The sequence below is a fragment of the Salminus brasiliensis genome, chromosome 3 (assembly GCF_030463535.1).
Source record: "Salminus brasiliensis chromosome 3, fSalBra1.hap2, whole genome shotgun sequence".
NCBI classification, from domain to species: domain Eukaryota; kingdom Metazoa; phylum Chordata; class Actinopteri; order Characiformes; family Bryconidae; genus Salminus; species Salminus brasiliensis.
The window spans coordinates 44,029,303-44,101,391 of record NC_132880.1 but is presented as its reverse complement, the minus strand read 5'-3'; the positions used below and the strand labels follow the sequence as shown (position 1 = coordinate 44,101,391).

Here is a 72,089-nt window from a genome sequence, read left to right as displayed (position 1 = left end):
TTCACAAGTTCATGTGTTCTAATGTGTGAAAACACTAAGTAGTGGTTTGACATGGCTTAGCAGAAGTGGTTTACCATTTTAAAGGGTAAAGCATAGTTAGTGCTGTTTCTTAAAAACACTGGAAGGTAGAAATTCGGAAAGGGTAAACAGAATTAAGTCATGTGAAAAATTTAGAAAACCCTATTAATGGCAATAGTATGTAGAATTTTTACCCTAAAATAACAGCTTAAAAATTATAATGCTCCACTGACTGGAATAGGGAGAATGGCGTCACTATCATAACCACTCCCGGTTCGGCATGCTGCTAACTGTACTATGTAACTCTGTACAAGTGGGCAGGTAAACGCCTTAAAAGAACTGCGTACCCTGTGGTGGTAATATTACTCTACCACCTTTCCCAACTCACACCTTTTCATATTTCTGAAATGTCCAGTGTGATATGTGTAAAGCATGCCCTTAAGGGGTGGCTCAAAGCGTGAATTACACTTCCCTTTACACATACAAGAAATATAGTAGCATACTACTCCTTTAATGAACTTTTATTTAATTCTTGTTTAAATATTAAATAAATAAAATGTGCCAATTTCTGCTGTGGCAAAAGTTAGGATAACCTCTTTCCCTAATATCTTGTATTTCCCTCTTTTGGCTGATATAACCTCCATTAGATTTTCTTTTACAATCTACCAGTCTCTGACATGGACTAGGAGAATGTTTTTCCCACTCCTCCAGGCAGAATTCTTTCAGCTGTATGATGTTAAGGGGATTCTTGCATGCACAGTCAATTTCACCAATCACATCCATTGTGTCTTAACAGGATTAAGATCCAGGCTTTGACTTGGCTATTCCAGTCCAGTTCCAGTTGGCTATAAAAAATTTACTCTTAATTTTATATGTTTTGTGCTCTAAAGAAAGAGAGAGAAAAGAAAGAAGAAGAAAAATGTTGGTACTCTCAATTCGAGGCCTACTCTCTGAGGGAGCTGTCCTCAGTGTTTTTAGCTGTTAGCTACCTCTTCCTACACACCTCTGTTGCATAATCCTGCCTTACAGAGGCACAGCCTAAGTCTCAATAACTTTACAACCTTTACAAACTTTGCTTGTAGTGCTTCAATCTGGATTCATTATTAGCTGTAATCTGACCCTGCTTCACAGACTGGGCCTAAACTCCACTGCCACTTCTATGTCGCTCTTGTTTCTCCAGTATGCTGTGAAGTTCTATTCACACATCAGCAGAAACAAGGCTCTCACTTTCCGAACTGAAAACATTGAGCCGTCATCAGAAAGGCCACAACATGCAACAACCCAGAAAACCTTTTTCTCATGTTCTAATGTGTGAAAGTAGGGCATGGTGTGCTGACTAGAAGCAGACTAGAGGTAGTAAAAAAATTTTAAGTTGTTGTTTCTGAATGTGAATGATTTAGCCTGAAAGCAGTAACTGTACTCAGGTATTAAAGCAACATTATGTAAACATTATGCAAAAATGGCAATTCTCACATAATGCTTTAAGTGTTTTTTATGTTTTAATACAACTCTAACGGGTGTTTAGAGATCCATTTGAAAGGTCTATCACTGAGATCTATCATTTAAAGGTTCTAAAACCTTTAAAAAAAAATTGAAAAACGCCCTGAAGACTGGTAAACAATGTAGAGCTCTAGCTACTGCCAGGGCTGTTTCCAGCCACACAAAAGGGTCACATCATGTGACAACCGAGAAAACTGACCACTGGCAGGCCACTCTTCCAGACTCTAAAGTGTGAAAGTAGGGGGTGGTGAAGTGACATGGCTAAGCATGGTGGAAGTGTTAAAAGAGCAAGCTCTAATTTTACAGCTCTCACAGCTGCTATATCAGCACTCCTTTGCACTGTGAAAAGTGTCAATTTGATGAACTCAATAGAAATGATGGAAAGGGCTTGTGTAAAAAGTGCTCCTGTGCTGTCTTTCTCTGTAGCAACACCAACCTGAAGCTTGGCAAATGCACCTATACTATATAAGCATTGGAGCGACTGTCTCTACCGTCCAGCGAAAGCTTTCTACTAGATTTTGGAGAATTGCTACGAGGATTTAATGCTGCCACCATCATGCTTAACAGTTGGTACAGTGCTCTTTGGGTTGAATGCCTCATCTTTTCTCCTCCAAACATACCTCTCGTCACTGTGGCCAACCAACTGAACTCGTTATTTCATCTGAGCATAAATTTGGGTCTCTCTTGGATTGCAGCCTATAGTCAGTCTATAATGATATATATATAGACCTCAGTCTGTAATGATAATGATAACTCAACTGACAGAAGACAGTGACACCGGTGTTCCAGCAGCTTCCAGTTCATGCTATTCTTGCTTATTTTCTATTAAAGATGCATGGTGTACAATCATTCAACCCCAGAAAAGGAAATGATAGAAACCCCAATATTGCCATCATATTCCTGTCCTGTAGAAATGGGTGACAAAACACAATCTAAAAACTGTGCAATCACCTGGTGCGTCTTCTTCACTTTCAGCCATTTGATCTCAGAACAATATTCTCCATATTCTTCATACTCTCCCTGCTGCCACTGGCTTAATCTATTATTCTTTTGATAATGTGATTTTGCTACAAAGGAGATGCAAGAGACAGAGACAGACATGGATACAGATAGAGAGAAAGAGAGAGAGAGAGAGAGAGAGAGAGAGAGAAATAATCAAACTGCATACCACTTTGGTTGTCTCCATAGGAACACTGTCTCTCTGACAGTCTCTCTGAGGGAAGCATGCCTAACGGTTAGCCCTCTACACACACCTTTGCGGCGTAAATGTGGCTTACTGAGACAAAGCCCAGGATAAAAAAAAAAGAAAAGTACCTGCATTAATTACCTGCATTAATTACCTACATTAATGTACACAGTGAGCATCCAGGTAATGTGTAAAAAATTCCGGTAACTAAAGGTGACACAGAACACCTGTGCAAACAAACTAATAAATGTAAATATGAAAAAATACAAGCGCCTAATTTCCAATGGGCATCGCATCATAAAACATGCTTTAACCAATAATAGCAGGTTCCACTTCTCTTCCCAACACTCTCACTTACATGATATGTGCAAATATTTATGGACACCCCTTTTAATTAATGCATTCAGCTACTTTCATGCTGACACAGGTGTGCACACACAGCTTGTTCAGTCGCTGTAGAAACATGAAGCTATTGGCACCATGCTGCCTAATGCCAGACGTGGGCTAGAGGAGTATAAAGCCCCCCAGCATTGAGGTGTGGAGCAGTGGAAGAACTGTGTTCTCTGGAATGATAGATGATGCTCCATCCAATACTTTTGGGACGAGTCAAAGAGTTGGGGCTAAACGAGGCAGGTTGGAGATCATCAGCCAACATCCTGACCTCACTAATGCTCTTGCTACTGAATGCAATCAAATCCTCACAGCAATGCTCCTCCAAAATCTAATTCTTCCATGGACGGTAGAGACAGTTGCTCCAACCAAAACAGGATTAACTCTTTTTTTAATACCTTTAATAACAATATGAACAGGTGTCCCAATACTTTTGTCCACACAGTGTATCACTGAGATAAAACCGAGCTCCTCCCTGATGCTGTGTGTGACTCAGAAGTACATCAGGCAGGAAAAGGAGTTTGTGATTCCTGCTGAATTCATACCGTAGCAGAAGATAAGGGTAAGCGAGTAAACAGCGAAGGGGAAGCAAGGCTGGCCTCTCTGTGATTATTTGCACGGATCTGGGAGAAAGAAAATGGCACTGCTGTTTGCCTAATGCAGGACTAAATGTCCGTGATCAGCAATGGCTGACACGCACCGGCCCTGCTGGCAGAGCTGCACGCGCTAACTGTGGCTTTATTGTCCTTCCCGAGCCAAGCAGCAGGCCGCACATTGATAATTAAATCAGCCAATTACATCGATACAATTTGTAAACAATAGCGCTTGATATCTCCACAAGCTATAATTTCCAGTAACTAGTCTGTAATCTTGCGCACTTGAGTTTGGTGGGAAAAATGTCCGTCACGACATTCATCCACCGGCATTCTTCACAGACGTTGTTTATAATGTGTACAGAGCACGGCAGCTGATTAGAAAGCGCACAAAATGGAGCAGAAACTGCACTGGGCGGCTCCGCCAGCGCTAATGACGGAGAGGGCCTGTCTCCTCTCTATTGTTTTCTTTTGTCTTTCAAGTTCCAAACAATCCCACTTAGGGGGAAACAAATGTACATGCCCCTTGAAATAGCTAGAGTGAGCTATTTTGTACATGAAATTGAATTTTGGGCAGACAATAGATTCATCACTTACCATATGCCCCCTGCTTAGCAACTAGGGCATACTGAGAGGGAGAGCGAGATAGCGACAGATACAGAATGAAAGAGAGAGAGGCCGAGAGAGAGAAACACAGTGCCATAAAATGCAATAGTAGTAAAGAGAGTTTCTCTATGGGAGAGGAATATAAACTACATGGCTGTTCCTCCCTGCCGACAATAAACAGTATTTTAACACTGGCTGCGTGATTAGTGCATGGAAATGAGCAGCTTGTGTAACACAATTATAAATGATTGGGGCTGAAAAAAGTGGAAACTCTGCAAACGAATGTGCAATGCTAATGCATTCAAGCTCTTCAAACTCAACGCAGATACTCTGTAGACTAGTTAGCGAGACGTGCTATAGCATATTTAATGACTGAGAAAGTGACTATCAAAGAAGCCGGCGCAGATATAACTACATGTGAGTTATGAATTTTTTATTTGACTTTTGAACACATCTACAGCACAAACCCTACACTCAGGCAGGCTGTCAGGCTCAGAAAGCCCTCAGGCCACTGCGGTGCAAGCACCAGGCAGCCTCAGCTAAGGACAAGGTTAGAAACAAGGATGGTTCTGGGGGGAGGAACCATTCACTGCTTAAGCTTGCAGCCACATGAGATCCCATAGAAGAGAAAAGCCAACAGATGATTGCCAAGTCTGCATAAAAAATGTATATCTCATCTCAAGATATGAGCCAAGGCTCCTTGAGGATTCTTTGTAAAGACTGGTGTCTCACTGATTCTACACAATGTTGATGCGCACCTGCCTGGAAGAAGAGCTGCTGCCAAGGCTTCTTGAGAGCTTTTCGTCCAGTTGATGTCTCACTGATGTCAAGGCACACCTCCCTAGGAGAAGAGCAGTCTAGGCTCCTGAAGAGTTTTTCTTAAAGACAGGTGCCTCAACGATTGTACATTGTTGATGCACACCTACCTGGAAGCTCCTTAAGAGCTCTTCTTCCAGGTAGGTGTCTCAATGATTCTATATAATGTTGAAGAATACTTCCCTGGAAGAAGAGCTCTTAAGGAGCCTTGGCAGCTCTTCTTCCAGGCAGGTGCCTCTCTGATTCTCTATGTAATGTTGAGGCACACCTACCTAGAAGAAGAGATGCCAAGGCTCCTTAAGAGCTCTTCTTCCAGGCAGGTGTCTCACCAATTCTGCACCATGTTGATGCACATCAGTAAGACTTGCAAACACAGCTAACTCTCCACCTGTAGAAAAAGTAACTATACAGTAGATATAATATATTTGTAAACAGCAGCTGGTTCGTGAGGACGAGAGCAGACTCACAAATGGCTTTTCTCCTGTAAACATTTTCCCCCAGCGCTTCCAACAAGTACCTCCCTCAGCCTGCTGCATTCTCACTGCTGGATCTGATTGGTGGAGAGCCGCTCTCCCACTATCACTAGCACAGTGGATGGGAATCACATAGAGACGCAATTAGTGCGGGCCCAGGTTGCCATGACGATTTGTGACTGTGCATCTGCTTGAATGAGAAGCGGCGCTTTCCGCAAGGCCCAGAGACGCCCACGGATCCGCCGAGCTGCTCTGCAGGTTCCACGCGTGGTTTTCTGGCGCCAAGGCCGTGTTACTCACAAACGGGAAAAGTTTTTTTTTCTCAGGCGTTAACTCACGCATACCTCGGCGGTCCCACCCCAGGGAGGCTTCATGCTTGCAGCGGCTTGGGGTGTATTAATCATTAGTGTAGCACGGAATTCCTCTTCCGTTGGATGCACACATCCCCTGCCAACTCAGGAGGGGCGTTTGACAGGTGCTGTCAAAACCACAGCCTTCCATAGTCTCCGAATGCTGTCGCCTCCGAACAGAGGCCCGATCTATTGCTGTGCCTCTTAAAGACAATGAGAGATTGCTCTTCAGGCCTGCCAGGAACGTCCCCTTCATCCCCTCTCTGCTGTAAATCTTAGGGAATGTGATTTGTGATGATTCGCTTTCCCTAATGCGCTGAATGTCTGAATCACTGACTTAGCAGTGAAGCACCTCAGGCTGCGGAGTCATTTACCTTGTTTAAAGACAACAAACCTGTTCACCCCCAGAGGTATGACGTGCATACAGGCGCATGCAGACACGCACACACACATGCTTGGGGTGGGTGGTATGCTGATATGAGGTAAGTCAGATGTTCCGCTCACTGTTCCTCACTCGGTGGACAACACATGTTCACTATATTGAAGCTTATGTATCTCCATTTCAGCAACTGTTTAAATAAAAAATGTGAATTAATGGGAATTAAATTAATGTTCTTATTCTATAATTATTTTTATTATTGCTATTATTAGTACTACAGGATGTTACAGATAACACTGTAATTATCATTAATATTATTTTTAGTTTAGGATATTGCTGTCAATAGTATTATTATGAATATGACTATGTACATTGTAATTATTGTTATTAATACATATATATGTGTTATTATATCATATTACTGTTATTGATGTAATGTTTTATTAATACAGGATCCTACTGTTCATATTACAGGATTTACAGGATATTACTGTTAATACTGTCATTATCATTATTCTAGTAGCCTATTATTATTATTATTATTATTACTTCTACTACAGGTTATTACTGTTAATACTGTCATTGCCATTATTCTAGTAGCCTATTATCATTATTATTATTATTATTATTATTATTATTATTATTATTATTACTTCTACTACAGGTTATTACTGTTAATACTGTCATTGCCATTATTCTAGTAGCCTATTATCATTATTATTATTATTATTATTATTATTATTACTTCTACTACAGTCTATTACTGTTAATACTGTCATTGTCATTATTCTAGTAGCCTATTATTATTATTACTATTATTATTATTAGCAATACTACAGGATATCATGGTTAATACACTCATTATAAAGGGTGGGCCGGAAGAGTTCTCTCAGGTCTCCCAGAGAAACTCCGTTAACACGGCTGACATTCTCCACTGAGCCCTGCCTTGATGTCCCAAGGAGGGTCTCACTGTCACCCTTTCATGCCTGTCAGGATGAATGGCTTTCCACACTCCTCCCCAGCTGCCAGCCGCACAGGAGGCAGAGAGAAAGAGACAGACAGACAGATAGAGATACAGAACAAGAGAGAGAGAGAGAGAAAGCACGGGAGCCTGCGTGGGCTTTCAAACGGCTACCTTCACCCACCTGCATTACCCTTTCAGGCTCAGGGGACTAAGCGAGTGAGACAGGTACCTGCTGTGAGTTTGGGTTTCAAGCAGTGTTGATAAAAAGCAGATTCCCGACCCCTCCTGTCTCCTGCACAGGTTCTTAATAAAAAAAGACCTCCTTTAAACCCATCTTCAAGGAAGGGTATGTAGAGTGCTTTTGTCAGAAGATGCACCTCGGCACACTGTGGCTGGAGGGGGGGTGTAATCTGAGCAGGACTGTTAGGGGTGTAGGAAAATTGTGATGTATTGTAATATTGTGTTTTTCAAAGCTGTATCGATTTTCTAAAGCATGTTATGGATTATTTAATTAATAGTTTACATGTACAGATGTGTTAAATCAACCATTGTTAAATCAACATTGCTAGTGATAAATAAACACTGTAAGTGTAAACCTACAAACACTAACAATGTTGATTTAACGTTGACAAGTTTGCTGTGCAGTGGTTCATTTTGTGTCGTGTTCAAACTCCGAACACTAGATGGCAGTGTTGTCTTCAGATCCCACTGTTCTGATCGCATTCAAAAGGAACCTTTTCTTTTAGTTTTATTAATTGATGTTTTTTTTTTGCATCCAAGATTTTTACATACATTTATATATATATATATATATATATATATATATATATATATATATAGTGAAAACTTTAAAAAACAAAAATCAATATATCATCTTGCTTTCTGTGTCACAATATATGGCAATGTATTGAATTATAACCCCTGGATTGTGGTACAGGTTCTCGGTAGCAGCAGCTCTGTACAGCACAATCCTAGGGAAGAGCACAGCGCTGGATCAGCCCGGGAAACAAGGTTAATAAATAACTTATGGCCCTTATCAAATATTTGCACTCCAGCGGCCTTGCATGCATCAAGGAGGGATGTTTTATCCCTGTGTCTCTTTGCTTAACGGCTTCTTAACGCCGCTTATTGCCTGATTCTACCCACATTAACAGCTAGATGAGACGCAGCTGGGGAAAACAGGCCACATGGACTCGAAACGCGAGGGGACATTTTGTGAATTCAGTGATAAACACAAATAAGCTCATATCCATATTTCATCCAATCTGTCTCAGTCTATACTTACATGTATGATACAAATCTGTCTCTGACAGCAGATATTCACAGCGGTGTGTATTCCTGTTTATACGTGTGTGTGAGTACATCAACACTATACCCCGTCTGTATAGAGTCCTATGTCACATGCTGGGGATGATGATGGAGGCGACAGCTCTCTGCAGCTCAAGGCAAAGACAGACATTGTTCTGCATTCAAATGGACAGGACTTCCTCTGGCTCTTTTCCTGATGTTGTTATTGACAGCACAGCAAGTCAAATGCACGTCACGGCTGCTTTCCCGGACTGTCTCGATGACCAGGGCCTTTCAGACACACACACAATCTCCACGTCTTTCCTGGTATGACATCTCACCCTTTATGACATCTACCACCAACCCCATTATATCTGTCACACAACTTACAGAGAGACACCGACCGAGAGAGAGAGGAAAAGAGAGAGAGACGGAGAGCGCGCGCGCGCGAGAGAGAGAGAGAGAGAGAGAGAGAGAGAGAAAGAGAGAGAGAGAAAGAGAGAGAGAGAGAGAGCACAAGGCACAAGGATGGCAATAAATATTTTCTTGTGATCTGTTTCACGTTGCAGATCTGATTAATATTCTAGGGGCTGCTGCCTCCTGCAATATCTTCTCTTTCAGGTACAGAGACGCTCTGATCATTAGGAGAGATTACACATCATCCTTTCTCAACACCAACACCAAACCAAATCCAGCATCCAGCATTCCTGTGAGGCTCATCTCATTATAAGCATACATTCATTTGACAGCTGGATTATAAGTCTTTAACCTCTTAAACAGCTTATGCACCTCAGCTTATGCACACTTTCAGCCCACCGGTGGGACATAGGCCTTTTTTAAGGGGTAAATTCCCTGCACTGTGAAACTTGTAAAATGGAAAAGTAAAGCTAAACATACATACACTTGTACAGACTGAATTCGCAAAGACTAATAATCTTGCAGGGCCACTATTTGTAAGAATGCATCTAGATTCCTTTTGAGACTATTTCCCATCATACAATCCTGGTGGAAATTCACAAGAAGGTAAAATAGAAGAGAAACAGTAGCAGCTTTTGGAAATATATATATATATATATATATATATATATAGTGAAAACTTGATTTAAAAAAAATGATTTTAAGATGAATAAAAACAAAAATCAATATATCATCTTGCTTTCTGTGTCACAATATATGGCAATGTATTGAATTATAACCCCTGGATTGGTTCTCGGTAGCAGCAGCTCTGTACAGCACAATTCTAGGGAAGAGCACGGCGCTAGACCCCCCCCCCCCCCCCCCCCCCTCTGAGAATACGTCTTTCTATTCTCAGAATCCTGACCATGGAGTGCTGAGGTGTTGATGGGATTCTAACTTATGATTACCTGTTTGTTGACAAGCAGGCAGTTTTGACAGTTGCTCCACTCTAGAGCTGTGAAGTCATGTACATTTCTGAGTCCAAGAAAGAACAGAAAGGGTAAATTTACTCAGAACTGTGTTTTTATGTAGTGTAATTTCACAGCTCTGGACCGGTCCTACGGTCTAACTGCAGCCCATCAAGTGTGAGGAGATCATAAGCTCAAATCCTAGCAAGAGCTCAGTGCTCCAGTGTTAAAAGCCTCCCAGTCTGGGGATGTCATATGATAGGAGGAGATGGGAATGAACATTAAACAGATTGAGGGGGAGGAGCCACAGATTGAACATCTTACACAGCATTAATCAGATCAGTTTTAGCTGAAGCTCATTTACTGATGTGTTTGAGGCTCGACTCAATATGTATTGACTCAACTAAGACGCAGAAGCAAAAAATTTAAAAATGTCTATAAATAATGTTCTATATCTCTGCAATGGTAATCCTGCTGGATTTTAGCCCCAGTTTATTCCCCATTTCAACATTTCATAAAATTGTATGCAGCAGTATTGGCAGACACGCACAGGAAAAATACTGGATGTCAGCATCTGCCTACATATCCCAGACTGGTGCATCCCTAATGGCCAAACTCAATTCTAGGGCTATCAAATAACAGGAATTCTGCCCGTCTCCACTAAAACCAGTGCTGACAAACAACTAGACTAGATTAGACTGGGAATCGTCATCATTTTGCAGTTGTGGCGGCTTCCAAAAAATCCCCACACGTAATAGTAAGCTGGGTCATGTGCTTTTCAGAGCTAATTATGGGTGTGTGGTCGGGCTGCAGTGCCAGAGCCTCCTCCACACTCTGCAGCACCTTGGACAGCGTCGGTGACTCAGAGGAGCTCACCTGTGGAGAACTGGCCCACGTCTCCATCCTGCTGCTCCAACACGGAGAGCCACAGACTGGGCCTGCAGCTTTTGCATGACGTGTGTGTGCGTGCCTTAAGCTGTCTCTGCACCAACTGGACGCAGGGGAAAAAGCATGGTACTATCCGCTGTTTTTTTCACCGGAGTCAAGCCGTGGTCAGACTGAACGCAGACAAAATCTTAAAACTCCAAAAGATAAAATCTGTTTGTGGTTCGTCCAGGTGAATTTTAACTCCAAAAAGTCACGAGCACTTGAAACATGACCCAATAGAGAGCAAGAAGGCAGCCTGTAGCCGTTTCTTTTTAGCAGGAAAAAAAGAAAACAGACAACATAGACAGGTACTGAAGCTAAAGTTACCTGTTCACTGATTCACTATGATTTGTAACTGATGCAAAGCCTCCATCATACCTTCCCTAGATTCAGACGGTCTAGAACCGACATCATTTAGATGAGCCACTACTCACCCAACCCCCCTTTCCATCCCCCAAAGGTACACGGCCTCAGCGTAACACAAAAGCATCAGAGTAGTACGCCAAAAGGTCATTCCTGCTGAATGACTCCCAAACAGCCTGTGATTAATTTAATCAGTTATTTCTATTTGGATCCCTCACACAAACCACCTGCGCTACAAATTCTCTATTCCAAAACCTGCCCTGTCGCTTCCCTGCAGATCACAGGGCTTCTTATGACATAACTACATTAGCAACATTCACTCACACCTAGCACAACCAATACACCTACCATGTGTATTTTTCAGGGTCACTGGAATCATTAGGCGCAACACAGGAATCGCTCTTGGAGAGGCCGCAAGTCCATCGCACGGTAACACATACCCATGCACCCATGCACCCATTCACTCACACCCAGCATGGCCAATTCATCTGCCATGTGCTTCTTCCAGGGTCACGGTGGGTCCTGAGCCGACCCAGAATCATTGTGCTTTTCGAATGGGGTGCAAGTCCACTGCATTGTACCATGGCCAATTCACCAAACGTGTGTATTTTCCAGTGTCACGGTGAGTTCCGAGACACCCGGAATCTTCAGATCTTCATACTTCTGATTTTCTCCTTTTGTTTTATATTTTATTTTATAGAGTGTTTATTTTTTACGGTAGCAACTGTGACAACTGCAATTTGCCTCCTGGGATCAATAATGTATTTCTGATTCTGATTCTGATCATTGGATTAAACGCAGGATTCACCCTTTGAGAGGATGCAAGTCCTTCGTAAGGTACAACACACCCATTCACCCACACACTCACACCTAGCCGGCAATGTTCCGTGGTTAATTCACCTTCAGGGTCATGATAGCTTCTGAGTCACCCAGAATCTTTGGGTGCAAAGCAGGAATTGCTCTTGGAGAGGGTGCAAGTCCATCGCAGGTTACCACACACAGCCATTCACACCTAGAGTGCAATGTAGCATGGCCAACTCACCTACCATGAGTGTTTTTGGGAGGTGGGAGGAAGCCGGAGTATCGGGAGAAAGCCCACACGAACACAGGGAGAACACACCAAACTTCCCTGGAGCTGTATGACACACACTGTATGACCTGAGAAGCTGAGGAGCCACCGCGCTGCCACTAATTACATCTCTAAGTCTATTTTTACTGCTTATACCTCTCTCAAGGCACTCTCAGACATTTGTTTCACAGCACATTGGTTTACAGTCAAATCCATTACTTAACAACATCCAGCAGGTCTGGTTGTTCTCGCGGTTGACTGGGGCCCTCTCTTTGCCCATTAGAATAGGCCAATACAGAATGCACCTATAAAGACGCAAAGCAGACAAAAGCAAAGGGGCTCAGACTTGAGCAGAGAGCTCCACACTAAATTCAGTAGCGTTTTTATTGAATGATGTAGAGGTCTGTGGCCAGACCGCTGTTAAAATGATGTGTTACTCTTAGGCTGTTGAAAGCAGCTAAACATGCTCCTCTCCGAGACATGGAACATAAAGAAACCTGATGTCGTGCTGGAGTGCACAATGGTGGAGCTGCAGACTGAGCTTTTCTCATGAGGCTTCCATCTCTCCCTCCATCATGAGGTCTATTACACCATATATAACTCATCTTGATGGGTGACAGCAGACTTCCTGAAAGCCCTACTCACAAATTCATTACTGGCATTACAGGCTTGAGAGGAACACCAGCAGAAGCTTGGGGAGCTTTTCAAATGCACAGCCCCACAAGTGTAGTAAATTTCTGTCCAGGCTGGAATTACCCTCCAGAAGGTCCTTTATGGAAAACAACATCCCATATCGCACACAAACGTGCTGCTCTTTGAGTTCCTGATTCAATTTATTCCTGAGTCACTTTGTTCACACTGTCCTCTACAAAGACAGCAAGGGCACAGTGGGTGAGAGGATGATGCAGTGGAAAAGCCTTTGAGGCGTTCTCCAAGAGCCCCTTCGGAGGCAGACGAGAAACACAAAACACTTAAGCACTAGTGTATACATATTTCATCCGACTGCAAGAGCTTCCAAAGCAAACACACCCTAGCAGTGCAGCGGGGATCAGGCCCCAAGTCAGCATGGAACGCTGTGTTAAAACGAGAACAGAGATGATCCAGGTTCAACACTTGCTCATCCACAGGCTGCGTAACGATCCAGGCTTTTCTGGCAATGTTCCCTCAGCCAGCGAGCTTACACTTCCAGGTGGGCTGCTCTCAGTTTACAAGCTGGTCTGCACTGTGACTAATGCTCCATGAGCTTGAGCGAGCCTCTCTCGCGCCCTTCGGCTCCAACACAAACACAGACATGGCCCTCCCGGCTACAGTGGCCAAAGTTGAGCTTCTCTGACTGCTTGTGTGAGTTGGGGCGTACGCTGTAGCACTGGTTTTATCTGTTTTTATTTTTTTAGAAACCGGATGAACGTTGCCGTGGTTACAAGCTCCACGGACTGCGGCAGAGGGGCCAGCCTGAAGCCGTTTGAATGGAATCTGTTTGGCCTGCGCTCACCAGGGGTCCAATTAAAGCAGATCCTGTTTGAGGTAGCAGAGCAACGGAGAACCCTCTCGTCACTGTTGGAGCCACCTGCGTCCGCTGCCTGACAAGCTTGTCGAAGAGCAGTGGGGCATGGAGGAAGTCACGAGAAACAATCCCACTCAGAATCCAGAGCTAAAGACCCCAGCGACAAACCAATAAAGCCTCATTTAGAGCCTTAGGATGGTACTTAGGGTATGACATCAGTAGTAGCTCACTACATCTAAATATTTACATATTAAATAATAAATATTTAAGTCCTTTTTTCCCAATAGGAATGAATGAAACACCCAACCAACCTCAAGTGGTGAGCAATGATATAGCACCCATCTAGCAACCACTCAGCTACGCCATAGAAACCATCTAGGATACCATTGCAACCATTCACCACCATTGCAACATCATTAAACTACCTAGCAACTACCTGGCATATCACAACAATCACCTGGCAAAACCAGTTTCTCCCTAGCAACAGCCTAGCAACTGCGCTGATGTGGTTGGTTAAGCTGCACAATCCTTCTGTATTTTTGTTATATATTTTTGTTTTATATTTTATAAAAATATAAAAAATGTGAATTCCTCAAGAAATTAAAAATAAGAAAATCATAACACCTTAATCATCCAAAGTCCATTACAAATACATACTGCACCTAATGCACCTAACTGCACTTTGTACAATGAAAAGGCCATCTCTTTCATTTCATTATCATTTAATTGAATTTCATTTCATTAATGAACAATTCAAAGAAAAAAAATTTGCATGCGTTATTCAGAGACGTATTGATCGTTTTTTATTTAACCTTTTCTTGCGCATGCGCACATGCTAGCCACTTAATATTAATCCCCACTAATGTCCCATCTGGGACTAAGAGGATTAGGTAAGTAAGTACACAGAGGTCTTATTAATAGATAATGACGGTTCATACATCATAAGGGGTCTTTTGCTACCAGTTTAAGCTCATTTGAAATTGGTACAGCTCTTTCTATTTGATAAAAAAGTAAGACATTCAAGTATCATTTATTATGATCAGTATAACTATTATTAAAAAAGCATTCTAAAATGTCAAATATTACATATATATTGTTCCTGTCATTTCCAGTTTTCACGGTTTGACATAGAATGAATTTAGCAGATTTATATTGTGGCCAAACTACATTTATACATACGGGTAAACATAAATCCAGTAAAAAGAAAAAGAGCTTCTCATTCTGAAGAAAGTAGGTGAGATCTTGTGAACTTGGTTCCTAAAGGTTTCTATCTGGACGCCCCCAGTCAAGCCAGCACAGCGTATTCAATACCATCAGCAGCAGCAGCTCACCTGATTTAAAATAAAAATGTAAATGTGCACGTATTTGTCACTGTACAGCAAAATGTGTCCTCTGCATTTAACCCATCTGTGGTAGTGAACACACACACACACACCCCAGTGAGTACACACACACCCAGAGCAGTGGGCAGCCAACTCCAGCGCCCGGGGAGCAGAGAGGGTAAAGGGTCTTGCTCAAGGGCCCAACAGTGGCAGCTTGCCAAGCCCAGGAATCAAACCCACAACCCTGTTATCGATATCCCGGTACTCTAACCGCTGAGCCACCACTGCCCCTCATCATTAAGCACTGATTTACCAAACCAGGTGTTGAAGGAGAACCTACTGAGGTCATATCACCCATCATTATGTTATATATATTTGCCTTCTCCTATAGGGTTACCATTTTGGAGATACATGTTTTTATTGGACAGTAAGTATATACAGTATATATATATATATATATATATATATATATATATATATATATATATATATAACCATTCAGCAATATCACAGAAACCACCTAGCACATTGCAACTACCTGGCAACCACCTGGTATACCACAACACTCCAGTGACTAGCAACTGCCTTTAAGTGGACCCTTTTTTCTCTGTCTATTCTGTAAACTGTGCAGATTTTGGATGAATTACTAAATTACTTTATTTATATATTTTTTTTGTTGTATACAAAATCCCAGTATACTGGAATACGTATAATGTAAATACAAACAATTGGAAAACCACTTATTTACATAAAATTCTGATATAAGGTTACCATTTTGGAGATACATGTTTTTCATTTGACAGCGACTACGTTTATAAATAACAACCACCTACCAACTACTACTATATATATATATATATATATATGCAACTGTCAGATGAGAAGAGCATTGATTGAAAGTAAGTAGACACATACACATACCAACAACAACATGTCAGAATCTGCACGTGCGAAATGATAGAGGGGAAAGAAAGCAGTCGATCCTTTAAGTGTAACAGCACATTTAAACAAACACTCTTAAAGGCAGCAGTACACAAAGCACCACGTTAGAGGAAAGGTCTCCAGTTAGCTAGTGGATCTGATTTGTACCTGATTTGTAAATGTGCGTGTGTCAGCAGCCTCGCAGCATAAAACCCAAACAGTTTTAGAAGAGCTGTATAAATGGAGTAAAATGATGTGTTCATTACGCTCCGCACTGCAAATAATCAGAGGAGTAAATGTTTTTGGCTACCTGAGCATGAAATAGAGCTGTGAGAGCACAACCGATGGCAGCATTGTCTGGCCTCTTAATTACTTTTGCACTGCAGGAGAGACGAGTGTGCCCAGACGTTCCAGCGCTCCGCACATGATTGTATTAAACGAAGAGCATCTGGGGGTTTTCCTGTAGCGTCTTTGCTCGTTTCACTGCTCTGCGAATGCACCGTTTTTTTACTGGGTAATAATGCGTTCGAGTCATTACTTTGCTGTGGGAAGTACATAAACAGTATAACCAGGACTGAGCAAATGCTTAGCAGAGTCGAAGCACATAAAGCAAGTGGTGAATATAATGATTACTTTGGTAATTGGTTCACCTATTGTTTATTTTTGTTGATTAATCCACTAGTCCAGCAATGATGTCCATGTTTATGTTAAAAAATACATTTAAATAATGGTAATTGCAAATTGCTTTTGTTTGTGTGAAATCTATTTCTCAATTTGAACCCGTTGCTGATCCCATTTTAGTTTATGGCTGTTAGTGAGTGTGTCTGCTTGGGCCACAGCTGATGCATTACTGTCTGAAGGTTCTGCATTAAACACTAATGTTTATGACTGGCCTGACATAGATTTTAAGTGTTAACTGTCTCAAAAGCAGCTGCTAAACAGATCTGAAATCCTTCCGTACTCCCCAGGGCAGTTAGTCAGTGTCCTCACCATTTTCTTTATAACTTATTTCTAATTGTACCCCATTTTCTACCCAATTTGGAAGGCCAATTACCTAATCCCAATGTGAATTCCCCTGTCACAAGCAATGCCCACCGACAAATGTGAATCCAGCATCACTAGGTAGTCAGTGTGCTCAGAGAAAGGCTTGCAGTGCGGCTCCCCAGCTCTGATACAGCAGCTAACACCTGTGCTGACCAACATCATGCTAAGAGTGACATGGGGAGGAAGTGCCTCAACCCATCTCTGACATAACAAGGCCAGTTGTGCTCTCGCTGGCTCTGGCTAATGATGGCAAGCAGCATGACCTGGGTTTCGAACCAGCGTTTCTAGGATCATAGTGGCAGCGCTTTGATCCCCGGGACCATTTAAACCTTTACAAATTCTCCGTATTTTCTCACTATTTCATTAAAACACTAAGAAAGACAGAGCAAAACACATACTGGACCTCAGGAGCTTCAGCTTGGTTTCATGTTGTTTGTGCATGTCTTGCTGCTGGAAGACAGCTATTAGCATATGTTAAACACACTGGGAAACCTTCATGATCCTGGGAATCTTTTTATTTCTTTTATTTCATTTGTATCATTATACTTTTTTTTGTTTTTTTAACTCCTGCAGAAATAAAAAGCTCAATTTTTTGTTGGGTAAATAGAATCTTCCAATCAAGATGTATTATTATTCCCATGGTATCTAGGTAGACATAGCAAGGCAAGCTCTCTCACTGGTTAGGCCTTCATGAAAAGGGCTGAACGCCTTACATGTCAGATTAACCACCAACATTTTTAGGAACTGGCAAAGAAAATCAACCAAAAGTTTTTATTCTAAGGTTTGATATCCATAGAAAGAAAAATTAATGCACGTCAAAGTTAGCTTAGCGCTAACACACTATCAGAAACCCCATATGGGGTCTAGCAGAAATCAAAATGATCATAAAGTTTTTTCTTTTTTCACTGAAGTTTGACATATAAAGCTAAAAACGAAGTGCCGTTTTCTTTTACATCACTTGGACGGCCTGGTACATGTGCCCTGTTCATCTGAGGAATGTTCTGGATCAGCATGAGATCCATCTCCCAACTGACAGAATGTAAAGAATCTGTACCACAGGGTGCCTTCATAGATCTTGCAGAATGAGCTGATTTGACGGTACACAGATGACCACCAGCATATAGATGACCATCAGCAGGGTCCTAATGTTTTGGCTGATCTGTGTTTATGAGAAGATACAGCATCTGGAGGATGTGAAATCTTTACATTTGAAATGCTCCCACTTTCATAACACTGACATAAAAAAAATTAATAGCAGAGCACCCTGCCTTCTCTGAGTGGGCACTGGTCTTCTATTTCTGTTGGCAAGAGGTAAGGCAACACAAAGCTCTGGCCTGTTCCACAAAGAAACCTCACCAGACTTTCTGAGACGCTCTACCATGGCTCAATTGCAAGAGTTCTCAACGTCCAGCAGGCAGTGCGCTTTAGCATGTGTGGGGAAGGTGCACGCAGTCCACCGCTATCTTAGAAATACAGATCTTCACATCTTTTCAAACTGCTGCAGCATCACCAGGTAGCCAGTGTGCTCAGTGAAAAGCGCTGCTCAACCGCAAACAGACGCCTGAGCCTACCAACATCAAGCTAGGAATGATGTGAGGAGGAAGTGCAGCAACCCATCTCTGAGAGAGCAAGGTCAATTGTGCTCTCTCTGGCTCTGGCTGCCGATGGCAAGCAGCATAACCCGGGATTCGAACCAGAGATCCTCAGATTAAAGTGGGGGCCCTATCATTTACATTTATGGCATTTAGCTGATGCTCTTATCCAGAGCGACTTACAAGGTTACTCATATTACAGATGTGGGCCAATGTAGTGTTAGTGCTTGCCCAAGGACTCTTATTGGTGTAGTGCAGCACCCAGACCGGGAATCAAACCCCAGTCTCCCATGTGGTGTGGTAGCTCACTGGCAGGTAGTGGTGTTATCTGTTGCACCACACCAACCACATCCTCACTATTTTATTACTAACTACTATTAAATCATGTATCCACTAACAGAGCAGAACACATACTCTGTTGCAAGAGTTCCCGACAAGTTCTTTAGCATGTGTAGGGAAGGTGCACGCAGTCCACCGCTATCTCAGAAATACAGATCTTCCCAGAAAAAGGCATCTTCTCCTCAGCGCTGAAACAGGCCCCTATTTGCGTATCTTGGAACTAAACTGTCTTTGAAGTCTCGGCTCCCGGTTCCTGACTATTTTTAAAATTGCAGGAGTTGTGATGTATTTCCCTGTACGCTGTAAGCTTTGATCTGGCTCCTCAGAACTCGCCTTAGCCACACCAGTGACCCAGAGACACTCCAGCTGCAGACACACACACACACACACACACACACACACACAGCAAACAGGATCCACACAGTCGGCCTTGTGAACCTGGCGCCGTTTTCCACCTTCTCCTCTCCCCGAGAGCCCAGATTCCTTTCATGACTCCGATCTATAAAAGCTTGTTCAGAGCAGGGGAGCAGCTCTGTTCTGGGCTAAGATCCAGGTGTCGTTACAAGTATGAACAATCATTTGAGCTTCTCATTATTTTTAAAAGATTCAATTACAAGCTAATCAAACTGCAGGGAACGGCATCGGAAAGCAGCTTAAAGATAAATTACTGCAATATTCACTTCAGTCTGACTCTGGCCGCGGTCGTAATGCCGCGGCGTCTTTCTTTAAGTCAGGTCGGTGAGAGAGAGACAAAGCAAATCTAGGAGACGGTCCGGCCCTGACAGAGAGGCTGTTAGCCGCGGAGATTAACAGCGTGTAATTCACAGGACATAAACACAGTAGGAATGTTTCTCTGTCTTCTTTCATACACTTTCACAAGTTTCAAGTGTTGGCCCTGATTTGACTCCTCTCCATTATGTGAGCCCAAACCGAGCATGACATGCTCTCTAAGCCGGAGAGTGCACTTCAGAGAGCATCTATAAGGTGGGCTTACACTGAAAGGCCACCTGCACTACATACTGTCAGTACCACATCATATATCATGGCCAGTGTGCTTGTCGCGTGCCTGCTGGCGATGAACAGTAGTTTGAACTGCTGGTGTTGAAATGTGGAGTATGCTGTCAGTTTGTTTGCCATTAGGTCATCAACTTTAGCCAGCTAGTTAGCACTTAGCTTGCTAGCTTGCTATGCTGTCAAAATCAAGCTTGCGGATGTTGTTGTTTTAGAGTCCCAAAATTCCTGTAAATATACAGAATGTCATCAAGGCATGTTCCCAATATCCTGTGTAAAATGCTGCCTGTTGGGACACTTTCATCTGAATCCTTACACTATATGGACAAAAGTATTGGGACACCTGCTCATTCGTTGTTACTTCCGAAATCAAGGGTTTTCCAAAAATAAATAGATTATTCTGCTTTTGTTGGAGTAACTGTCTCGTTTTTGTTGCTGTTCCAAAATCCTCAACTTTCCAACTCATCCCAAAAGTACTGGATGGAGCACCATCCATCATTCTAGAGAACACAGTTCTTTCACTGCTGGCAGGCTTAATGCCTCTCTAGCCCATATCTGGCATTAGACATGGTGCCAATAGGTTCATGACTATCTAGTCCTATTCTATTGGCAATACTTCTCCACAGGGACTAGACAAGCTATGTGTATGTGCATGCATTTTCACATCTGTGTCAGCAATTGGTGAACCTTAAAGTAGCTGAATGCGTTTATTAGAAAATAACAAAAGCAAAAGTTTGGGCACCGTGCGTGGTCAGTGTTGCCTCCTTTGGCAAGTATCACAGCTTGTGTAGTCTGCTAAGAAGCCTATCAGTGATTGTTTGGAAGTCTTTAAATTCTTACTTGAGTTGTCTTGCACACACTGTTTTTATGAGGCCTATACACAGATTTTCACTGATGTTTAGATTAAACATATGAAACATAGTTTTGTCTACTGCAGCCAAACCAGTCCACTCTAACTTCATCAGTCCACAGGACTCCTTTCCAACATGGATCAGGCTTGTTTAGACGTTCTTTGGAAAACCTCTGATGCTGAATTTTGTGTTGAAGAACCAGAAAAGAGTTCTTCTAATGAAGAACTCATGAAGGTCATTTTTGTGCAGGTGTTGCTGCAAAGTAGAATAGTTTCCCACTCGAGGAAATTAAGATTTGAGATCTTGGTAAAAGGTTTCTGAGATCTCTTAGGATGCCCAAACTTTTGCATGGTGTTTTTTCACAAAATTGTTCAAAATAAAAATAAAACACAGATCTTAATGAAAATGTTAAAGAAAGGATATTTCAGCTTTGATTTGATGTCTTTTGGAGATCACTTCATCTTCATCTTCAACTTCATCACTTCATCTTCTACTAACCAAACGATTAACCATTTCTAGTTCAGGCTACTTGTAATAGTCTGCCCAGAGTGAGGTAATTTTCTGTAACTTCTACACTATTTTAGGGATGCGCTGTATGTTGTGGGAAGACTTATTAGTAGACAGATTTGATGAATCAGTAGAATTAAAGCTGATTGTTGTGTCACTTTCAAAGCTGAACATTCAGATCCCACTTGTGATACTGTACTTGTGAAGTCCACCTAGCTTGACTTGACTTGAAAAAAAGTGACTTGAAAGGTCGACTTTGCATGACATCTTAAAAACGTTGATATTTGGTTGACAAGTTGGGGTGAAAAGCTGACTTTTTTAGGTCGTTGAAAAACTGTCTAGAAAAAGACAATAAAGAAAGAAAAAGAAAGTAACTGCATTGGCAGTTGTCAAAAGCGACCGTTTTACGAGTCTCTTATTTTAATGGCTGTATTAGGGCTATATGTGGTCCAAAAAAGACACCCACTTTGTGCTAAATTTGGGCCGAATCAGACAGACCAAACTCAGGCCAATATTCAACGTCTCTTTTTGGACTAAATAAAGTCAGATTTAACCCAAAAAACAATGTCCATATCACATGTGGTGCAGGGTTAACAGTAGGACTGGGCAATTAATATAAAATGAAACCAACATTTACATTAACATCTAGTCTTGCCTGTATCAATTATTTCGATAAAAAATTCATACATTTAAAATATTTTTTAAATTGATGCTGCTAGTACTTTTTCCACTGTGTGTGTTATTGTCACCTTAAAAACCAACACACCATAGTCATGTGACTCTAAACCATCCAGTCTGCGACATGGAAGCAACATGGAGGAGAACTAAGCAACTTATATAATCAATTATTAATCATAATCAAGGCAGAATGGTTGATTAATTGTGATACTGATTTGAGGTCATATCCACCAGCACGAGTGAACAAAAAAAGTAGACCAGGGGTGCCCAAACATTTGCATGCTCCTGTATTCTACACCCCTGAGCAAATGTCCCATTGCAGTTACATAAAAACAGAGTTGAGGGAAGTCAGAGGCATCAACACTGCGCAGAGACAGAGAGCAGGCTGTGTTCACAAGCAAGTTATTTTTAATTGCCTTCAATTTCAAATTGTTTGTCTTCAGACTAACAGGCAGCAACGTAATCGCTGAATCTGCTCTGTTATCTCCAATGCTGTCGGTATCTTGGCAACGTGGTGACGTACTGTTACCTTGGAAGCCCGTTTCAAGCTGAATGCCTTTAGAGAAGTCTTCACACACAAATGCGGCCTGCTAACACAGTGACTCATTACACAGCACTAGACAGCCTGGCAGCACGCATCTGCCATCCGTTTCAGGCCCACTAATCACTCTTTCCTTGGTTTCGTTCTGGAGATAGTAATTCTCTATGTACGGAGCTACGGCTCTATCTGAGACACACCCAGTGCTCTCCTCCCTCCCTCCCCTTCGACCCAGGCCTCCCAGTGCGTCCCGCTCCGCTTGGCCGTTCCTCACACTTTCAAACAATAACAGTCATGGCGCCGGTGAAGGACTGGAGCATTTAAAGCACAGTGGGGCGGGAAGGGGGGGTTGATTTATGTTTGCGATGCTTCACTGTTATGTGTTTCGGGCTTGCTGACCACTTGCCTAATTAGGAAGTGAGTCCCGCTGGCTGTGTTTGGCGCAGAGAGGGCCGACTCATGAACAAAATGCTTGTTTGACCCAGCCTTTTCGATGAATCGGGCAAATCACAAACCCAGCTGAATGAGCCTGTTTTGTAGCATTTATGCAGTGTCTGAAGACACGTTACAGCCTGAAGGCTTCTAACAAACCTAAACAAAAACAATGTCACTAACTTGTGACTTGAGGCAGTGAGAGCACACACCCAGTGAGGTGGGCAGCCACCTAAGCACCCAGGGGGTGCTTGCTTAAGGGCTCCCCAGCTTGCAATGTTAAGGGAGTTTCCAGTCACAAGCCCACTTACATAATCTTTAGCCACAGCTTTGACATAACAAGGGATGAACCAAAAGTAAGGTAAAACTAGGACTGGGCAATATGACAGCCAGCCATCGTCTCTAGGTAACCAGTGCGCTCAGAGAAAAATGCAGCTCCCAGCTCTGATACCACAGCTAACAGATGCCTGCGCTGACCAACATTACACCCTGAGAGAGCAAGGCCAATTGTGCTCTCTCTGACTCTGCCTGCTGATGGCAAGCAGCATGACCCAGGATTTCATCTAGTGATCCTAAGATCATAGTGGCAGTGCCTTAGTCCAATGCATCACTCTGAGCCCCTATGATACACTTTTCTGAGTGTATCGTGAATACTGTCAGTGCTTTAAGAACACTGACCAACTGCACATTTCATCATGAAGAGTGTAATTAGTCTTGGTTAACTAGGATGAAGAGCAGCACATTTTGAGTGATAATTACTGTATGGAGTATGGGAGAGTATTTGATAAATATCATATATTGTGAAAGATTTTAAATATTGTGATATATAATATTTTACCATATCACCTAGTACTAGGTAGAACACACCACAGTTACCCATGCAAAGCCAAGATACAGAGCAAACTCTGGGCTATAAGTACTCAACAGACAGCCTGGAAAGCAAAATCTGTCTCAGCAATGGGTGCAACTCAGTAGCTGAATGCATTAATTAGAAGGGATGTCCACAAACATTTGGTGGTGTATCTATCAAGGTAAAGTGATACCTCTTCTAATACAGTCAGTTGGTTTTACAATCACTATTCACATTTAAAGCAACACTGTGCAGCATTTTTGCCATAAAAATGCAGGTTCAAAATCACTGTGATGCTCCATTGACTGTAACAGCACAGACAGCGCTACTATCGCTTCTACTCCAGGCTCAGGACACTGCTAACTGCACTCTTCTGGTCAATATTGCATGATAAATTACTGTGTATCGTGAAAATAATTGTAAATTTGTGATATAATATTTTTTACCATATTGCCCAGCCCACAGTTACCCATGCAAGACCAAGACACAGAGCAAACATACAGAGCAAACGCAGGCCTGTAAGTGCTCAACAGACAACCTGGAGAACTCCTGGGAAGGTCAACAAGAGGGCAGGGTTACAAAAGAGGTACAGGTGGGAACGCTGAAGACTAGGTGGGGGGACAAGAACCAAAATATAAACAAAGAGGGACAAGGACAGCACATGGGGCATGAAAACCAAAGGGACAGAGACAAAAACAAGAGCAGGGTTGGGCTAAACATGATCTGATCATAATCCGATATCTGCAGTTATATGATTATTTAAGTGGTTATGTAAACATCAGACTTCAATTACTTTCAAAGCTTTTATTGCAATTCAGAAAACCTGATCTTTTTGTCCCAGATAAGGGTTCCCCATAAAAACAAGGGTTCTGGGAAACAGTACACTCTATATACTAGACACTTATCTCACTACTTTGGCCGTGAAATGACTGCATATAAACTCCCAAATAAATTATTTACCAGAAAGCTGTAGCAAGATGTTTCAAATGTTTCGCTCAGTTCTGCGCTATGGTTTATTGGTGAGTTGCAAAGCAACAGTATAAGAGCATGTCATTTATTTAGACAAAAATCAGATTACTGATTCACCCGTGTCGTCAATTTCCCATTATCAGATTACCAAAGTGCTCTTAAATGGTTGAACGATTGCCAAAATCAGATTTTCTGCACTTATTGTAAAAGGGGGAGTTGAGGATGAAGTTGACTTGGCTGATGAATCGATTCATGTCTAAACAGACGATTTAGAAGAACATCTCAGACTCAGACTGTACATTCAGTTCAGTTTTAGCCCCTCAGTCCAAGTACCAAGTTTATTGGACATTTTTAGATCTGGGTTTTTTAACTAATATATAACGTATGTTTTGTTCCATTACCTCATATAAATAATCAAAATGCCGTAGTACATATATCTTTTTAGACATTCATTGTTGTAAAAAATAATTATATTAGCATTGGAAAGCAAAACCTACATCTAGCTGAGCAATTGGACTTAGTACACTTATCAGCACCATGCCTAATGATAAAGGATAAAAGGATAAAGGTGCACGTATTCGTAATGCCATATGTGGGCTAGAGGGGTATAAAGCCCCCCAGCATTGAGCTGTGGAGCAGTGGATCTGTGTTCTCTGGAATGATGGTGGTGCTACATCCAGTATGTTTGGGATGAGTTGGGAAGTTGGAGATAGGGTAGGTGGGTTAGTGATCATCCAGCAACCTGACCTCACTAACACTTGTCACTGAATGCAACCAAATCCTCAGAGCAATGCTCCAAATTCTAGAAAGCCTTATTTCAACAAACAAAAGCAGAATAGACTTTTTTTAATACCCATGATTTCAGAAGAAACAATGCATGAGATGTCCCAATACTTTTGTCCATTTAGTGCATATATAAATATAAATAATGAGGTTTTAATGGAAGAAGCATGTATTACATTATAGTTATAATCTTGCAGATTTCATGCCCATAATTACAGATGTCCAGTATACTACACACTGACTATCTTTTAGACCCCTTTACAAATAAAGTTTATAATTATTATAATTAAAATAATTAAAATGTTTCATATTTATTTAATTTAAAAGGCTGCAGTGATCAAGTTTCAATGTAAAACCTGTATTTGTTCAGTGCCGGGACTGAGGAGGTTAGAGTAAAGGCCAGCTTGCAAGTACCAAGCACCTGCAAATCTCTAGGAAGGACCTCCAGCTGACTGATGGAGGAGGGCCTGAGAGCCTCCCCACAGCATGTGTGGCCCCTGCAAACCTCCAGCACAGTTTCCCACATTTAACACCCTCCTCCTCAATCATAATGTGTCAGAGTGGGCTCGTGTTTCCTTGGGACCGCTATGTCAGGACTCTCTATCAGGCTCCCTGTATGTGGAAATGTGTCTGCTTGTGATGATGGCTGTTGGTAGCGTGGGCAGTTGATGGTGACAGACTTCTTTTGCAGAAGGCCAGTCAAGAAAGCAGGAAGCGGGAGTGCATTCAAACAAGCTAGAACGAGAGCGCACATAATATTAAAATATCTCCTACTGCTGCAGAACACTGGATTAGTCATACACAAGTCAAATATCTATGCCGCAGTTATAATGTAGAAAAGTGTGGTTGAAAAAAACATGCCTTATCTTTAAATAGCGGAGAAGTGCTCGTCCACTCTGAAAGGCCTGATTCAGTAAGAAAACCCAGCACTGATTTCTCCATTTGGAGCCCGATCGGTAATAATGGGACTGTTCTACTGGATAGAGAGTAGGGTGGCCCAGGGTCCAGATTCAGAACACCCAGTGCTAGACTAACTTTAGGGCCCTGTGGTGGAACAAATGGACTGGAGACTGGAGCTCGGAGCGTAGGCGTTCTGTCAGATAAGCTAATGTAGGCTGTGTGGCATCATTGGGTCCCTAGCCAACACATCAGAAATACTCTGTGTTTGTAACTCTGTCTGTATAAACATACACTGTATGGACAAAAGTATTGGGACACCCACTCATTCATTGTTTATTCTGAAATCAAGGGTCTTAAAAAGAGTTCATCAGAGTTGACCCTCCACTAACCTGTAATACGCAGAATAGCATCTCTATCACTACTTCTCTGGGCTCGGCACGCTGCTAACCGCACTTTGGTGGTGAAGTGGGCAGGACAGTGCTCACCAAAACTGCACAACGAAGTCATATTCGTAGAAAATCCTGCACTATTACTCTGCCTCCTCTGTCCATATGCTTCTTTCCTATTAAGTGACGGCATGTGTAAAGTGTGTTCGTTAGTGGCAAATGACACTTTCTGACTGTAGGGGGAGCCCAGGAGCAGAAAACACCAATTTTCACAACATGCTGCTTTAAGGCCTTTTTAAGAAAGGGTGAAAAAAGGGTGTGATGAGCTGGCAAACAAACGCCGCTGTACTCTGTAATCATCAAGATCCATTACACCTGCTGGGAAGGGTAATGAACATTCACATTTTTCTCATTACATCCTTGACACTGGTTAATGTGGCCTTAACTGGCAATTTAAACCCATAGGGATCCCACTAAATAACAGCCGTTACAAGCCCCTCTCTAGGGCAAGCGAGTCCTGCTTACGTTTTGTCCTGATATTTCACATCCACAGAAGCCTGAATAAACCCTCCAGCTCTGTAGACGTGCAGCTTAAACAGGCTATGGGTCAGGGCTGCACGATATTGGAAAGCACTGACATTGCAATATCACATTTTTCTGCAATATATATACTGTGGTATTAAAAGATACAGGGATTTTCACCAGATTTCTTGTTCCGATACCTGTAGAGAAGTATTGCCAATAGAATAGGACTCTTGAAAGTAGATAAACATGAACTTATGGGCACCATGCCTGTGCCAGGTGTGGGCTAGAATGGTATAAACTCTGTAGCATTGAGCTGTGGACAGTGGAGCTGTGTTCTCTGGAATGGTGTTTGGTTTGCCATTCAATACTTTTGGGGTGAGAGAGCTGGGGATGACATGGGGTGGTGATCATCCATAATCTTTACAGTAATGCTCCAAAACCTAGTAGAAAGTCGCTGTCCCTGGACAGTAGAGACAGTTACTCTAACAAAAGCAGGATCAACTCTTTTTTGTTGATGAATGAATAAACAGGTGTCCCAATACTTTTGTCATATAATGTATATTATGCAGTACATTAACTAACAGATGATCTTGCCTCCGGAACCGAGGCCTGAGGAGATCTGGCTTATTATTTGCTTTACTCTGAAAACAAAGGAGCTGCCGTGGAGAATGTCCTCTATCCAGAAACCAAAGAAACCAAAGGTGACCTTTTGTACAGAGGTCATTGTCCCCAACCTAATTTCCCTTTGACACCAGCTCTGTACCCTCTCATAGCCCAGCTCATGAATAATGAATGGCATTGAGTCAGCAGAGCTCATGCTAGCAGGATGGAGGAGTGGTGCACTCTCTTTCTTTCTCTCGTAGTGTGAGGTAAGCCCATGTCTGTTGCTTGGCAACCAGGTAATTCCTAGTAAGTACCTCTCCTCAGAGAAATCCCCTCATCCTATAATTCACACTATGCCCAGAGCCTCCCCCTCCCTACTTATCATATACATAGTAAGGGTACAGAGGTTTTCCAGGCACCTACTTAAATGTGATTTTCCCCCCATCATGATTCTTTATAGCTGGGATCTTTACATAGGGTAAACAGACTTGTTATACACAACATGGACAAAGGTATTGAGACACATGCTCATTTTTCTTCTTAAATCAACGGTCTTAAAAAAATTGTTTATCTTGCTTTTGTTGGAGTAACAGTCTCCGCTGTTCAGTGAAGAAGGCTTTCTACTAGCGTTTTGAGGAGCATTGCTGTGAGGAATTTATTCCATTCAGTGACAAAAGTGTTAGTGAGGTCAGAATATTGGATGATCACCACCTCACTTCATCATCCCCAACTCCATCCAAGCACTGTCCATCGGTCCAGAGAACATAGCTTCACTGCTCCACACCTCAATGCTGGGGGGCTTTATACCCCTCTAGCCCATGCCTGGCATTAGGCAGCATGGTGCCTACAAGTTCATGTTTATCTGCTCCAGAGAGTCCTATTTTATTGGCATCACTTCTCTACAGGAACTAGACGAACTGTGTGTGAGTGTATGCATTTGCACATCTGTGTCAGCAATGGGTGAAATGTCAAGTAGTAATGAATGCATTCATTAGTACCTTGTAGTACAACACAGAACACCCAACATAACCAAAACAGAGCTTTTAAATGGGCCAATTCCAAAACCCCAAAACTGTGACATAACAGTCTTGACTTGTTATATTTACACCCCCAAAATTTACATAAACCCAGCCTACTAGTGAAAGCCTTTGGAGTCCTAAAGCTGCAAAGCAGTAAAACACAACGGCTGCTTTAGGAGAATATGGTGTAGTTGATACTGGAGAGCAGCTCATCACCTCCTGACCCTGCTAGTTATGGAAATACAAGTTGCTACATGAACCATTTCTTGTGACTACGGCTTTTTCTAAGCTCATGGCCGTTTAAGAGTAACTCAATCTTGGCAAACACGAAAACTAAAGCCAGGAAAACAAGCAGGTATCTGTGCTAAGCTAAAACCTAGCTCAGCTACTATCTCTTAGAGGACAGCAACATCTCATAGGTAAGACTCACAATGTTCTTGCTACAGTGCTAAAAACAAATATCCTGCTTTGGCATACTATGCTATTCCATGCTATGCTTTGCTGAATGGCTTCTGTCAGCCTTCACGGCGCTGTATACCAGGCAGAGGTAATCATTTTCATGACTCCATAAAAGGTAAATCTGTGTGTTTTATTTGAAGGTAAAATAACAGGGTGGTAAATAGGCTTCTGAGAGTTTTACACCCCAACCAAAGTCACATATTTACTATTTATATTTTTTATCTATACAAAGAACAACTAAGAACAAATATGTATTAAATGCATTCCCTACAGCACCTTTTAGAATCCCAAAATGGATCTACTGGAGCTTTTTGGTTTATGCGTAAACACTGCGGCCTACTACAATGCTCCCTCAGCTCGCCGTTTATTTACACTCATGAAATTTCCTTGTTTCACTAGATGAACATCTCAAGCCGTCCATTGTGAGCTGCATGTAAGTGGAAACAGTGCAGAAACACTGCAAAGTGTGCTGCCTTCACGAAAACCCTCCTTTTGAGCTCCACACAAACCCACTGTCCGCATTGCCATGACAACCTCTGACTATGGCTGACAAAGACCTCGCCGTTGGTTTCTGATTTCTAGCGCGGTTCTTATTTATTCATCAATTTCTGCTTTCGTCGACTACAGAGCACGCACAGCACGCGAATTTCAGTCTATTGAGTGACGGGCCTCTGTGAGCGATCCTTCACATGAAGGCCCAGAATGGACCGAGGCAAGTGCGCAAAGGAACGGTGAGGCTCATCAGAAAGCGCCTTTCACATTCTGCATCCAACCGTAAAACCAGGGACTACCAAACGCACACAAACACACTCTTATTATCTACAGAGATCGGGCTATAATTTCAGAGACAAATTCTGAATAAAGATCAGTGTATGAACAAACAGAGCCATACAGGCAACATAGCATGATTCTCATAATGAATTCAAGCTGAGATTTTCTACTAAATTCTGCAGGGTTCTGATTAAGCTTCTTGGCAGTTCAAAGGCTAAATCCAACCGTGATCCACAAACGCATTGAAATTTCTCACCACGCCTAAAGACATGGATTTGACTGAATATGTAGGGCATCAGTCCTAATCATAGCCTCTATTCAAAACAGCAATGAAGCAATCATAGACAAACAGCATTTTTTCATAGTCAATACAGTTCATGCTGTGCACTCTGGCTGTAGATTTTATATAGAGTATAACACAGTTCTCTTGATATCAGCCTGAGCAGAAACAATCTCAAGGATTTACAACCTTGACTAAGGAAGGCCCACAGATGGCACACCTGAGAAGATGGTCTTCCATTAATGTCAGAGAGCCCTGACAGCAACATGACTACAAATCAATACGACATTCATTCAAACTGGGGAATCTTTTGTAAGAGTGTCGATTCACCAACTGGGTGTGAACAAGTCGGGTGTGCTGAGTGGTCCAGCGGACTAAGGTTCTGTCACAATGACCCAAGTTCAAATCCCGGGTTGTGCTGCCTGCCATCAGCAGCCGGAGCCTGAAAGAGCACAATTGGCCTTGCTCTCTCCAGGGGGGGTGGATGGCTTTCTCTCTCTCCCCATATCACTTTTGTGTGATGCTGGTCACCACAGCATCTGCTAACCCAGGCATCAGAGCTGGGTACCCGGTTTGCTGGGTGTTGTTGCATTGGTGTCAGTCCAAAGGCAGTGGTTGATTGTGTATGTGCCAGTCCTCACCTTTAGGAGCATTACATGTGATAGGGAAGAGTGGGATGAGTAATTGGCTATTAAAAATTGGGGAGGGACATTGAAACTGGACATTGGATTTGTGGAGACCAGATGTTTTTGACTAGATTATTGGACAGATTGGACCAAATCTGTCCAATAATGCAAGTTTATTCAAATAATCAATATTAATGATCTAACAGTCATATAGTCATATCTATACATATATACATGTATATATACTATACATATAGTATACAGTCATCATACAGTCATCTGGCCACTGTCACATAAAATCCTGTATGTCTCTTTTTGCCCTTTTTCAATAAATCACAACAACTGAGCAGGTGTCCCAATACTTTTGTCCATATGGCATATGTGATTTTCTGTTATTTTTTGCTGCTGCTCTAACTAACCTAATGAGCTCAGAAGACCACAACTGCCCCCCCCCACCTCTCCCCCATTACTTAATGAGAGGCTAGCCAGCTAGTATCCTCCTCCAAGTGCATTCAGCTGTCCCATGACGTTGTTTTAGCTGCAGTTTGAAAAACACAGTGACTGGCTTCATGTGTCTCAGAGAGAACATGTGCTAGCTTTCACATCCCAAGCTTGGTAACACTGTGTGTGATCTGGGGACCAAGCTAATAGGTGTGAATTGGAAATGACTATATCTATATATATACACACTCCAGTCAGAAAGGGGGTCTCAACACATAGTAGATCTAAGTCGACTCACTGTTTTTGACACCTGCTCATCATTTCTGAGCAAACAGTCATCTGCACGACGTGAGAAGTGTCTCCGCCTGAGACAACAGCTGAATCAACAAAGCGACAAGGCATCTCAGAGGCAGGACCTCTGTCATCTGTTCCAGCTTTCAGCATGGCTGCCTCTAAGATGTCAAGCTGCAGTATGATGAGCTTCAGCCACAATGGCCCAGGCACATTTTGGGATAAATGACACAGGCACGGTTTCCTATAAAGGCCTTGCAAAATAGCAGTCCTAGGGGAGTGGGCGGAAGAGGCACTTTAAAGATATTGAGTTCAAAACAACAACAAAAAAAGAGGCTCTTTGAACAAAACCTCCGGTGCAGACTGACTGCTGTCGGCTTCCCAAAAGATTCTGAGCCATGTGCTCCTAAAACGTACCAGGTCTGAATCCCCCCTGCCTGCATCTTGCTTACTGTAGAGTTTCAAAAAATGGTCTGGCAGAATACTGTAGTTTGTATTCCTGTTAGTCTTTTCACACAGTCAGAGAACAGCTCTTTGCATCCCATGCAAGCCTGTCCCCTGCTGACCAAGTCCTCTCACGGGAGGCCCACCGTGACCTCTGCAGCCGCCCCCCCACCAACCCCACAGAAATGCCATCTTTTCTGCTTATGGTGGCCATAGACGTCTCACAGGACCAGCTGGATTTGAGGTTCACTGGAGGGATCTGCCCATGGTACCTCTAAAAATCGATGGCCACTTTGCTTTTCAATTACATGCTTTTCTTCTGCGTCTTTTGTTTATAACCGTCAGCTGAGAATAAATCGGTTTTGCTGAAGTCTATTTCACCACACCTTACGTTACCGAATCAATATCCACCGAGACCCGCGGTAGCTTGGTGGGTCTTGACACAGAGGAAATGTATCAACTCCAGCCAGCAAAATGAGTAATACAGAGAGATTGCTGAGGTACAGCCTTGCAGCAACCTCAGTGTTTTTATAGATGATTCCGCAATAAACCTATACGTTATGCACAGAAAAGCTGTGTACCTTTGCTATTGTCTTGGCAAAGCAGTGGGAATATAGAGAGGCCTACACTGGCTACACTGGCTTTTTTAAACAACCATTTATCATTCTCTTATATATGTATATATATATAAACTGAATTTCTGAAAACAACAAAGGTGTCTGTAGATCCGACTCTGAAGGTCATTATATCCCCCAAAACAAAACCCTCCCAGGTTGCTTTGGAGTTCAGACTGCCACCTACTGTAGCTTTTCATAACTTTAAAGAGGAAAGTACTTCCAGACTCCAGTAAGGGGAGTTCCTCTCACATTTCTCTGTCTGGATACGTCAGTTGTAAGCTCCTTTATCCCTGTCTGAATGCTGCATACCTTAAAATTAGAGCTATCACCGAAGCATGCCCTCAGGTCTCTCATAATGTGAGATATTCTAAAAATAAACGAACAATTAGATAATTATGTAGAACTTTGCTGATCCAGAAGCCATCTGCAGAAGAACTGAAGCAATGGTCTGCCCTAAAGTTGCATTCGTGTGTTCGTGATTGCGTCTCATAATAAAAACTTTGCATGCATTTCTGTTACGTGTACAGGCTGTTACGTGTCCTTTGAAGCCTCTGAGAGTGGCACTGGCGCTGTTATCGCACCCTCACATCTGAAGTCATTAAAATACCAAGGAGAAGGCTGGAGGAGAGACGCAGGATATTTGTGCAGGCCTTGTTAGTTCCATGTCGACTGAACTGGAAGCCTAAGGATATACAGAAATCCTACTGTAGTGAAATTAATCCTCTAACACTTCTCTAATCAGTGTGTTTAGCCGTTACTGATTCTATCTTTTCAAGAGGCTAAAGCCATTAAAGTGCCCCACTGGATCTTCTATTCAACAACTTTAGGGCATACAGCCAGAGGTCAGACATTCGTTCGGTGCGCCTTCAACCTCCTTCAACTATCTTCCTTTTTACTTTTAGTAACTGGTTTGAGATCATGTTTTTGGTCCCGCTTTATATGAAGTGTGTAGGTGCACATGCTACTGATCCAGACAACAACACTGGATGTAAGTACAGGTGATGTATTTACTGCTACAGTACTGTAGTCAGTGTGTGTAAAGACATACAGGTTTGACTCATCTATATATCAATAGCTGTAACAGCATACTTTCACTTAGGTGATTCTCTACGTATAATAAAATAATGGTTCTTTTTATCCATCACAAAACTCACATTACATAATAGCTTATCATAAATAAAAGACAAAGACACCCATATTCACAGATGGAATTTAGTCTCCACCTTTAACCCATCCGTGGAGTGAACACACCCATACACTATTGAGCAAACACACACAATGACAGTGAGCACACATGCCCGGAGCAGGGGGCCGCCATTGAACCAACAACCCTATTGTCCATAGCCTGGTGTGCAAACCACTGAGCCACCACTGTCTCAGGAAAATCAGCTCTGCAAAAGCAGAGTCTTGTTCCCCTCTATGGAAATCTTTAGTAAAAGGCCAAAGATTTTTGGGGGGAATAAAGAGAGTAAATAAATATTTAAAGCGTGTGTTTCCTCACTATCACACTATTAAAATGATATGCCTATAAATATTACAGCATTTTCTGGTGTCCCTCCCCCCATTACACCGTCATTTTTCCCCCTGGTTTGATAGACTATACGGACAAAAGTAATGGGACATGCCTATTAATTATTGAATTCAGGTGTTTCATTCAGCCCCATAGCCACAGATGTATAAAATCTAGCCCCTAGCCTTGCAACCAGCCTTTACACACATTAGTGAAAGAATGGGTGGTTCTAAAAAGCTCCCAGAATTTCAGCATGGGACTGTAATGGTGCTGTTTAGGAACCACAGCATCTCAGTCACAAAGTGTCAGACCATGTAAAGTTACAGAGCAGGGTCACTCTGCTGACTCAATAACTGCTGAGCTCCAGAGACCAGGGCGGCAAACTCCATATTAATGTCTATGGGTTTAGAATGGGATGTCATAAAAGCTCCTGTGGGTGTAATGTGTAGGTGTCCCAATAATTTTGTCCATATAATATATTTCAATCCAATTCATCATTTTGAGGACATCATCATCATCAGTCTCTTTGACGGCAGGTTCAGAACCGAGGTAAGATAATCTTCCCTCTTTTCATCTTTCTCAACACCTTTACTCTCAGATCAAGCTTGTCAAGCTCAATGTTTCAGCCCCATTCCTATATAAAATCTTCATATCGCATGAACTTAACTGGCATAGTGCCAAGTAGAGACATATGTGAAGTGAAAGCGCCATTTTGTACATGTTTGCTTGCACAGAGCAGGCATCGGCCACATTTGCATTTTAGCAAAACCTTACCATTAGCAAGCCTGTAACATTTTTAAATGTGACGGGTTGTTTAGTTGTTTCAGGGCTGAATGGCTGTCACTGTTTTGTCTTCACAAATGGAGAATCACCCTGCTGATTTTCCTGGTACAGCTTTTCAATGCAGTTGTGTAACTGTATGAGTCAAAACTGAAGCTGATACACAAGCTATACTGCAATGCATCTGTAACAGTGACTCCATTCATGTTTATTACACAGTTATTACAGACACTTATAATAAAGTGACTGTTGTTGTTTTGTTTTTTTCTCAGATGACTGCTCAGATCCTCGTGCATAAGCTTTGGTATGAGTGCATCCCTAAAAATGAGATGATGCACATGTTATCCCTCCGCGTTGTGCCCCGTGTGAGTTTGCAGAAGCGAGCGCCTGCTGAGATTCCACAGACTTCCTCGCTCATGGCGCCTGGGCGCACACTGCCAGCACAGGCTCTCTTTGTTTCTGCTGCTTCGTTGCTCAGCCCGTGACCCGGCGCACATCGCCAGACCCTGCTCTCCACCGCTGCCAAATCACCTCATCTACTCCACAAACACATGCTTCTGTTTAACGGCCAGGAGGACGCAACCTGCGCTAAGTAAAGCTGAGTCTGCGCCAGTGGGACGGTCTCACTGCCAGAGGGGAAACAGAGAAATGATACTTGGCCTCGGCTGAGCTGATTCTTTTGTAAATATTGTCTTTAGCTAATCTGCAAATGTAAAAAACAGAGCACTGATTAAGATTAGAGTAGTACCCTGGGTAGCTCCTGCTTGGTACATAGCCACGGTGTACCTTTGTAAGTTAGCAACATAGCGTGCATTAATTTCTCCGATTATAGCCAACCAGATGCTCGCCATCCAGCTCCCTACATGAGACAGTTCTCATCCTGACGAGTCGGAAGACAGCCGAACACGTTTAGAACAACTAGGCAACATGCCTGCACTCTACAGGCTGAGTGCTGTCATTGTGGGCCAAGCGGAAGTCTCCCCAGGGTCCTGACAGAGCATGCACCGCAACACCAACCCTACACACAACAACATGACCTCCATCTGTGTACAGTTCCACTCCTTTTATGCGTGACATGCATTTCCCCAAAGGCCAACCTGCAGAATCAATGCAGCCTCACATTTTTCTGCTATTTAACAAGCTTTGTTCGATTTTGTGGCAAATCCCACCCCTAAAATCTCCTAAACCCTCCAAAAACCAAAGTGTAAACAGACAAATATGCCTCTTCCATCCTCCTTATCTGCTACTATAATACAAAACATCATCATCAAACCACACTATCCACAATAAACCTAAAAAGCATTGTTCCCAGGACAGAACTGACCCGTGTTTAACCATGATTATTCATCCAAAAGCAGATTAACATACAAAAGTAGATAAACATTATCTTTGGCTCAATTAATATAAATATTTCATCCAGTGGCATATTTAAATTTTTCTGGTGTTAACCACAGTTTTCAGAGAGCAAACCATTAACGGACATTATCCCCAGCCGGCTGCAGCATTGTGGATGATCTCAGAAGGTAAATAAAGGAGTGTAGAGTCTGCAGTGTGGAGCTATTCTACAGTGGAACATGAAAACAGACCATAATATCTGATCCTTTATAAAACTCCCACTGAAACCAGCGGGAGAACTGCACCCCTTTCTCTGTTTATAAACCAGCACTGAAGAGCATGTTCAAAACCAAGTGAAGGTTAATGCTAATGCTAACACACACATGTGCGCTATAGAAAGCCAAATCACAGTAAATTCACCCAGTTATGAACCAGTATAAACCAGTTATTTCACACCAGTTGACCATAAACAACATATATCAGTCCAGAGTGTGTCTCAGTCTGACAGCAGTGTTTTAAAGGAGCTAGGAGCAGAGGAGTCAGACTGGATTATAAAATATTAAACACACTATACAATAAAAACTAAACTAAATCAATCAGTCCAGACTGTCTCATTATAGAAACTGATACTAAAAGGGATTTTAAAAGGGATTCTTGTAATTTGGCATGTTAACATATAATAACATATATTAAATTAACATATTAAAATAGTCACATATAGTTTATTTATATTCACTGCACTAATTAAGGCTGAAATGGTCAAGAAATGATTAAAACATTGTTTTATTTTGAAACTTGCCAATCCAACCCACAACACAACAGGAGGGGTTAAAGACCTCCTTATTTTGGGGGCTAAACTGAGAACACTGAGGATCATCCTCATAACTACAGTTCAAATCTTCTGCTCTGCTGAATCAGACATCCACATGGCCAGAAAGCAGATGAACCGGCCTCACTGAAAGTAAGCCTAATTACATACTGTATGCCTGAGGACAGGAGAGGGCAGTTTACAGATGACTAATCTATCTGAACAGGTATAATACATCCTCTCCACTGACACACATTCATTTTGCACACGACTACCCAGAGCAAAGATATCAAATTAGGTTTTCCTCTTAATCTCAAACCCAATCCCTTAAGTCCTGTTTGAAACCAGACTGTGACTTAAGCTCCTAAAAACAACCCTCAGCTTTACTCACTCTGATCAAAGACAGGTGGTCTGATCGCACCTCAGTCTCCGCTAAATAATACATATGATAATTATTTCCCAATTCTTTCCCTTTTTCTCCCGATTGACCCACCCATTCGTAACTCCCCTAGCACCAGCAATGCTCCCAAGACTAGAGGTGTAAAGGTCTTAACACTCGTCTCCTCCAACAAATCTGAAGCCAGACATCTTTTGTAATTGCCGCCAATACAGCACCGCCAGGCAGCCGACGGGCTCGAAGGAAAGCACAGTGTCCACAACTCTGCCACACCAGCTAACAGACACCTGTGCCGGCCAACATTGCCTAAGAGGTATTAGGGGAGAAAGTGCCATTTCCCCACCATGCCCAATTCTGCTAACTTAGGCTCCGGCTGCCGATGGCAAAGCAGAATGGCTCGGATTCGAACTCACGAGTCCTGGGCCACAGTGGCAGAGCATTTGACCTCTGAGCCACTCGTCATTTCTATTACAGCACTCTTTTACATCTCAGAGATCGTTCAGCAGCCTCAGATCTCATGCTTTTCTCATTTGTGTCCAGAACCCCCTACAATTAAATGCTGATGTTGATCTCCTTCCCTCTCCTAAGGGACAGTTTAGAGGAAAAATTCAGAAACCAGTGATCCTTCATTGAAACAATGTTGAGATCTGCTTTAGATGTAGAAAAGAAAAGACATTTGTCCTTTGGGTGATCCTAAAAATAGGCCCAAATGTAAACAGGCCTGGCCTAAAAATAATACAGAAGTATTACACAATAATACCATCTCTATAGACTGTCTCTGAGACTTGGTTGAAAACAGAACTTTGGGAGAAAATGTACCATACTGTGAGAGTGTTTACTCTCAGTAAAGACTGTGTCATAAGTAGTTATCTAAGCCTTAAATAACATAAGTCTCATCAGACAAAAATCATTTCCATGTAAGGAGCCAAAATGCCATTTCCAAGTCTGGAGCCTCAAAGGCAGAGGAAATGGAGAGTACAAATGATCTCTGACTGCTGAATAATAATGGACTGGATAAGTGTCAGTTTTCATAATTCAATATTCTCCTTCACTGCTGATGGAGAATGAAAAAATGGGCAGATGTCAATATTTGTCTCCGTAATGTTCAAAGCAATCATCTCAACTACCAGCAGAATGATGCAAGTCATTTTTTCACACTGCCATCTCCTCCATTGCTTCAAACAAGCCCGAGATCCTGTTCACACAAAGATCTGAATGGTGATAACCACACTGACTGTATTTCGTACCGGAAAAATGATCAAATGCACCGTTCGAAATCTGAACGACTCCAAACAAAAGACTCGCCAGAGCAAAAGGGAGCTCTACGCAACATCACACAGCCCAAACGCACCATCACAACAGCAGCGAGCGTTACAGCTCCTGCTAGCGTTCCACATGGTGATGATCTCTGTGCTCTCACTAGATAATGAGAGCAACTGCAAATTCATTAGAGAAACGTGCATAAATCACCCACCTAATTGCTCTCCACAAAGCTGCCACTCAACATGCTACCAAATCAATTTACGAAGTCCCGCACCACAGAAACGGTTCATTATTAATGCAGGACTGCTGTAAGACTGTAGTAGCTGGGAAGTGAGAGCTGATATCTGTTTCGCTGGGCCGAGCTGAACCCTTTCTTCTACAATCACAAACCGTAAAATGATGGAGCTTCCAGAACATTTGAAGGAGCTCAGCAAACCCCAGCATTCATCTAGGCCTACTTATTAAATGATGGGCACATGGCTCGGACGTCTTGTTCTTTTTGCACGCCTATATAGAGACATGCTATGTTCTGTACCTTCTGAGGAGGTCCGAAGTAGGGCTTCTGCTTCACCTATGGCTATTTAAGCTGTTTATAGCAAAGTCAGGAGGTTTCTACAAGCTCTGGGAAACACACACTGTGGAGGTTTCCTGTCCAAATACAGTCAGGTCAGTGGAATTCAGATAGTGCTAATCCAATCTGAGGGGTACTATTCTCAACAGCAGAAAAGCCCACAAGATAATGGTCAAGCCAAATGATCCAATTGTATCCTAAGAAGTGTAAAATGAGCCCTTTTGTGTACCATGTCCTGCACTGTTACATCCAAGTTCCCTCAAAACAATGCACATTCTGATACCTTCCTTGATTGATTTTTAGGATATTTTAGGATATAGGATATGTGTTGTATATGCGCAAAGCCAAAGTGCAACCCTTCCCACTTTCCAGGCTCTCCAGAACCCTAAAACACTCTGTGAGGAGGTGGGAACAGAAAGGATATGGGTTACACACCAGCCTGAGACACCAGCTCCGCGGCCGCGTGGTTTGCTTGAGGCAGAAGAAGACGACGGCTGCGTGCTTTGGGTACGGCTGCTCCTCTTCTTCAGACAGCAGGTCAGGCGCGGGCTCCCGAGCTCCGGACGAGTGCGCCTCCGCGCTCCCGGGCACGGTGCTCCATGCGCCGCTGCCAGCACCACCACCACCGCCGCCGCCGCCGCTGCTGCTGCTGCTGCCGCTGCCGCTGCCGCTGCCTTTCGCCTCCTCATTCCCGTACAGCGCGGCGATGGGCACCTGCGCCTCTTCGCCCTCCAAGAAGTGAAAGTGTTCTCTCCCCTCGCCATCAGTCATGATAGCGCGTCTGACAAAGATATCCTGGGCAGAAAAGACACGAAGCTCGTTAAACAACATGAATCGTCCAATATTCGACACGATTAATCGATTAATACGCATTAAATACAGGCGGAGAGCGTGAATGGTCGATTAATCACACCAAGAGTGGTAAAGTGACGTGATCTAGCCGATATTTCTGCCCAGCAGGAATAATGCGCAAAGCTGTAGCGTGTGTGGATGGTGAGCAGCCCTATGGTTGCATTGCGCACAGCCCAGCTGGTCTAATGTGGAGAGTGTTGGACTCTTGGAGAGTTGAAACAGTTGTAAATTAAAGTGCTTTACCTTATAGATAAGGAATTGGAGGTTCCCATACGCATCTCCTTTACTTTCAGTGTGCCACAGGCAAGTCCTTTCTGGAGAAGGTCTGTGTCTCGTTGCAGCCCATCTGCTTCTATTGTTTCCCAAACGCAGCTTCTGCCTCTCAACGATAGATTCCTCCGTCTGGAAATGAGACGCAACGCGGTCGTTGTTAGTGGGGGATAAAGGCTGGGAGGATGTCGTGGTTGTGACTCTGGTGAAGCACGAAGAGTCCACACATCGTCCACAGCCTGCTAACAGGTCTGTGTTGGTCGAGATCTTCTCTCCATCTGACACCACAAACTTCTGCCGTGCTGAGAGCGCGACCACGTGACGCCTCGTCTCGGAGACGGTCGGGGTTACTTTGGCTTCAGCGGCTCTGTTTCTGAGCTCGCTGCGCGTTTCTGGGGGGTTTAGGGTGCGCTTGTGTCACAGGTTTGCTTCATTTCTTTCTCTCTCTGTCTGTCTGTCTGTATATATATATGTATATGTACTCTCTGTATTCGCTTTCTTTCTCTCTCTCTCTCTCTACACACACACATATATATATAGAGAAAGAATGATAATGCTATATATATATATATATATATATATATATAAAACATAATAATGTAACATCCAGGTCCACATATCCATAACTTCACTACAAATACTAATTCAATATGTATTCTCTCTCTCTCCCTCCCTCCCTCTCTCTGTCTCTCTGTCTGTATATATATATATATATATATATATATATATATATATATATATATATATATATATGTATATGTACTCTCTGTATTCGCTTTCTTTCTCTCTCTCTCTCTCTCTACACATATATATAGAGAGAAAGAATGATAATGCTATATATATATATATATATATATTGAATTAGTATTTGTAGTGAAGTTATGGATATGTGGACCTGGATGTTACATTATTATGTTATATATATATATATAAAACATAATAATGTAACATCCAGGTCCACATATCCATAACTTCACTGCAAATACTAATTCAATATATATTCTCTCTCCCTCCCTCCCTCCCTCTCTCTCTCTCTCTGTCTGTATGTATATATATATCTGTATATATATATCTGTATTCACTCTCTTTCTCTCTCTCTCTCTCTCTCTACACACACATATATAGAGAGAAAGAATGCTAATGCTAATATATATATATATATATATATATATATATATATATATATATATATATATATATAGCCTATTAATGTTATACATATGTTATATATATATAAATATAAAACATAATAATGTAACATCCAGGTCCACATATCCATAACTTCAGACCACTGCAAATACTAATTCAATATGTAGTCTGTCTCTCTCTCTCTCTCTCTCTCTCTCTCTCTCTCTCTTTCTCTCTTTCTCTCTCTGCCTGTATATATATATATATATATATGTACTCTCTGTATTCACTCTCTTTCTCTCTCTCTCTACACACATATATATAGAGAGAGAATGCTAATGCTATATATATAACATAATAATAACATTAATAACATAATAATGGGCTATATATATATGTTCTGAAGTTATGGAAATGTGGACCTGGACGTTACATTATTATGGCAAGTAATTTCAGCCTAAACATCCCTGGAAAACTCTTTTTTATAGTAGCAAAATGTAAAATTCAAGATCTCTGTGATGTGAATTGTAGTATAATAAACGATGAAAAATAAACTATGATTTGTTTTACTAGTAATAATATCAGATTTACATACCCATAATATCTATAAAGCCAGTCCTATTTCCAGGGGGATATATTCATGTAATTTTGACAATTCATAAATGAGCATTTCACGGAATCTCACGCTCTCTTATCTAATATTACATTTTAAATTACATCTCTTCAAGTAATGTCAGATACTAACAAGTTTTAGATATTAACAATATCACGCTGAATAGTTCAAACTACATTGTATATATCTAATACTATATCTTACAGATCTGAAACTGCACATATCATGGATGCATATTAATACATTCTGGTCAAAACTAAATCAGAGTTATTTTAAATTAGCATTCACACAAGTCAGAATTAAGTTACAGATCTGCCCAGAACTTTATTAATCAGATTTACAGTGTTAATATCTGGGATTACCATGTTTATATCTGAAAATAATTATATTGAGTTTTTAATTGTACACATGTAATTATAGATCATTGCTAATATATGAGTAGTCAAAATTACATTAAGATCTTCCAAATTACTTTCATAGATCAATGGATCTGATAATCTTACTAGAGCAAATTCCTTAGTTGATATCTGAAATTAGAATTTCTACTTGGAAAAACAACATCACAGAGATCCTGCCTTAGATTTTTTACTAGACAAACTGAGTCACTGTTTGTGTCAACACTTGTATCAACATGCACAACGACCAAGTGACCAAGCACAACGATTTTGGAACCCACTTGTGTCAACAGCCCAAGCTGGTGGAGGTGGTGGTTTAGGGAGGTCTTGGCACCTTTGCTTCGGACCCAGTATTACCAATCAATCATCACTTGAATGCTACAGCCTATTTAAGTGCTGTTTCTGACCATGTGCATCCCTTCAAGACCCCAGTTTACCATCATCTAACAAGTTTCCAGCATGACGATGCATCATGTCACAAAGCAAAAGTCCCTCAAAAGGATTTTAGAAACATGACAATGAGTTTCCGTGTTCTTCAGTGGCCTTCTCAGTTACCGGATCGGAAACCAGCAAAACGCCCTTGGGATGTGGGAGAACAGGGGTCGATTTACAGCATTAAAGCGAACCTTAAAAAGCTGCTGGAACTGAGAGACGCAATCCCGTCAGCAGGGACCAGAATCTTCAAGCAATGTTACCTACATTTTGTGGAATCAATGTCATGACGAATTTGCATTTGGAAAGTGTTCCCAATAAAGAGTTCGGTGAGCTAGTAAGAAGAGCTAGTAGACATTATTATCATGTACAAAAATAGAAATGTAGATTTGACTTCTGGATTGATCTAGATTGTTACCCCTGAATAAGATGTAGATTGAAGAATATAAACTAAACAGAGTTTAATTAAATATAATAATACAGTGCTAAATGCTTTAGCCCTATATATGTGACTTAGTAGCATTGGCTATTTGGTATAAAGAACTGTAGCTCACATACATCCACATTGTTGGTACAGCAAAGAGGATTTCTAAAACACATAGCAGCATGAGTGTACAGAGGAATTCCAGGCATGTTCAGTGTGTTCACCCCAGTGCTTTCAGCTGTCTCCAAGGCATCCACGTTACTCAGCAAATAAGCAGATGGATGCATCTAATGGATCAATTATTTCTCTGGATCCTCAATCAATGATTGTTCTCTTGGGAGAATGACCTCAGAAGCCCATGGGACTCCTTGGCAAAGTCTTGAAATTCTACATTTGAAAAAAATAGTGGTGCTACAAAAGGATTTCTGAACGATGCCATAGAAGAACCACCTTTGGTTCCATAAAGAACAGTGCATGTGAAGAAAATCTGTGAGTGTGAGCATGAATAACTGACTGAAATATTTAACGATCTGTCAACATTAATTTTGTGTAAATTTAAAGGCCCTTCACACTCCACATGCTCTCTATTTCACAAACATGGTTATTTAGGGTGCTAAAAGTGGTTCTTATAAAGAACCCTGTTTAACCCATTTACACAGAAAGGCTTATTACACACTACAGTGTATTATTCAGTAACTACAGGGACTTCTGTACAAACTGGTGGGGCTATTCTTTGGTAATAGAAGGGGTCATATGCTGTTTAAGGGGTTACGTGTTTAGGCCTCAGTGTAGAAACTAAATGTAATGAAATAGTAGCAGGTAGCAGGTAGCAGGTATAGGCGAAATACTGTACACTGCTAAGGCATCACACAAGATGTGGGCGGATGGTTGTACACACTCTTTCATTCTACGCTTAGGTAATCTTGTTAATTAGTACATCAAAAAAAAATCAGAGCTAAAAAATGTTCATTTTAATGAATATAACAGGCTGTTGTAATTCCACCGTCGTCATGCGTCAGAACGCTCAAAGGCCGACTGCTCTAACAGCGATCATTTAACATGGATGCGTTCTCCTGCATTACCGTGATCCGCTGCCGATGTGTGTGCTGTGCTGAAGCGTGTTTTTATCTCAGGCCCACTGCTTTTTTGGCAGACAAAAAGAGCAACACTTTGAAATTCTGCACAGACGTCCCACCATCCACTGACATTTGATCAGAATGACTAAGAACTGTGGTGTAGGCACCCATCGCTGACAATAATGACTGGCTAATCTGGCTCCCGTGCTACGCCTCCCTGCACTGCAGTAACGGGAGAGGTTGTAGAGAGGAGATCAGTGGACCAATCCTGGCAGAACGACAGGTGTGGGTGTCTCGGAAAACACTGGAATGGCTGTGATGACGGCTGACGCTTAGGGGCTATAAACAATTTGGTATGTATCCAACAGTTGTGCTGCATTTACTGTAATCACTCCAGTGAGAGATTTCAAGGTTTGGCCTCTATCTGCATGCCAGTCAGCCGGAGTATGCCCTCTTATCCTCTTCCTGCTGCCCTGCTGTCTGTAAGAATGAAGGTATAACAAAGTTTGAGGAACGTAATCCGTAGTCTGCTCCATTTCAGAGGTACATTTTAAATTGATCTTGATCTTCCATAGACAGTGCTATTATAATAATGACATAGAAATGATATTATAATAATTATTATTCAGTACTTTAATTGCAATTTTTACATCATTAAACAAGTAGATTTAATCCATATAAAAATATTTGGATGGGCGTTTAAAGCAGCATTATGGAGAATTCACATGTTTTGCTCCTGGGCTCCTCCTGCAGTTGGGAAGTGGAATTTGTGCCTTGAGCCACCCCTCACAAAGAAACAAGCTTACATGCATTTGTTTACAAGCTGAAAGTAAAATAGCATATGGAGTATATACAGTAATATTACTTGAGCACTGTCCTGCCCACTTCTCCAAAAGGTATATAGTGCAGTTAGCTGTGCAACAGGCCCAGAGAAGCAACAACGACAGAGATGCTACAGTCCTCCTATTACAGTCAGTGGAGCATCACAATAATTGTGGATCTGTTATCTGAAGGTACAGACACTACATAATGTTGCTTTAAAAACACCTGGATTCTCTCTGTAAGACTCAAGAGGTTGTCGGTCTTTACATAACTCAGGCGAACATGGCCTGCTGTATATACTCTAAAATGTATGGGCTTAAAATCTCAGCCACATCATTATCCCAGTGGCTGAGAGGACATCTGGACATGGGTACCACTTTCTGTTCTGCTGACTTAACAGCACACATCTAGATTGTTGCTTACCTCAGTGGTTGCTGACAGATGAGAGTGATGGAGAAGACAGAGCTGGGGCTGAGACTACATGAGCTGAGACTAATGGAGATACACTTAAAAAACTGCTTTAAAAAACAATGACATAGAAGAACCACCTTTGGTTTCATAAGAAAAAATGGACTTCATTCACCAATATCTTTTATAAATTTCATAAATTTGTTGTTGAGAAAAGACCAAGGATAAAGCCTATGTGAGATGCATGATGTGTCTGAAGTGCAGAATTGTTCACAGCTCTGCTCTTATAATGATAGATCCCATTGTCCTGTAAACCCACCCTTCAATTTCTCACTCTGCTATCCAGCATTATTTTTTCCTGACCGCTGTGTTCTGAGATTACAATGTCAGTGAACAAATGCCGAATAGAAATCACACACATGAGTGTTATTTCAACATGGATTCAAATGTCGAAACTGAAGGGCCTTTGATCATCTCGTTTAGCAAAGTCAAAGAACTTGTTAGCATTTAACTTACATTTACAGCATTTAGCTGACGCTCTTATCCAGAGCGACTTACAAGGTTACTCATATTACAGCGGTGGACCAGTGTAGTGTTAGGAGTCTTGCCCAAGAACTCTTATTGGTGTAGCGCTGCATAGTCACCCAGACCAGAAATCGAACCCTGGTCCACCACACTGTGTGGTATCTTACTGGCAGGTAGTGGTTATTTTCTGTTGCGCTACACCCACCATGCCCCATTAAGTGTCTCTAAGGTGTTCTGCAGTTCACTTCAAACAAGAGGTGCTAAATAAATGGAAAGAACAGCAAGCATAAACCTCTGAAAAAAGTTCAGAGCTTTAGTAAACATGAGACCAAGGTGGCTTAATAATCACTGCTTTAAAAAATCCCATTGTTATTGCTTATATCACTGATAGCTGCTAACAGGCTCTCTGTACATGAAATCTATACGATACCCTCATTACAGAGAAAGCCAAGCATGAAGGATAAATGCTAACAGGTTAACAGGCTATTTCCCAATAATAAAAGCCTTCACAGATAAATACTGTGTTCAGTTTGAACTGGGTGAGTTCCAAATAAGACATTTCAACTGGTATGGCCCCACAAGTTGGATTTCCTACTGGGGAGGGCCTCACTAACCCCAAGTTCAAAATCCATGATGGCTGCACTGCACCGCAGCAGTAAAAGCAGTAGTGTTACACTGATCGACTTTGGTGTGAGGTCATTCCCAGCTCCGACATCAGACTTCTGAGGTGAATGGAACGCAACCAAAGCTGCTGTCGTTTTGCACCTTTCCAAGCACTTTCCCAAGATTATGCTAATGCTGCTAATATAGAGCTGACATCCAGTAAACTGTGAGGACTGCATAAGTATAATACAGCATTTCTCATTTGGAGCGCTAGCAAGACGACCATATTCACCGGTAGTGTTGGACACAGGTGGAATTTGGCCTTCACCTTTAACCTCTCTGTGCTGTGTACACACACACACACACACACTAGTGAGCAAACACACACAGTGACAGTAAGTACACATGCCTGGAGTGTTGGGCAGCCATTTCTGCGGCACCTGAGGAGCAGGGAGGGTGAAGGGCCTTGCTCAAGGGCCCAACAGTGGCAGCTTAACGAGCCACCACTGCCATCACTACCACAGCTGCCCCCATTAGGCATTAGCAATATCATAGATCTGTTTTTCTACATTTAGCGCCATGGCATTTCATGTATGACTATACATGTACATTTAATTCATTCAAAAATACTTTTTACACACTAAAATGTACTTCAGAATATATTGCCTATATTGTTAAATAAATGTATTTTAAAATATTAAAAATATTAAACACAGATGTGATAGCATATCTTAAAAGTGTCAGCAGAAACACATTTAACATTGCAAAAATGCAGTAGGTAGAGTATTTAAATTGTATGTGTATATGTCCACATATTTTTTTTTTTTTTTGCAATATGAGGAGTGTTCTTGTGATGTAGAGATGTAAGGTTCCATATGAATGAATGAGTGAAGAGCATGTAGAAAGGCATACTGGTGAGTATGTCCAGGTCTATATCTGCCTGAGCTAATGGTCCTCTCTATTCGACACCTGAGTGATTGCTGGCCAGCCTCAATATGGCAAACATCACGCCCCATCTCCCTGACCTGCCGCACTACTCAGCAGTGCATGGAGTAAAAAAACATAAGGGGTGAAGAACTGACTTGACTTCTCTGGAGGACTTGTCAAAATCCACTTGGTGTTTGACAGGCGCTTTGGCTGAAAACTGAGTTGCTATAAACAAAATACTCACACTCAGTCAGTCAGACGGAGGATTTCAAAAAGCCTTTGTTTTGATCCACTGATTGTGTTGAGCACAGTGCTCCACAAGAGACAGTCGATATATTGAATACAGTGTTTTTATTAAGGACGCAGCGCTGTGGACGGTAAAAAGTTCAGTTTGCTGTGAGCGTTGAGCGAAATGGCAGAAACATCCAGAGAAGAAAAAAAAAACAGGCTGCTAATGAGAACACCCTTCACAGAATCCCTAACAAGCAGAGGAAAACTGCCTCTCAGAGGCTTGCCCAACTGCATAGAATAATAAGCAAGGTTAGAGACTCCGGCAGAGGTTCGCCCAGCTGAGCCAGAGCCCCACTCAGCCATGTGTGGATATAATTAAAATGGCCACTTAATCTATAACATACGAAATGTCCTGCTTATCAGCCTTCCTCTTTTTTTTTCAAGGACAAATTAGCATTGCATGATGAAGTGCTTCATGCCGATATACTGTAACTGAAAAACAGCTGACATCGATACAGTATGTGCAGTGAAATGTTCTGCAGGCTGTTTTCATTAGCAAAGTGCCAAACTGTTTCTGTTTCTGCAGTTGCTTGTTTTCACCCTTAAGGCAGCATTATGCGAAAATCTGTATTTTTTGCTGCTAGGCTCCCCCTACAGTTGTGGAGTGCACTCTCAAAAAAAGAGCCACAAAAGGTACTTCGAGCGATGCCATAGAAGTACCATTTTTGGTTTTATGAAGAAAGTTTGTAATAGAGATCTGAGCGAGAGCCTTTAAATTGGTAAAGTATCTTTGCATCAAGAGAAGTTCCTTTAAACCTTCCAAAAAGGTTCTTCACTCACAAATCTGCTGGATCTTTAATAGCATCCCTCAAAGAACCTTTAGAAGCATTTTCATTCATGCATTCATACCGCTGCAGTGAATACAAACCAAGCTTTGAGCCCCCCTCATGGACAGCTGTACACGTGTACACTATATGGACAAAAGTATTGGGACACCTGCCCTTTCCTTTTCCATTCCATTCATTTTTGCGAAATCAAGGTTATTAAAAAAGAGTTTGTCCTGGTTCTGTTGGAGTAACTGTCTCTACTGTCCAAGGAAGGCTTTCTACTAGATTTCGGAAGAACATTGCTGTGAGGATTTTATTGCATTCTGCGACAAGAGCATTAGTGAGGTGAGGATGCTGGGCGCTTACCACCCCACCTCATCCCCATCTTATCGCACAAATATTGGATGGAGCACCATCCATCATTTCAGAGAACACAGATCCACTGCTCCACAGCTCAATGCTCAATACCCCTCTAGCCCTAAGCTGAATGTATTTATTATTATCAAGGGGTGTCCACAAATATTTGGCAAAAACACCATGTCAACTGACAAGGTAGAGTATTATTACATGGTTTTCACAAACTTGGATTCCACTGATGCAAAGTAAAACTTGCTAGCTAGTCTACAAAGCACTGTGTTGACACTGCTGTAACCTGGCCCAAGTGCTTCTCAGACCACCTCCTGAAGTGGTTTGGTATCAGATTTCTATCTGATAAATGAGTCATGATACATTTAAACCAGATCCAAACCTCATCACTCCAACCACTTCAGGAGGTGGTCTGAGATGCATTTGAGCCACGTTGCAGCAGTGCAAACATATCTGCCTCTCCTAGTCACAGTCCACAACGAAAACCCCTCCCAGTACAACCGAAACACCAGTGTGGGATGGATTTTGCATATTCCATCCCACACAGCAATCAGATCACAGTCAGACTAACTGGAAATGCATTTCATTACTAGGCAGGGCACCGTATAGAAGAACAAGGTTCGGATGATTCTAAGAGCCTATGACTGAAAAGTGCCATTAAATGCATTCATTGAGAATTTTGGCAGAACTGTTAAGAGTTGTGGGGCCCAGTGTTATATCACTGGTATCACCAAATCCTTGGTAGTGCCCTTGCTACCATGTGTAAATGCATCTGTCTCTCCAAGATGCATTCAGCAATCAGAGCTCCTTCCAGTACAGCCAAAGCAATCAGATTTTAGTCTGACTAACTGGAGATGCATATAATTACCAAACAGGGGCTCTGTACTGGGGGGGGATTTCGGATGATTGTAAGGGCCTATGACTGACAGGGGCCCTAAAGTATTTTGGCAGAACTGTTAAAAGTTGTGGGGCCCAGTGTAATATCCCTGGTACCCCTAAATCCCTGGCAGCACCCTTGCTATGAAGTGTAAATGCCTATGGCTAAAATCTTATCAGAATACAATCTAGATACTCTTCACATGGAGTGAGCAGGTGTAAACAGGGTCCGAATGGTTCTGAAGCTGCTCTTTTAAAGTGTAATTGCTATATAATGTTGCTTTAAAATAAATGAAACCGAACCGTGTTAAATGTCTGCTAACCGTTCTACTGGAGAGTGAACACACACTACAGTCCCTCTCATTTTGCAATGATAAATTTGTTGCTCCAGGTGGACAAGACTTAATCCAAAGCACCAAGAAACCATTTGCTGCACATAGTTAATAAAACCCCTTCGCTTTTGGCTCGAAGCATTAGAGGGGCAAAGGCTAAATGTTTCACTGCAGAGGCAATTTTATACACCTCGTAAAGCATATCTGTGAGATTCTGGCACTGAGAGAACAACAATGAATCTCTTCCCATTGGAGAAGCTGTTTGGAAAAGTGATAAGCAGCAGAGGAGCAGGATTATCCACCAGCTACCAACTATCTCTTCTACGTATTACACAACTACATCAAAAACTGCCATCTTGCGATAGCAAGGCTTACATCAATCAACGCAACGTGGGGGTTGTCAGACATCACTGTTCCTACATCACTGCTGCCTGCCCATGACCTGACGGCAAAGCTATGGCCGGAGAGGGTCAAGCTCAATTCACACCTGCTGAATGTGCGACAGGTCGAAAGGTTACGCGTGCTGTGGGTTTGCTGTCAGCTTAACACATCCTCAGCAAACAGTGGTGAATGTGGCAGGTTTACACCGGCATGAAGTGTGCAAATTGGAAGAGGCAGAAGCTAGAAATATATGACTGGCTCCTGGAGTCTTGGAGCTAGGTTCCTGGCTTGCCATATAAGGATGGTAGCAGATACAGGAGCAGGATGATGCATGGGGCAGCTCTAGGGAAATGTCTTTCTTGAGATGAAAATGTCCTTAGTATAAACTCCTTCCCAGATTTGAGCATCAACATTCCAGTCATGGTCCTCAGACCCATCCCCAGCTCTGACCCTGACCCCAGCGTTCATTTACCAAATGAAATAAGATAAGATAAGATATATACTCTCTGGACAAAAGTATTGGGACACCTGCTCATTTGTATTGTTTCTTCTGAAATCAAATGTATAAAAAAAAAAGCTTATCCTACTTAACTGTCCAGAGACGGCTTTCTACTAGATGTTAGAGCATTGCTGTGAGGATTTGATTGCATTTAGTGGCAAGAGCATTATTAAGATCAGAATGTTGGATGAACACCATCCCACCTCATCCCCAACTCTACAGCTCATCCCAAAAGTATTGGATGGAGCACCATCCATCATTCCAGACAACACAGTTCCACTGTTCCACAGCTCAGTGCTGGGGGGCCTTATATTTACCCCTCTGAAGACCTGTTCTCACAATTAGTACTTGTTTATATACCTGTTCAGTTCAGTAAACCTTTGCAAAGTATTGCCAATGCCAGTTGCATACTGAGTGACCGCTTGTTGTAAGTTAGCCTTGCCCTGTTCATGATGCCTGCTTGTTGTACAGGTTCTGATTAGTGTCTTAGCCATTTCAGTTTGTTTGCTTGGATGGTTTACTTTCTGGTTTTAGCTTCTGGTTTGCTTTATGGTTTTCACCTTAGCCTATATCCATGTCTGGCTCTGGCTTAGGACATGCACTGTTGCCACCTGTTCTGCTGCACCTCTTATTAACCCCTTAAAAAGTCTATGGTCTGAAAGTCTTTTTACAAGGGGTTATCTTATCAAGGGGGTATTCTTAACATTTTAAATCTTCAAGTGTTTGGTTATTCACTTGCATGTTACAAAACTACAATAAGAAAAAGACAAAACTGAAGCAAAAGCAATAAATTATTAAATGACATTATATTACATTATTACAGCCCACCCAACACGCTTATGTAGGGCTCACATGGAAGACACATGGGCTAGGTGGGTTTCCAGATTCCCAGGCATGGGCTCTGAGTAGTGAGTAGTGTTACTAGAACCCAGTTGGGCTTCCCAAATGGGCCTCTTGTTACAGTCTACCTTATTCCCACATGAGTCCCATTTAGTATACAAGGCTGTGCAATGCACAACCCAGATGGGGCCTATGCTTAACCCCTCCTGGTCTCATCACTGACCCTGTTGGGCATCCCATTTGGGTAACCCATACACGTCCCACATGGACATGTTAGCTGGTAGTGTATCTATTTCACTTACAGCGCAACACTAGCAATAACAGATCTGAAGCAGACTTTCCCAACTGACACAGCTTCCAGTTATTACAGCTACTACTGCAGAGTGAGCAGATGCAAAGAATTCTGATGGAATTTTAAGGACAAATGGTCTAAAGGGACCAGATTATGAACATAAGTGGACCTGAGTGAATTGTGAGTGATGTGAGCAACATAGGCAAAACTTGCCTTTCTGACAACAAAGCTAAGCTGCTAAAAGCCATATGAGTTAACCATACCATCAGCCGCAGCGTATCACACTGCCTGAGCCAGATTGTCATAACACAGTAAATGGATCTAATGGTGATTACATAGCAAATCTGAGATTGTTCTGCCCAGTAATCCATGGCTTTCAGACTTCCTTCCGGACTTCCACAATAAAGCTGTGGATATTACACATGGATATAAAGCACGCCATAGAGGTAAAGTGAAAGCTACATGCAACGTGAAAGGCTCAGTGTTTCATACAGGCTCTCACAAAGTAAGAAACAGGGATTATTCTGCATGTCAATCACGGGAAGTTAAGCTTCCCAACATCCGAGGAGTAATCTCAGCAGTAATGATGGGTCACTTAGCCTAGCTACTCTACAGGTTATTAATGTGTCCGGAAACAATTCGCATAAAGCAATAGTGCCTTCCAGAATTAATCCTCGAGGTCACTAATGATGTTTAATCTTTGTGCCTACTGTTGAGCGAGAACTCCGCTGCAGCGTTGTCATATAATATGACACTGCACATTAGGAGAAATGCATGGGATCACTCATCTGTCTGGGCACTGAGCAAGCAATAACCCCAATCAGCAGCCTTTTCCTACCTGCCCGAGTGAGTAATGGCTGTTTGGCAGCTCTTATATGTCTGGGGCATGTGCGACTGGAGCGGACAGCACCACCCTGCCTTTAACCACTTCATGAGATGATTCACTGCTCACTTCCTTTTCTGACAAAGAGAAGCGGTGATTTATGCTGTGGACTCTCAACTCCACAAACCATGCATACTGCTTCCCATTGCATGAGCGCAGCAGTATGCAGAGAGATCAGAAGGGTTTCCCAGACAACTGACAGGATCCGGTGTCAGCCGGATAAAATCTTCCCAGCACAGCAGTGGAAAAGCCATTACAGCAGATACAGTTTTTAACTGTAGCATCCCAGAGAAGTGCCTGATTTGGCAAAAAGCATGCTGAGAAACCATATGTCCATACGTCCTCTTATAAAATATGTCTTATTTTCGGGATCTGAAAAATGCTTCCGGCCTGGGAGTTTGCGTGGAATGTCCAGGATTTTACACTGATTTCATATTAGTATGTACTTCTACAGTCACCACACATCTGTGTATGGATTTCTTACTTTAAACATGTGTCTTTAAGCCTCGCCGTCTCACCATCACAGTTGGTCTATATGTACCTACATCTACAAGCAGCAATTGATTGCAGCCTAAAAATGCAGCAATGCAAATGTAAATAAACACATATCAGGTACTGAAGAAAATTTTGTCTCGGAAATATTCAGAAAGGTCCAAAAGCACTGAGAAACTTATAAAATAATAATTATGTGTATTATATTATTATTTTAAAATTGTCATAAAAAATGTTCTGTAACAAGGTGCAGATCATGCTGCCTGCCATCAGCAGCCGGAGCCTGAGAAAGCACAACTGGCCTTGCTCTCTGTGGGTGGGTTGATAGCTCTCTCTCTCTCTCTCTCTCTCTCTCTCTCTCCCTCCTCATCACCTCAGTGTGATGCTGGCCAGCACAAGCATCTGCTAGCTGATGCATCAGAGCAGGGTACCCTGCTCTTTCCTCTGAGCGCGCTGGTTGCCTGGGAATGTTGCATTGGCGGCAGTTCGGAAAAGAGGCAGTCCTCGCCCTCCCACTGTCAAGAGCTTTACATGTGATAGGGGAGAGTACTAACAAGTGGAGAAAAAATAGGTAAATAATATAAATACATATTTTTTAATTATTTACATTTTATGTTAATTGAGTTGAACTGAAAGGACATGATTGGGTCATGTAGGCAATTAAGGCTGTTTATTAATTAGTGTTGGTAAATGTTGAAGCATTAAAATTCAGTAGCTTTATGGATTTAGAGGTATTTACCACCTCCTTCCTTCACACACACACACACACACACACTGCTATGGTCCTACAGTGTACCTACTTGAAGCCCCTAGCCACAACATCCCAATTACAGTGGATACTCATGTGTCCCAGCCCCAGCAGAGACCCCAGTAAGTGGGTCAAATGAGGTGTCAGAATTGAGGCAGGAGAGGCCGGGCTAGTAGGACTGGACTCCCACTTTAGACTGCATAACCAAAGAGGCTGAGTGTGTCAAACAATACGGCTGCTCGCCCCACTTTTCGTGCAGCTGCTAGCAAAAGAAGGCAGAGGCTAAACATTATGGTATGCTGGGTGTAGACTGAAGCACTGAAGGACTGCGAACACTCGCTTCTGGGGCTCCTGCTGGCTGAGTGATAGCGTAACATGACCCGAAGGCGTCAGGTGAATTCTGGACACCGGACACTCCCGCTTGATTTGCTCACTGCTGAATTCCTGACACAATTTTGCACTCCGCTGCATGAGTGGTTAGAAGCACAACTTGCTGAGAGTGATGCAACAATACAGCAATAACACAATGATGACATCGCTCCTGTGAGATGATTGGGCCTTGACTCATGAGATGGTGGTTGCATGAAGCTGGAAGCGCAGGAGGCAAGGAGAACACGAACAAAACTCTGGATTCCTCTGAACACATTTATAAATATTCATCAAAGGAGCTGATCAGAGAGCGTTTTGGTCAGTCAGTGCGCTCACATCAGTTTACAGCATCTTCTGAGATGCATGCTGATGCCAAATTATTTAAGAGAGAGGGGAACTGCAGGTGGGCGAAAAAGCCTGCAAATCTAAAAGCCTGCCATTCGTTTTTGATCCATTAATGTAAGTCAGCAGCCTTAAAACCTGGTTTTCAGTTTGAGGTCAGTGTCTGAGGCACCAGAGCAGTGACACGATCATCTGTACTTGATGCATCTGCTCCATTGGCAGAGCCAGGCAGGCATCTGGTCCTGTGCTTGTGTCAGCTGTTGACTCAGTAGACTGCCCTAGTATATGGGAATCTTGCCCGAGAGGGGCCCCCCATTCGGCCTGACAGGCAGCCAACACTTGGCCACTGTAGTCCTTCCCATTGGCTAATGTGACAACAATCTCATCGCTGTTGGACAAAAAACCTTCAAAACAGAAACTTTACACAAAGGACAAAAAAACTGCTAACTCTTAATAGAAGTCAATGTAAAAATTTTGGAGCATTTCTATTGGTCTGTTCATCGTGACATTTGACATAATTACCTCATATGAACAAAAGTATTTGGACACCAACTCATTCATTGTTTCTTCTGAAATCAGGGGTATTAAAAATAGTTTATCCTGCTGTTGTTGAAGCAATTGTCTCTACTGTGCAGGGAAGAAGAGTTTTTGGTAGTTTCTTTAGCATTGATGTGAGGATTTGATTGCATTCAGCAACAAGAGTGTTAGTAAGATCAGGATGTGGGATGATATAATCACCACCTCTCCACAGCTTAATGCTGGGGGGCTTTATACCCCTTTAGCCCACGCCTGGCCTTTAGGCCATAGGTGCCAATAGGTTCATTGCATTTGCACATCTGTGTCAGCAACTTAACAAGTGCAACTTAAAGTAGCTGAATGTATGTATTAGAAGGGGTGTCCACAAACATTTGGACATGTGTATATAAAAAAGTAAACATAAATAAATACAAGTTTTTTGCCCTAACAATATCTTGCCCCAGTTTTGTAGAAGCAAATGTACAGTGGCTTCCTGTTTGGGTACTTTTCTAGCTCCGGTCTATTGGATGTTGTGGATTATTGTGAGCAGTCATTGAGGTGATCTGTTTTCCAGAACAGGTTAGAGGCTTCACAGACAAAGTAATGTCCGGCCGGAGCAGAAGTGGAATGGACACGTGATCCTGAACGCTGAGAACGCATGCATGCCTTCTTGTAAACATGACATTCCACCCAGGCCTGTCATGGAGGGACGCTTTGCACTGCTCACCTTACCGAGTATTACAGCTCTTATACTACTGCATTGTATCTGTGAAGTGTTTCGGCAGGTCCTTGCAACAAACACGTACTGTACCCACCGTAACTCATTGGTCTGTAGAACACGATTGCCTCTGTTTAACGGCTCAGCACAGAGTTTGAACAAGTTACAATTGTCCACATTCACTTGTTGATACAGGCTGTAAAAATGTGGGACATGTTATTAAAGTTGCTCAATACCCTTTTTAATTACAGACTTTCTAGTGTCATGGATTGCTAATCAGTCCCTGATTGACAGCACTTTCTACAAATGATGTGAAGGCAGTTGCAGTAATTGTGCCATAGGCTCTCAGGCTAACTACTGATTTTTATTGCTGTAGTAGTTAAATACACGGTAAATGGTCCTGCATGGAACAACAAAAGAGACCCCTACAGTAATACAGTGACCTGCAATAGTTTGCCCACCTAATAATTGACATTTGAGCTCATAGATAAATCGTAGACAGCTCTAACGAAAGTTCTACTAGGAGACTCTAAAGCAGCACCACCGTTCTTCAGCCAATCACGAGTCTGCACCTGTGTTAAAAGAACTCTAAAGGCCTGTACGTTCTGCAAGAGTCCCAACGCTGCAAGGCCTGGGCTGACGGCGGGGCCTGCACCAAAGGTTTTAGCTATGAACACACTTGTCAACATTGTTCCCATCTCATTATTTGTCTCATGTCTCCAGAGTCTTCTATTGGAACTTATATACCAGGGCTTTGACCTTAATTAACTTGTTGGGATGACCGCCTCGTCACAAACATCTTCATTAGAAAAAAACAGGTGATTCAAGTTTTAAAGTTTTATAAATACTTTGGCTGTGTCCCAATTACGTACTATACACTAATACCATAAGGTATATACTATCTTAATAGTGTGACATTTGGCAGGTTAGTACACAAAATATTAACATACTACCCAGGTTTGTACTAATAGGAAGTGATGACGTGTTGCCATGTCAGGCTCTCCAGCCTCCGTCGCCACTGTATTCCAAGCACTTGCATCATCATCCACCATTTCTTTCTAATAATTGTTCCAGATGTGAGTAGCTCCTCCCTTTATTTGTTTTGCATTGCATTGTGAGATAATAGTGTCCATCACAAGCACACTCAAAAAACTGAATACTCAATTTTGACACTTTTATCTATACAATGTACCTCATACTCAAACACTAGTTACTAGTAATTAGTAATTAGTAATTAGTATGTTCAGCAGACTTTGGGGTGGTGGTGCACTGTTCTACTGTGCAGAGACATCTGAACAAATATCATCTTAATCGAAGAGCCAATGAAAGAAAATCCTTCCCTTTGTCATCACCATAAAATCCAGCATCTGAATGAACCTCTAAACCAGTCTGATGCATTTTGGAAACTGGTCCTGTGGACTAATGAAGTTAAACAGGACCTTTTTGGCCACAATGAACCAATGAACGAAGGTTTGCTTAGAACACCTGTCCTACTGTTAAGCACAGGGCTGGAACTGTTGGGTTCGTGTTGCATCCAGTGACACAGGGAACATTTCCCTGATAAAGGGAAAAATGGATTCAATGAAATACCAGCAAATTCTAAACCTGAACATCACACTGTGTGTAAAAAGCTGTAGGTGAGAGGCGGATGGCTTCTGCAGCATGAAAATGATCGTAAACACACCTCAAAATTGCAAATATCACCTCTTTTTAATCTTTCTTGCTATTTTGACACTAAAAAAGCTAGGAATTAAAAAGTGATTTTGCTTAATATATGAAAGTAAGGAGTCTTTATGCCTCTGGAAATCAGCTTATCCTCACCTGCATAGCTATTCACAGTAACGCTGTTCAGATGGGGGTGGCCACTGTATACAGACAGAAACTTAACCAGAGTCTTCAAAGGGCAGGCCTGGAAAGCCCAAAGCACTTTACACGGCAGAATGTAATTAGCAAAAGAGTTTTATAGCTCTCTCAAAATATAATCACTGCGATCATCAGTATGCTATTGGCATGAAGAGCTTTTTTTCATCTCTGCAGCACTACTCATGTGAAGTATTCTGCACTCTACTTTAACTGGCAGCCACCGATGCATTGCCGAGACGCGGTATCTCCACATTCCCACTGAGCGTCATGATTCCTGCCGGGTTGCTCTGTCCATTTCGGACCTAACGAATTAAATATTTACATAACTACACCACGGCTGTTTTATATCAGGCCTGTTTTAGCTGAATTTGGGCCAGCGAGAACGTACTACACTGTGGACCGGCTAATTTAACAGCTACAAGAGACAGTGAAGTGTGTGCTGAACAGGGCTCTAATGTGATTGAGAGCTTAAAGAGCAGTGCGGGTCGCAGTTCGCAGTGTGAAAGGTGCAATAATACCTAGTCACGCTGCCTCTACTACTGTAACTGCTACTGCAAAGCAAGAAAGGGGGGAGGGGCAAAGTTGCTTAGCAACCTTTGTCCTTTAAAAGCTAATTCTCTTCATGCTGGATATCCATTTGCCTATTACAAATATTACAATGTTATGGTGTTCTATGGGAAACGTCATGCAGAATGTCATGGGGGTTTCCACACTGTCCAAATGTACATTTGCCTGATGTGTAATTGCTGTTGATTAGTGCAGCTGTCCAAGCGAGGATTTCAATTAGGTGAGGACAGATAGAGCTGGCAATGGGAGTCGGTTGCTGCATCCAGGGTGTGGACAAAAGGCTGTATGAAAGGATGGACCTCCCTGCTAATCTGTGTCACAATGTGGCAGCTGAGGATGGATGTAGTTTGAGTGTTTGAGGGACTGGTTGATAGATTGATTATAGATTATTAATACCTTAGACATGGTTTTGCCCTGATGATGCCACAGCAGGTAGGAGATGTAACATTGCAAAAATGACACAATATACAAAACGCTTCATCATATTCCTTCACTTAATCATTCCTTAAAGCAGCATTATGCAAGAATTGGTATTTTTAGCTCCTGGGCTCCCCCTACAGCTGTGGAGTGTAATTTATTATTACACCTGGCCTGCACATTTCTATTTTACATCAGATTTGAAAGAAGCATGTGAACTGAGGCGGCAGAGTAATATTACAGGATTTTACACGAGTAGGACTCGAGTGACACAGTGTTACGAAAACTGGTAAGAGGTGTCACAGTTTGTGGAGCTTGGAGATGGAGGCGGGCGTGAACACAGGTAATGTTCATTAGAAATAATGAAACAAAAACCAAGCAAACCAAAGAAACACAAACTAGACTAAAACCAAAAGCAATCAAACAAACAAACAGGAACCAACCAAGCTAAACTAAGCTAAGAAACAGTAGAAGTAGTGTAAAGATAGAGATGTCATTCCATCTGTTCCATTCTCCCGGGTGTTTGTTCATGATCTGAGTAGATGATTCATCTGCATTAGAGCACTGGAAACCCCCATTTTTATGATTTTCCAGAACATGTTTTATGATGATTACATGAATACAATTAGTGTATTACCACATCTCAGCATTGAATGGTTTTACAGACGTGGTTACTGGATGTACTATTTAACACCCAGTACTATATGCAAGATCTTCCCCATAAGATGCATATCCTTGTAAATCCTTTGGTGTTTTTATAATGTGCAACGTGTTGGCTTCCAAGCTGCCCTTGGACATAGACAGTCTATTTTTTTTTTTTTTTTGTGAAATAATGGCTCTCTTGAAAGTTAGCTCAAAAGTTATAAACACAGCAAAATCTCTGACTAATATTTCCAGGACATTTGTAGCAATTTACTTATTTTACAGGAGTTTACAGGAGACAACTGAGAAATTTCCAGGTTTCCCAAATTTTCCAGGATGCATGAAAACCCAGAAAACATCAAAAACGCAGAGCAGAGGAACCCCAAAGACAGGGATAAGGATAGGGAAGCATTGACACACAGTATTCTGGTATGTTTGGGCTGTTTTGCCTGAGCCAGTTAAATGTAAGTCCTGTAACTATTCCAGTAGAAACATTAGCATGACTTGGAGATGTATGACAAATGCCATGCATGGTGGCCATACCAGCAGTCGGCGGTCCACCTGCCTGTTTAACGGCCCTGGCCCTGGCTGGGAAGTGTCCTTCTGGGAGCAGGTAACACATGGCACAAGAGAACACGATGAGACATGACAGGGTGCCACAGAAGGAGTTTCTGTTTCACCAGCAAAATGTCAGAGGCTTACAATGTCATTTCTGTGTGTGGAGGAGAGGAATAGCAGCTCGTATGTTTTAATACCCTCAGAACTGCAGATAAACCATTCCTCTCCTGCATGCACATTCCTGCAAGCAAATCTCTCCCGCTCTCTTACACACACTCTCATTTTTTCATGCTGATCGGACTCAATATGGGTCAGCCAGCCACCTTCCTGCACATAGCCACCCCTGCAGTTCCACTAGGTCACAGATATGACCTTCATGGAAGAGTCAATAAAGGAGAACCTGCACCCTCACCACAACATTCAGCATCAGAGGCTTTCAAAGAAACATAAAGCACTATGGAATTAGACCTGAGGACTAATGATGCTCAAATAGAATGGTCACTAGGTACACTATATGGACAAAAATATTGGGACACCTACAGAAGCTTTTATGACCTCCTATTCTAAATCTATAGACATTAATATGGAGTTGGAAGCTCTGTGGTTATTGAGTCAGCAGAGCGTTGGACACTTTCATGCAGTATGCACTGAACTCAGCACTCGGCGACCCCGCTTTGTAACTTTATGTAGTCTGACACTTGGTGGCTGAGTTGCCGTGGTTCCTGAATGCTTCTACTGTTCAATAATACCACTCACGGTTGATGGTGGAAGATCTAGGAGGGAGGAAATTTCGCCAGCTGACGTCTTGTTGCAACTGGCTCATATTACATACAGAACAATGCTGGAGTTCAGTGCTCTTTAGAACCACCCATTCTTTCAGTAATGTGTGTAAGAAGGGCAGACTGCATAGCTAGGTGCTTGATTTTATACACATGCGACAATGAGACACCTGAATTTAACGATTGAGAGGTGTGTCCCAATACTTTTGTCCATATACTATACTATTCTGAGACAATGAAGAGCAGGGGAACCCCAAGGACAGGGATAAGGATAGGGAAGCACTGACACACAGTATTCAGGTATGTTTGGGATGTTTTGCCTGAGCCAGTTAAATGTAAGTCCTGTAACTATTCCAGTAGAAACATTAGCATGACTTGGAGATGTATGACAAATGCCATGCATGGTGGCCATACCAGCAGTCGGCGATCCACCTGCCTGTTTAACGGCCCTGGCACTGCTGGAAAATGTCCTTCTGGGAGCAGGTAACACATGGCACAAGAGAACACAATGAGACATGACAGGGTGCAGAGTGCAGACGTTCATAAAAAGACGACCTTGCCAACTGTGCTTTGGGTTTGTGTTGCAGCCAGTGGCACAGGAGACATTGCACTGGTAGAGGGAAGCATGAAATACCGGCATAGTCTGATAGCAAACATCTCCACATCTGAAAAAAGAATAAGGTGAAAAGTGGGTGGCTTTTATAGCAGCATAATGACCCTTAATACACCTGCAGGGGTGATTGTGTATAGGAAAGGATACTTGGTGCATATTTGGTGTTTTCTGAGCTCTAGCAGCTCATATGATTTGAAACCTCCATATAAACCTCTTCTGCACACAGAATACTGCTACTGAATCTCTCTCTCTCACACACTCTCCCTTTTTTCATGCCGATCAAACTCAATATGGGTCAGCCAGCCCCCTTCCTGCACACAGCCACCCCTGCAGTTCCACTAGCACGTGAGTGCAGCATTCACTGGAGTGCTTAAACCTTCTCTCCCTCCTCTCACTCTTGCAGATGCAGCTCGGATTCACCGTGCAAAGGCTCATCTTTTATTGAAACGTAAGCAAGGATGAATCCCTGAATATATTCCGCTTCCGTTCCGTACATCAGAACTGTAACTATTTGTGTCTGAACAGAGGCACCTTCCTGCTTCCCCAAACCACCTACTTCCAACAAACGCATCCCACGGTTTACACAAGTAGTTCCTATTCCATTTTATGGCGAGCGCCATCCTTTGCTTTGTTTGCAGGCTGCGCATGGCTTTTACAGGAAGGTGGGGAGGGACCGAGAAGGAGGGAGAGCTGGAGAGAGCGCGCGAGAGAGATTTTCATCACAGTGAGAGAAGCCATGGCTTGTCAGATATGAGAAGACAGTGCGTGGGCGCGCTGGGGGTGAAGCGCAGGGCCCTGTTAACGCTCCTTCTCTTCTCTCCATCTCTTCATTTGCACCACACTGGAGTGTCCGTGCGTTCACAAAAGCCCTCCTCCAGTGGACCTCAAAGAGCAGGTGCTCCTCAAAAAGGCCCTAATTAGACAGCAGCGCCAAAATCATTAATGCAGAAGAGGAAGAGCCGCCCTTAGTCTACCTCTGAGTCAACAGGGACGGTATCAACCACTCGCTTTTTAAACTTCACAATGCCCGCTTATCCTTTTACACACCTAATCGCATAAGCACGGCTATCGTCGCATGCTGCGCACTTCAAAGGGGTCGTGCTGACCCAAGAGAGCCTGGATTTCATCTGGTTTCCAGGGCTGCTGGTAACGTCTGCTGGTGTGTAAACATTGAGCTGGGACAGACTCAGACAATAAGCCATCGTTTATTTATAAGCCTTCATTTGACTTAGATGAAACTTCCATCCCGAACACGCGACAGTGGCTGCTGCTAGTGTCTGCTTCAGCTTACTGTCTGAAGAATCTGCCGTGTAATGCAGGAGGCTATATTTCTGTCATGCTGTAATGATCATATGGTGGAGCTCAGGCTCACTCAGCACTCCACTCCAAACAGCGACCTTATCTAAAATGACAGTCACAGTCAGCGCTGGTTGGTTGGAACTAGCTAAAGGCTGGAGACCAGGCTGAGAGGATTCTGAAGACCCTGGAATTACAGAAAGGGAGTATATTATATATAGATTCTCACACAGGAGCTCTGGGGACTCCCCAAACATACATGGTAGGTGAAGTGGCCATAATAAATTGGTGTGAGTGTGTGAGTACCCTGCAATTGACTGGTGTCCTGTCTAGGGGGTATTCCTGCCATGGACCCAATGATTCCATGTAGGATCCGCCCTACTGCGAACCTGACCAGGAAGATACATATACACTGTATGGACAAAAGTATTGGGACACCTGCTCATTCATTGTTTCTTCTGAAATCAAGGGTATTAAAAACGAGTGTCTCCTGATTTTAGATTAGATTAGATTTTAGATAGAGTAACTGTCTCTACTGTCCAGGGAAGAAGGTGTTCTACTAGATTTGATTGCATTTAGCAAAAAGTGAATTAGTGAGGTCAAGATGTTGGATGATCACCACCCCACCTCACCCCCCAAGTCCCCAACTCATCCCAAAAGTATTGGATGGAGCACCAACCATCTTTCCAGAAGACACAGTTTCCCTGATACTGATATTAAAAGCGGTGTCCACAAACCTTTATACATATAACGTATAAAAAAAAGATGGTCCTTGTAAATACATATTAGTTGAAAATATCTATATTATTAATATTGCACATATACAGTACTATCTTATGCGAATGTTTGGGCACCCCTGGTCAAAGAACTGGACCTGGTCTAGTCATAGTCTGGTCTGATGTGAATTTATGAATGAAGTTAAGAAATTTGAATTCTATAACTTTGCATGTACTGTATTGTGTACATGCAATAATCCCTTAATGCAGAAAGGCTTATCACACACTAAGGTGTTTTATTCAGTAACTACAGGGACGTCTATATACACTGGTGGGGCTATTCTCTAGCCATAGGCTTTTTAAGGGGTGAATTACCTTCGTCATCACTACTTCGGACTATCAGCAGTCTTAAATAAATTCATATCGCATGGCCATCATTTCCCTGAAACAAAAACAAGGTAGGAGTGGTTGAGTTAATGTTTGGAGAAAGAACATACAAACAAATTTAATGTTCCTGCCATTTTCCTGATGGGTTCATATCACAATGTATTCATTTATCTTCTTATCGTTCTCCTTCTGGTAAAGGTGTGTGGAGCGTCCGAAACCTATGTGGAATCATTGAGTTAATGACAGGAATACAGTGAAGTTGAGGGTTTTTTTAATCATTCCTATTTCTAAAAGAGTCTAGTTACTGGTAAATTACTTAAGATATACTGAACACACGTGAATCAGCCTCTGGATGCAAAGGAAATGCCAGCATCAATTATTTATCATGACACAGCAGATAAAAGGACAGCTCAAACTGCGTGACGAGTGCACTGGTACACTTGCTCTGGAGTTTTTGCGTGTGTGTGGTCAGTGTGTTTGTGGGGGGGTTGGTCTGGATTGGTGGGAGGTGAGTTCAATGTCTTTGAAGCTTTCTAGGCCTGTCATACAGCTCAGCAGACCACACTTAACCACCTGCCTGCCCAAGCCCAGGCCTCACAAACCCTGCCATAAATCAGACCTCTTCTGCTGGAAGGATGTGTAGTCCACATCTCTTAGAGACCATCATGGTCATGAGACAATCTCTTAACTCCATTTTCTTCTGTTGGATGGGTTGGTTTATTTTTATAAATGCCCTTTACAGTAACAGAACAGTACATTAGCTGATGGCAGACAGCCATCCATCCACTACAGACTGGATCAAATTTAGTAAAGTCAAGTGAAGTTTATTTGATCTTTTAATGACAGACGTCACAAAGCAGCTTTATGGAGGATCGTGTCCGAGCTTCAAGTATGCAAGCCAATGGTGAAAAAGGTAAGGAAAAGCTCCCACAGAGCAAGAGGAACCTTAAAGGCCAGAGCACATCAACCAAATATTGTAAGTTACAGCCCAACATTGTAATGCTGACAGTTGTTTTGATAATGCTCAGAAAAAAAGCTATCCTTAGCACACCGGTCAAACACCACCCAACACAACAGCAGACCTTCTGTCACCCCATCTATTCAACCTGTTTGGGATGTGGTAGAACGGGAGATTCGAAGCATGGACGTGTTCCTCAGCAACATGGACCAAAGAAGGAGAAACAAGGAGTGTTTTGAACATTTTGAGGCATCCAAGCCATGAGGAACATGGCTTGTTTTTAGAGCACTACCCAGTATCAGCACAGTGTTCCTAATAAAGAGCTTAGTGAGTGTGAGTAAGAGTTGGGCTGGTTAGAAGATCTGCTAAACTGAGCTCATCAGAAATTGTCCTTGAGAGTTTGGCAGTGTGCCTTGAGGGCTGGTGTGTCACGCAGGATCACTGTACAATATTTCACGCACTGGTGAAGGATCTTCCACATTTCCTCCTCTCTCACTCTCACATGCATAGAAATACACTTGCTTTCTCTCTCTCTGTAACTCTTGCTATCTTTTCCTCCCTCTCTCTCTCTCTCTCTCTCTCTCTCTCTCTCACACACACACACACATACATACACACACACACTATCTGTAACTCTTTCTTTCTCTCTCTCTCTCTCTCTTTCTCTCGCTCTCTTGCTCTCTGTCACTCTTGATCTCACATTCTCTCTCTCACTGTAACTGTTTCTCTCTCTCTCTCTCTCTCTCTCTCTCTCTCTCTCTGTCCCTGTCACTCACTCTATCGCTCTTGCTCTCTCTCTCTCTCTCTCTCTCTCTCTCTCTCTCTTTTACTGTAACTTTTGCTATCTCTCTTGGTCTCTCTCTGTGTCACTGACTTGCTCTCATATTGTAGCTCACCATAACGCTCTTTCTCTCTCTCTCTCTCTCTCTAACTGTAACTTTTGCTATCCCTCTTGGTCTCTCTTTGTGTCACTGACTTGCTCTCATATTGTAGCTCACTATAACGCTCTTTCTCTCTCTCTCTCTCTCTCTCTCTCTCTCTGTCTCTCTCTCTCTCTGTCTCTCTCTCTCTCTCTCTCTATCTGTGTTGCAGAGTACCAGTACAGTACACACAAACACACACACACACACACACACACACACACACACACACACACACACACACACACACACTGGGTCCCCCCCACCCCCTCCGACCTGCAGTACAATAGCAGGCACGTTTCCACAGCCTGTGCTGTTCCCGCACACAAAACGAAGGTACAGTGGAGAGGATAGTTTGCCAAATTAGGCCAAGGAGGGGGAGGAAGACGAGCAGCTGAGAGAGAGAGAGAGAGCGCTGATTATCCTTCCATGCAGAATTTATAACACTGATGTTCCAGGGAGCAGCCGACTGAGAAGGACTGCACAAACAGAGCAGAGCATGTGTGGAGCCCATCTCCTCAGCTTTAGCTTAAAGTATCGCTTTCAGATATACATTACTTCTATCTGGTCAGCTTTCTTTCTTCCTCTTTCCCTCTATATGCCTCTCTGCCTCAGCCTGCCTCCTCTTACACCGGGTTACACTGTCTACGGTTGCGTTGGGAGGAGGGAGGGTGGGTAAAGGACGGCCGTTGCTGGGTTGGAACAACTTTTTTTTTGCTGGGATTTGTATCAAATGCCATTCAGTTGGCTTCTGTAAAGGAAAGCTGGTGGTAAAGATTATTTTCTTCCAGCATGTAGTTGAGCTTGTGCGGGAGGGGAGCTTGGGGGCTGATAAGTTAGTTGCTATGCAACCAGACGGTTCAGTAGGAAAGCTCTGCCATCCTCACTCTGCTGAAATCTGGCGCTACGAAAACACCCAGAGCTCATCCTGTGCTAACAAACACTAATACTGATGGCATTAATAATCCAACAGAATTCCAACTGAGGCAAGCGTCCATGACTGACACCTGCGTCCCTGCTGAAATGTACATCAGAGAGTGGACGAAAGGGCCTGGCACACATGGTCAGTCACAGTTATCCTCCTTTAGTTTTTTCCTCATGAGAGGCTTTTTAAGAAATGACAGCCATCCACATCAGAGAGGCAAAACCTCCATGAAACCTCTTAAAAATCCTCCTGCACTGATAACTGATCTGAAACTTAGCCATAAATGTATTCAGTCATTTCATTTCCCGTGTATCGGAGGGACTGCAGAATTTTCATTAGATTTCACAGCATCAAAGATATACTCAAAACATTCATTTTTAAAAATTATTAGACATCAGACAGGACTATTAAACCGATATTTGGTGGACTAAGGCGCTGCGAATATGACATGAAGTGAAGATCGCTGGTTCAAATCCGGCTTGCCATCAGCAGCCGGAGTCAGAGAGAGCACAATTGGGCTTGCTCTCTCAGGGATGGGTTGATGGCACTTCCTCTCCACATCACTCCCAGTGTGATGTTGATCAGCAGAGGCGTCTGTTAGCTGGTGTACTGGAGCTGGGGAGCCACACTGCAAGCTTTCCTCCAAGTGCGATGGCAACCTAGCGATGCTGCATCAGCGGCAGTTCCAAAAGAGGCGGTGACTGGCTTCACATGTACCAAAGGAGGCATGTGCTAGTCTTCACCCTCCTAATGTTTGGCACTGCTAGTGATAGGGAGTTTACACGGCTCTTTGAATTGGATAGAAAATTGGATAAAATTTCCAAAAAAAAAGTTTCCATAGGTAGTTTAAAGCAGCAATATGTGAGAATTTATTAGTTTCGCTCGAGGGCTCCTCCTACAGTTGGTGAGTGTAATTCACTTTTACTCCACTGCAGTAAATACAAATCACAATTTGAGTGCCCCCTTAGCTCCACTCACCATATAGGAGCACTGTGTAGTTCTATAATTCCAGACTGTTGCCCATCTGTTTCTCTGCATACTTTGTTAGCCACCTTTCACCCTGTTCCTTAATGGTCCAGACCCCACAGAACTGACCACCACAGAGCAGGTATTATGCTACTTTCCATTTATATTGGAAGTCGGATGTCGAGCTGGAAATTATATCACTGGGAATTGATATCAGATATTAGCACTGGCTCACAATTCTCATATCGTCGCACCCCTACTACTTACTTTTTCGTTACGTAATTTAGGTAGTAACTCTGACCAACCTGAAGTACAATTCAGTACATTCTTTTATGTGAACCAGGGTCGGAGGCAACTGAGGTGGAGGAAACTGTCCATTTCACACTCGCCTGACACTGCAGGAAGGCAGCACAGCCTCCAGCTCTTTATCACACAAGAGGAAGGACACACGGCAGTGAATGAAACCTTTAGAGAAGTAATGGCGCGAGTCGTACAGTAGAATTCCAATCAAAACTCTTCGACATCAACACCCCCGGCCCAATCCCCCACTCGTCCGCCTCCGTGCTCTTTTCTACCTATCTGTTTCTATAGCAGAGCCGGATGTGTCAAGGCACTGACCTGTGCGACTGGCTGTCTGAAGCGGACACCTTATGTAACCATGACACTCTTGATTTCTGAAAGAAACTCCACTCTCCTGCAGTTGTGGTGCTGCCTAGACTTTCACAGAGCCTGGATTTCATGCGAACACAGAATTCACAAGTGTAGAAGCATCACTGGACTCCTGAATGCACTTATATTTTATTAAAGGAAGTTTAACATATACTATATGTCCAAATGTTTGTGGACACCCCTTCCAATGAATGCATTCAGCTAATTTAAGTTGCACCTGTTGCTGACACAGATGTGCAAATGCACACACACAGCTTCCCCTGTAGGGAAGTATTGCCAGTACCTCCCTCCAGCATTGAGTGAAACTGTGTTCTCTTAAATGATTGTGATCTGTCTAATACTTTTGGAATGAGTTGGAAAGTTGAGATGAGCTGGAGAGGTGATCATCCAACATTGACCTCAGCGATGCTCTTGCTGCTGAATGCAATCAAATCCTCACAGCACTGCTCCAAAATCTTGTAGAAAGTCTTCCCTGAACAGGAGAGACAGTTACTCCAACAAAAGCAGGATCAACTTTTTAACACCCTTGATTTCAAAAGAAATAATGAATGAGCAGGTGTCCCAATACTTTTGTTTATGAATGGATGGATGAGTGGACGGACGAATAGATGGTCAGATAAATAATCGACCAAATGTTTGCAGACACCCCTTCTGACAAATACATTCAGGTAGTTTAAGTTGCTCCCATTGCTGACTCAGATGTGCAAATGCACACACACTCACACACAGCTTCCCCTGTAGAGAAATATTGCCATTGTAGAGCAGTGGAATAGATGTGGTGGACGGATTTCAGATGGGTGGATGGATGGATGTAAGAATGGATGGACAGATAAGGGTAGATGATTAGGTGTGTGGTTGTTTGGACAGATGGGTTGATGGATGGATGAACAGATATTGGTGTATGGGTAGTTGGTTGGTTGATTGGGATATTGGTGTATAGGTGGTTGGTTGGGGGATGGATGTATGGCTGGTTGGTTGGGGGGGTGGATGTATGGGTGGTCGGTTGGGGGGGTGTATGGGTGGTTGGTTGGGGAATGGGTGTATGGCTGGTTGGTTGGGGGGGTGGATGTATGGGTGGTCGGTTGGGGGAATAGATGTATGGGTGGTTGGTTGGGGGGATGGATGTATGGGTGCTTCAGTCAGGTACAGTTATATAACACCATTCAGCTGATCCGAGTGGTTTCTTTGAGGACAAAACGTTTTACTGGGCTTCTGTACAGATATTTTTTTTGTTCTAGTAACATTAAAACCCCATCACTGTCTTGTTTCCCTCAGTGCTCAGATTTTTTATTCATGATAAGTGCAATAAGATTATAGTGTCTTATGAATGTTCTCAGTATGTCTGTGATGCTGAGAAATCAAATGGAAATGCTGTGGTCTCTGAGGTACAAAGTACATGATTAATAACATTTATGGATAAATGCTCTGGACAGCATTTGAAGTATGTTTATTTAGCCATAAAGGTATTTAATTTCCTACTGAACAACTCTTTATTAATAGGCACTAGAATATTAATGCTAATGTGTGTCCGTGGCCTGATAAGCTTGGCTGTGTGCTCCCTCAAATCAGGTATGAGGTGAACTAAGGAGAAATAATGTCAACATTGACAAAGCCTGTTTTCTCCGGGGATCATGCTCAGGTCTCACACACAAAGTCAAAGTAATTTATTATAGTTAATAGTGAATTACTATTATTATTGTTATTATTATTATTCTTATTATTATTATTATTACACCACTAATGGGTGGATGAGTGGATGAATGAAAGGGTGGTTGGGGGATGGATATATGGATGGTTGGTTGGTTGGTTGGGGGATTGATATATTAGGGGTCGGTTGGTTGGGGATGGATGTATTAGTGGTTGATTGGTTGGGGGATGTATGTATGAATGGTTGGTTGTTTGGGGAATGACTGTATGGGTGACTGGTTGGGTGGGGGATGGATATATGGGTGGTTGATTAGTTGGCGGATGGACGTATGAACAGTTGGTTGTTTGGGGGGTGTATGTATGAGTGGCTGGTTGGTTGGGGATAGATATATGGGTGGTTGGTTGGGGGATGGATACATGAGTGGTTGCTTCTTTGGGGGATGTATGTATGGGTAGTTGAAAGGTTGGTTGGGGGATGAATATATGGGTAGTTGTTTGTTTGAGGGATGAATATACAGTATAGGTGGTTGGTTGGGGAATGAATATATATGGGTGGTTGCATGTTCAGAGGGATGGATGTACGAGTGGTTGGTTGGTTGATTTATGGGTGGATGAACAGATAGATTGACAGACCCAAAACCATAATGTAGAAATGTTTGTCTTATCTATTGTCTGGAATGAAGAAATATAGTCATGATGTTTTTTATCAGATACAGTTATATAACATCATTCAGCTGATCCGAGTGGTTTCTTTGAGGACAAAACGTTTTACTGGGCTTCTGTGCAGATATTTTTTTTGTTCTAGTAACATTAAATCACTGTCTTGTTTCCCTCAGTGCTCAGATTTTTTATTCATGATAAGTGCAATAAGATTATAGTGTCTTATGAATGTTCTCAGTATGTCTGTGATGCTGAGAAATCAAATGGAAATGCTGTGGTCTCTGAGGTACAAGGTAGATGATTAAAGACATTTATGGCTAAATGCTCTGGACAGCATTTGAAATATGTTTATTTAGCCATAAAGGTATTTAATTTCCTACTGAACAACTCTTTATTAATAGGCACTAGAATATTAATGCTAATGTGTGTCCGTGGCCTGATGTGCTTGTGCTCCCTCATAGCAGGTATGAGGTGAACTGAAGGCCTGAGGGAACCTAAACCTGGTGTTTGCAGTGGCTCTTCAGTGTGAGGAAAAGAGAAATAATGCAGATGCCGACAAAGTCTGTTTTCACCAGGGATCGTGCTCAGGATTATAGGTCTCACACACACAGTTCAAGGGATGAGAATAAACAAGCACACACACACACACACATACACGCACAGATGC

General features: G+C 42.5%; 1 protein-coding gene across 1 annotated transcript; it reads right to left on the bottom strand.

Moving 5' to 3' along the window:
• Positions 1 to 39,961: 39,961 nt before the first annotated feature.
• Positions 39,962 to 63,480, bottom strand: LOC140551098 (uncharacterized). The gene is made up of 5 exons (XM_072674467.1): positions 63,326 to 63,480; positions 62,080 to 62,138; positions 60,872 to 60,931; positions 40,748 to 41,166; positions 39,962 to 40,447 (listed from the first exon to the last, which is right to left on the bottom strand). The coding sequence occupies exons 1-5, from the start codon at positions 63,478 to 63,480 to the stop codon at positions 39,962 to 39,964; spliced, it is 1,179 nt and encodes a 392-aa protein (XP_072530568.1).
• Between the last annotated feature and the right edge of the window lie 8,609 nt (positions 63,481 to 72,089).

Coding starts and splice junctions, on each gene's coding strand:
- LOC140551098 (XM_072674467.1), bottom strand. CDS start 63,480: ATGGCTTATTGTCTGAGTCTGTCCCAGCTCAATGTTTACACACCAGCA. Junction 62,139..63,325: donor AGCCGTGCTTATGCGATTAG/GTGTGTAAAAGG, acceptor ACCTGCTCCCAG/AAGGACATTTTCCAGCAGTG. Junction 60,932..62,079: donor AGGTGGATCGCCGACTGCTG/GTATGGCCACCA, acceptor ACCTGCTCCCAG/AAGGACACTTCCCAGCCAGG.